The sequence below is a fragment of the Trichosurus vulpecula genome, chromosome 5 (assembly GCF_011100635.1).
Source record: "Trichosurus vulpecula isolate mTriVul1 chromosome 5, mTriVul1.pri, whole genome shotgun sequence".
In the NCBI taxonomy this organism is placed as follows: Eukaryota; Metazoa; Chordata; class Mammalia; order Diprotodontia; family Phalangeridae; genus Trichosurus; species Trichosurus vulpecula.
The window spans coordinates 13,489,651-13,561,739 of NC_050577.1; positions in this window are offsets into that span (position 1 = coordinate 13,489,651).

The window sequence follows — 72,089 nt, forward strand, 5'->3', positions numbered from 1 at the left end:
AGCAGATAGACTCAGAGAGTAAAATAAGGAAACATTTTGAATAGATGATGGAAATTCATATTCACTAATGATGTGGAGACTTTGTAAAAGTTAGTACTCTGGATCGCTGCATTTGGGAGCAGATCAAATGAATGTGAGCCTCCATTAGACCTTACTCTCCTCTTCATACTCTAAAACCCCACACGACACAACCCAGCCAAGCAGCCAGATCGAATGCCATGGAAAGACAATGCAGGTAATAATAATTTTAGGGAAGAACAGTTGTCAGTATTTTGCCCCAGTTATACGGTTAATTGCAATTGTGTAGACTCAGACCATGAATATTTCCCAATCTCTACAACTAATAGGTATTTTTTTTAAAGACAGCTGGCTTTTTTGGTGTGAAAATTTAAGAATAAATGAGGCTCTGTGACTGGTCCCATTCTTTCTTTGTCAGAGAGGAGCCCCTGCCTACTTTGAAAGATTGTCTCTGCATCTGTCATCCCATTCACAAGGGTGGCCCCAGCCAGGACACTACAGCTGTCGGGTTCTTTTCAGTTCCTTCTGGGATGGAGAGGTGGGAGGATTGAGGAGTTGGTCACTGAGAAAGTCCCAGACCCAGCCAGGCTGCCCCCACCCTTTGTGTGTGTGTGATTAGATTGTTTCCTCTGCTGTTTGTATTGAAGAAGGTTTCAGATTAAAAGGTCATTAGAATGTTTGTTTGACTAGGGGGTCCCTATCTCATCATTTGGGTCTGAATTGCATTTGTTGCTAAAACAATGGTATGAAATTGTCGGCCTCCATTTGTGTTTAGGCACGCACGTGGCTGCATTTGCATAGATAGATGTGGTTGGAGTTTGAGAGACTTCAAAAGGAGAATTCCTGTCCCAAAGTCCAGTTTCAATCTCCTTCTGATTAACTGTAATCTGTTGACATCCCAAATAAGGCATGTGGACCTAAGTGAAAGGTCAATTGTGTTAGGAGCAACAAGTTCTGCTATGTAGGTAGGAATGTCTTGGTGTGCTGGTGATGCCTGGGATTTTTCAGAGTTAACTTGTTCAATTTGAGCCAGGATTGATCTAATCTAAAGGTCCCCTGGACTGGCTTTCCTCTTGACTGCCTTCCCAGGGGATTTAAGCCAGGCAGTCTACATCTTAAAGACCCTCTTGAGAAACCTTTGTGCCCTGCTCATTCATGTTCAAGAATTTCCCTTGTTCTGGAAGGCTCATGGGCTCATGAGATTAGACAGTCAGAGCTCCAAGGGACCTGAGAGGTCATCTACTCCAAGCCCCTCATTTTACAGATGAGAGAACCAGGCCCCGGGGAAACTTGCCCAAGCTCGAATAGTGAATGAAAGTGGCATGATTTGAATCCAGGCCTCTGACTCCATAGCCATTGGACATTTCCACTAGCCATGGCAGCTCTTCAAGATCAAGACAAGAGAGGAAATGGAAGGTTGAGTGTTTGTATCTCTCACAGGTTCATGTGCAAAGGGAAGCCCCTGAAAAGCAAACTTCTGAACCCAGGGAGGTGAAAGAGTTGTGGCTTATGGCTGGATGGCTATCACTGACCAGCAGGAATAAGTGAGGTTCTTTCCCCTACCCTCCACACACACACACACACACACACACACACACACACACACACACACCCTTTAGCCGTGGTTTCTTTGGGGATACGACAGGCTGCTGAACACAGCAAAGGAGAGAGACAGAGGGAGGGAGGGAAGGAGACAGAGACACACAGAGACAGAGATAGAGAGAGACAGAGTCAGAGAGATACACAGAGTCAGAGACACAGAGAGACAGAGACAAGAGAGACACACATACACAAAGAAAGAGACAGAAATAGAGATACACAGAGACAGAGACAGACAGAGGGAGACACAGAGAAAGACAGAGACAGAGAAACGGAGGGAGGGATAGGGAGAGAGCTTTGTGGAGTGTGATTCCTGGAAGCAGAGCCAGCCATGGAACATGAGGGTCAGTCATGGCAATCAGGAGTCTAGCTATAGCTAGGAGCAGATCCAGACCACCAGAAGATACCAGAAGAAAAGGATGCTGGGACCTTGTAGGACTGAAGGCCTGAGCCACCTTGCTCATGGTTCCCCTGCCTGTGTTCTTCACTACCATTGTCCTCTAAGACTGTGCCCACCATTACTGGCGGGTGAATACATATGGGAGAGCACTCCATAGGAAACTATACAATAGAGTCTTGCAGCCTAAGGTACAATCCTCTCTGTTCTACTTTCTCTATACAAATGCTCATAGGGGAATTTATTAAGTTCAAAATTTTAAGACTAATTTAAAAATAAAAGAAAGTATGCACCAGCTTCATGGAACAATGCTTTGGAGGTATTGTCAGTGGGTAGAGTTCTGGACTCCAAGTCAGGAAGACCTGAGTTCAAATCAAGCCTCAGACACCTACTAGCTGACCCTGGGCTAGTCACTTCCCCTCTGTCTGCCCTCACTTTCTCCACTGCTCAATTGAAATAATAAGCATCTGCCTCCAGGGTTGTTGTGAGGATCAAATAAGATAATTATTTGTAAAGCACTGAGCACAGAGTCTGGTACATGTATATAAATGCTAGCTATTACCACTGTTTTTACTTGGTCATCTGAGACAAAAGCTTTTGCTTTGGACTAAGTGTGCCTATTCTCTGATTATTAAAGGTCAGTTCACTGATGAGGAGAATGGTTTTGAGCTATATATAGTTTTAAGGTCCCCAACCTACATAGTTCTTTTGGTGGGTGACCCTCCTTTGGACCTGCCCTGCAAGAGCCAATGGATATGTGCGAGTTGGAGCAGCTCCTGGGAGGCTGGTCCACTTGAAGCAGGAGAGCTGGGGTGGGTGGGGGGAGGTCACGAGGCACCATATGCACTTTGTCCTTGGTTTGGGGGCTGAGGCAAACAAGGCAAGAAAAAGGAGAAAAGTTCCCTAAATGACCTCATCCCCTTCCTGTCCTGTGAGTTTTTGACCTAAAGGCTCCCCTAACAGATGGAACCTGGGTGGAAGTCAGGGTGGTTGTCAGAAGATGGACAGGATGCAGAAGAAAAGTCAGTAAGATCATGTTTAACATAGAATATGAATAGGCCACAGAAATACGAGGGAACTTTGTCACTACAAGGAAGACATATATCGTTGCCACCAGGGTTTTAAGATAGTGGCTATATTTGGTTTGGTTTGGTTTGGTTTGGTTTTTATCCCTGGTGTCCAACATAGAATTACCTAGGATTATAGGTTCAGACACGAAATCAACCCTAGCCATCTATAGTCCAGAGGTGTCTACACGTGGCCCACCTGCCACATGTGACTTGCAAAACTCCCCAGTGCCACCTGAACCAGATTAAAATGTAATTGGGAAATACTTAACAAACTAAATTAAAATATGATAAAGTATAGGTAATATTACAGTTTAAATGTAATATAAATTTAGTAAGACAGCTAGGTGGCTCAATGAATAGAACACTGGGCCTTGGAGTCAGGAAGATCTGACTTCAAATCTGACCTCAGACACTTACTAGCTGTGTGGTCCTACACAAGTCATTTAATATCTACTTGCCTTAATCCACTGGGGGAAAAATGGCAAGCCACCCAGTATCTTTGCCAAGAAAACTCAATGGACAGTATTGGTGTGCTATGGTTCATGGGGGTCACAAAACTTGGAAATGACTGAACAGCAGCAGCAGCAACAACCACAACCATTTAAAAGCTCTATTAATATGCTGCGTACAGGGAGCCTTATGGACAATCTAGTGACCCCTCTTTTTACTTTAATTGGACACCATTGATCTAGTTCAACTCCCTTATCTTACAAAAGGGGAAACTAAGGCCTGAAGAGAATAAAAGTTTTGCCTGAGGCTGGTCTTGGAAGTCGGCTCTTCTGACTCCAAATTAATCACTCTTTTCACCATATTAGGAGCTGTCTAATGGAATTGACTTGAATGACATGGTAGGAGGTAGCAAAGGCACTGGGCTGGAAGTCAATGGACCTGAGGTTGAATCCCCACCCTACTGGTCAACCTTAGGCAAGTCTCTTCATTTTCCTGGCTTCAGTTTCCTTATTGATGAGATAGGGATAGAACTACAGGACCTCTAAGGTCTCTTCCAACCCTGACTCTGTGGTCCAGAGTTATTAGCTACATCACACGGCATGGTGGGGGTGGGAAGCTAAGACACAAGATCTAGGCTTTCTGGGACCTTAAAGCCTTTGGTGCTCAGATGCTCCAGGATAATGACAACACAACTAGGGTGGAGATCAGCAGGAAGATGCCACTGTGGGTGGTCAGAAACAAGATGCCAAACTCCAAAGAAGGTCATGGATTTCAGTAACTTAATATAAGAGGTAAGTCTGGCTTTGCAGACACATCTCAGAAAACCCCTGAAAGAGAGTAAATAACATCCCCCAACTTGGCATAGCTGGAAGGGAAAATGGACACAAGATACCATTTGAATGAGGGACAGGAAGAACACACTCATCACCTGATTGACCGGACAGCAAGATTACAGTGATTAGGCTCAACATTGTAATTAATTTCTCTGATTAAAGGACAAGAATTATTAGGTAAAGGGGCCTTAGCTGCTTGGGTGCTGAGAAATCTCCAAAGGAAGAGAGACAGAAAGAGAGAGAGAGAGAGAGAGAGAGAGAGAGAGAGAGAGAGAGAGAGAGAGAGAGAGAGAGAGAGAATCACAGATTAGAGCTGAAAGTGACCTCTACTCTAACCTCATGTTACAGATGAGGTAACTGAGGCCCAGATAGTTTAAGTAACTGGGCTAAGGTCACCCAAGTAGTAAGTGGTAAAGCTGGGGTTTAATCCTATGTACTCTGGCTCCAAATCCGTTATGTTTTCCACCTCACCATGCTTTCCTTGATGGGCTCTGCTGCAGAGGAAAGGGCTGGATTTGAATTCAGAACATTGGAATCCCGGCTCAACCACCTACTACCTGCGTGACCTTGAGCAATTCACTTTCTTTCCTCTGGGCCTCAGTTACCCCTTCTGTACCATGAGGAAGCCAGTAGCATCTAAGGTCCTATCTCACTCTAATCTATGACCTTAGGAATTCTTTCAGATGTCCTTGAATGTAAGAAATCACCATTGGTAATACAATATAGCCTCTTTTGTGTCTACACTGGGTTTATCCGTTGCTCTTGGGAGGAAGATTTACATTTTTATAAGAGAAAAATAGACTGATGGACAGATAATAATGACCTATTTTTTTTTCCAACTTCAAAGTCAGGATGTGACCCAAAACATGGAGGACAATCATTGTTAAAGTAACAGCAAGCAAGGTTGTCACATGGTCCTGTATCACGAGAAACTTTGGCCTGGACCTTTAAGAGATTAGAATCCTAACCAAATACTGATAATGAGTCATGTGGCCAGTGATTGGGCGGTAGCTGAACTACTTTTGGCAACGGAATAGAGTGGAAGTGTGGCACCATAACCAGTGACAAATAGGAAGAACGCCAAGATCCCTCAATGGATCAGTGAACACGCATTAAGCCCCAACTATGCGCCAGGTACTGTGCTAAACATGAATGGCAGAGGCTTTCAGAAAGTCATATTGAGTAAGGAGAGAAGAAGTAAAATTAACCCTAACCCCAACCTGATCGATTAGTGAAGCAATACACACTGACTCAGGACTCAGGAAAACTTGGCTTCAAATTCGACCTCTGACATCACCTCCCTCTGCAACCCTGGTCACTTGACCTGTCTGTGCCTCAGTGTCCTCATCTGTAAAAGCAGCAGGTTACACTGGATTACTTCTGAGTTTCCTTCTAGCTCTAGACCTGTGATTCAGTGACCAAGCATTAGACACCTGATAAGTATGCCAGACACTGGCGACGATAAGGCAAAACAGTCCCTGCTCTCAAGTAGTTTCTATTTTAGTGGCCCAAGCTAGAGACCCAATAATAATGTATGGTTGTCCCTGCTCTTGTCATTGTTTAAGAGTTTGGGGTTCCATTTGCTTTGTTTGTGGAGCAGCTCTGAACCACAACTGGAGCTTGGAAGTCAAATCTGCCAACAGTGTGTATTTAGTGAAGTCAGGTATGAGCTCATGGCTTAGGAGAACACTGAAGCCACAGCTCTGAGTGCTCTGGGCTTCCTACCTCCCCACATCAAGGAAGAACAGGTTGTAATTAGGTGCTTGTGGATCATCAAAGAAGGAAGGTTGCATCTGCTCATTTCCCTCCCACCTGGCAGCTTGGCCAATCATCTGAGTGGTAATTGCCGGCCTAACTTTCTAGGAAACAGACTGATCTAAGCGACCACTGAGAGCTATTGCTTTCTACTTCAAGCATAGCATAGAAAGCTTCTAATGGTTATCTCTAGTCTCATCAACATGGACAAATAAATCCATTAGGTGCCATTATCATGCTATGCGATACACCTAATTTCTTAATAACCGCCTTAATTATATACTAAGCAAGACAAGGTAAATACCTTTCTGTTGGTTTGGGAAAGCGCTAATATCGTTGCTCTAGGTGACTCTAGAGCAGCTCTCATCTGTCAGATCCAAATGGCCTCACCAACATTGTGCTTGCTGTTTTGTTGAATCCATTGTTTCCGACTCTTTGTGACCCCATTTGTGATTGTCTTGGCAAAGATTCTGGAGTGATTTACCACTTGCTTCTCCAGCTCATTTTACAGATGAACTGTGGCAAAGAGAGTTAAGTGATTTGCCCAGGGTCACAAAGCTAGTAAGTGTCTGGGGCTGGATTTGAACTCATGAGAATGAGTCCTTCCGACTTCAGGCTAGGCACTCTATCCGCTGTTCCACCCTGCACAAAAATAAATAAACAAGTAAATAAAAGCAAACCGTTATCCCCATTTTGCAGTTGAGAAAAACCAAGAACTGAAGGAGTCACAAAATTTGTTCCTGGTTGCACAGGTGTGGTTCAAATAAAGACCATCTTGCCTAGAGGAAAGAGTACAGGATTTAGGGTCAGGAGAAATCTGGGGCTGAAATTCACCTCTAGTGATTCTTAGCTGTATGGCCATAGGCAAGTCACATAACCTCTCTAAGCCTGACTTTGTTCCTCTGTTAAATGGGGATAATACTTGTATCTACCTTGTAGGATTTTTATGTGATAAAAATGAACGAATGAATGAAATGGCACCAACACCAATTCAGCTCAAGTTCATACATTCTTTTCTAGTTATATGTGTCTCAAATAATGTCTTTAAACTTTTTGCGCATCATAGCTGTGGATATGAAACTGTCAGTCAATCAACATGCATTTATTAGGTGCCTACCATATGCCAAGACTTGCTGTGGGTGCTGAAGACACACAGATGAAAATTAAAAAGTCCCTGCCATCAGGGAGCTCACATTTAGCTTTACAGAGAACTTTCTTCAGCGCTTTTTTTGTACCGTGTGTCTCTCCCTTGTTCTTCAGGTCACCTACAAGTTTAATGTGTCTGAGGTCATGGTATATGAAGGTTTGCAGCTATGTTGCCAATATTAATGTGGGGGAACTCCCAGTGTGAGAGCCCTTTCACCAGTTTAGATGATAATCTATCTATGGTTTAATAAGTATTAGGGAGTTGTCTGAGGAGTCTCAAGATGAAATGACTCATCTGAGGTCATGCAGCTAGTAAATGTCTGAAATGGGAAATGTACTAATGTCTTCTTGACTGCAAGTGTAGAACCCTATCCACTCTGAAGTGGTAGTCTGCCTCCATCACATAACATCATAAAGAAAATATTGGTATGGAAAAGATGGCTTTTTGTGACAGCTGGTACCTTAGAATCATTGGAAGAATGGCATCATTTCCCATACATAAGCTATCTGGCTCTCTTCCTCTCCATCAAACATAGGTCCAACTCATCATCCACATCGATGCCTGATCAGGATCCATGTATTATTGACTAATCCAGGGTAGAAGTTCCAAAGTTAAGTGAGTTATCTTTTCCAGGAACTAGGGGTATATTCTTCTGGAGAGCTGGTCTGGAGGATGCTGTTCCAGGTGAGAATCTGAAGGCAAGATGGCAAGATTGCCAGGGTAGATGGATGATTGGATAGGATGGAGAACATGGTCTGTTCTGGAGTTGGTTAGATAATGTAAGGGCATGGGCACCTAAGTGGTCCAGGGGATAGAGCACAAGGCCTGGGGTCAGGAAGACTTGAGTTCAAATGTGGCCTCTGATTTACTATCTGTGTGACCCTGGGCAAGTCACAATGGGGGCGGGGGTTGGGAGGGAGGAAGAGAGAGAATTTGGAACTCAAAAGTTTATAAAATAAATAGAAAAAAAACATGTTTACATGTAACTGGGGAAAAATAAAATGTTAAATACATTAACAAAAAGAATCATTATAGAGTATGTCTGTAACTATCAAGAACCATGGTTTGTTTACGGAAAGGCTAGAAGGACATCGAATATATTGTAGCTTGTTATGTGTGTCTATAAACAGAATTCTCCCTCCTTTTTTGTTGGACTTCTATTTCTTTCTTTGTTCATTTTTAAACCAAAATGTATCATGGCAGAGTGGATAAAATGTTGGATTTGGAATCTAGGAATAAGGGTTTGTTTGAACCCCACCTCTGACATTTGTGAGCTTTGCACCAATGGACAAAGCACCAAACCTGTATGAACTTCAATCATGGAGGCAAAGTAGAGCAGTAGGAAGGCCACTTAGTTTATACTTAGAAGAACTGGAATCTCAGGTTTGCCACCTACTACCCATGTGCCACTGGATGAGTTGCTTAGGCACAATAAGTGAAGCTGTTGGGCTATATGATTCTAAGTTCTCCAAAGCTATGATCATTAGTCTTTTGTGAAATCCTAGGTAAAGATATGCCAACATGACAGAAAAAAGCACTTAATGCAGAGTTAGGAGAGACTTGAATTGGAATCTTACCTATGATGCTTACAGATTGTATGGCAATGGAAAATCACTGGAGCTCCCCAATTTTCAGTTTGTTAGGAAAATGGGGTGCGGATGGGGGGATTTAATAATTCTTATGATACCTACTGCACAAGGGTTTTGTGAATAATGTACTTTCTAAACCTTAAAGAATTACAGACTTTACAGAGTGGATAACCTTATCAGTGGGTATTATAGGAAGGTGTAGATGTGGTTGAGATAGGTAACATGCTACTGTGTCATGGGATAAGGTCAAAACAGTCAGCTGATGTCTCACTGAATTTTTTTTCTCTTTGACACATAAATTTTTAGGGTTCAATTATTTAGTCCCTAATTTCTTTTTGCTCCTCCATTCAAAGTCTCTTGGCTGAATATAATTTCTATTGTCAAATTCAATAAAGGATGAATTTAATATTTCTATTTTTCTATGTTGTTTTAAATTAGATTTTTTTTTTATTTTTAGTTTACAACACTTAGTTCTACACGTTCTTGAGTTTCAAATTTTCTTCCCTTCCCTCCCCTCCCCCTCCCCCCAAGATGACATGCAGTCCCATATAGATTCTACATAAACCTTCGCATTAAACACAATAGTCAAGTTGCAAAGAAAAATTATGACCAATGGAATGAATCATGTGAGGAGAAACAAAACTGAAAAAGAAGAGAAAAAGAGAGAGCAAAAAGTTTGCCTCAATCTGCATTCAGACTCCACAGTTCTTTCTCTGGATGTAGCTAGCTTTCTCCATCATGAGTCCTTTGGAGCTGTCTTTGAGCCTTGTATTGATGAGAAGAGCCAAGTCCACCAAAGTTAGTCATCACAGAATCAATATATCTGTGGTTGTGTACAATGTTCTCCTGGTTCTGCTCCTCTCACTCAGCATCATATCATGTAGGTCTTTCCAGGTTATTATGAAGTCGGTATGTTCCCCATTTGTTATAGCAGAATGGTATTCCATTACAATCATATACCACAACTTGTTCAGCCATTCCCCAGTTGATGGGTATCCCCTTGATTTCCAATTCTTTGCCACTACAAAAAGAGCTGCTAGAAATATTTTTTGTACATACAAGTCCCTTTCCCACTTGTGTGCTCTCTTTAGGATATAGCCCTAGGAGTGGTATTGCCGGGTCAAAGGGTATGCATATTTTTTAGCCCTTTGGGCACAGTTCCAAATTGCTCTCCAAAATGGCTAGATCTGTTCACAACTCCACCAACAATGTATTAATGTTCCAATTTTCCCACGTCCTCTCCAGCATTCATCATTTTCCTGTTTTCTCATGTTAGCTAATCTGACAGGAGAGATGTGGTACCTAAAAGTTGCTTTGATCTGCATTTCTCTAATCAATAGTGATTTAGAGCATTTTTTCATATGCCAACAGATATCTTTAATTTCTTCCTCTGAAAACTGCCTGTTCATATCCTTTGACCATTTCTCAATTGGGGAATGGCTTTTATTCCTATAAATTTGGCTCAGTTCCCTGTATACTTTAGATGTGAGGCCTTTATCAGAGTCATTGGTTGTAAAGATTTTCTCCCAATTTTCTGCTTCCCTCCTAATCTTTGTTGCATTAGCTTTGTTTATACAAAACCTTTTCAGTTTAACATAATCAAAATTATCCATTTTATATTTTGTAATGCTCTCTATCTCTTGTTAGGTCATGAATTCTTCCCTTTCCCATAGATCTGACAGGTAAACTATTCGCTGCTCTCCCAAATTGCTTATGGTATCAGCCTTTATTTCTAAATCATAAACCCATTTTGACTCTATTTTGGTATACAGTGTAAGATATTGGTCTATGTCCAGTTTCTGCCCTACTATTTTCCAATTTTTCCAACAGTTTTTGTGGAATAGTGAATTCTTAGCCCAGAAGATGGATTCTTTGGGTTTACCAAAGAGTAGATTGTTATAGTTGTTGACTTCTGCGTCTTGTGTACATAACCTATTCCACTGATCTACCGCTCTGTTTCTTAGCCAGTACCAGGTAGTTTTGATGACTGCTGCCTTATACAGCTTGATATCTGATATGGCTAGGCCACCTTTCCTAGCATTTCTTTTCATTAAGTTCCTTGATATTCTGGACTTTTTGTTCTTCCAGATGAATTTTGTTATTATTTTATCCAGCTCTGTAAAATAAATTTTTGGTAGTTCAATTAGTATGGCACTGAATAAGTAAATTAATTTAAGTAAAATTGTCATTTTTATTATATTAGCTTGGCCTTACCAGGAGCAACTGATGTTATTCCATTTATTTAGATCTGACTTTATTTGTGTGAGAAGTGTTTCATAATTGTGTTCATATAGGCCCTGGGTTTGTCTAGGCAGATAGACTCCCAAATATTTTGTAGTGTCTACAGTAACTTCAAATGGAATTTCTCTTTCTATCTCTTGCTGTTGGGCTTTGTTAGTAATATATAGGAATGCTGAGAATTTATGTGGGTTTATTTTATATCCTGCAACTTTGCTAAAGTTGTTTATTATCTTGTGTAGTTTTTTTTACTTGAATCTCTAGGATTCTCTAAGCAAATCATATCATCTGCAAAAACTGATAATTTAGTTTCTTCTTTGCCTATTATAATTCCTTTAATTTCTTTTTCTTCTTTTAATGCTAAAGCTAACATTTCTAGTACCAAATTGAATAATAGGAGTGATAATGGACATCCTTGTTTCACTCCAGGTCTTATTGGGAATACATCTAGCTTATACCCATCACATATAATGCTTGCTGATGGTTTTAGGTAAATACTAATTATAATTTTAAGGAAGACTCCATTTATTCCTATGCTTTCTAGTGTTTTTAATAGGAATGGGTGTTGTGTTTTGTCAAAAGCTTTTTCTGCATCTATTGAGATGATCATATGGTTTCTGCTAGTTTTGTTATTGATATGATCAATTATGCTGATAGTTTACCTAATATTGAACCAGTCTTGCATTCCTGGAATAAATCCTACCTGGTTATAGTGTATTATTCTCCTGATAAGTTGCTGCAATCTTTTTGCTAATATTTCATTTAAAATTTTTGCATCAATATTCATTAGGGAAATTGGTCTATAATTTTCTTTCTCTGTTTTGACTCTTCCTGGTTTAGGTATTAGTACCATATTTGTGTCATAAAAAGAATTTGGTAGGACTCCTTCTTCACCTATTTTCCCAAATAGTCTATAAAGTATGGGAATTAATTGTTCTTTAAATGTTTGATAGAATTCACATGTAAAATCATCTGGCCCCAGAGATTTTTTCCTAGAGATTTCATTGATGGCTTGCTCAATTTCTTTTTCTGAGATGGGGTTATTTAGGTATTTTATTTCCTCTTCTGTTAACCTGGGCAATTTATGTTTTTGTAGCTATTCATCCATATCTCTAAGGTTGTCAAATTTATGGGCATACAATTGGGCAAAATAATTCCTAATTATTGTTTCAATTTCCTCTTCATTGGAAGTGAATTCACCCTTTTCATTTTTGATACTGGTAATCTGGTTTTCTTCTTTCTTTTTTTTAAATCAAATTGACCAAGAGTTTATCAATTTTATTGTTTTTTTTCATAAAACCAGCTCTTAGTTTTATTTATCAGTTCAATATCTTTCTTGATTTCAATTTTATTAATCCCTCCTTTGATTTTCAGTATTTTTAATTTTGTATCTATTTGGAGATTTTCTTTTTTTTCTTTTTCTAGCTTTTTCAGTTGCATGCCCATTTCATTGATCTCCTTTTTATCCATTTTATTCATGTAAGCATTTAGAGATATAAAACTTCCCCTAAGAACTGTTTTTGCTGCATCCCCATAAGTTTTGATATGTTGTCTCATTATTGTCTTTCTTTTGAATGAAGTTTTTAATTGTTTCTATGATTCATTCTTTGGCCCACTCATTCTTTAGAATTAGATTATTTAGTTTCCAACTAATTTTTAGTTTATCTTTCCATGGTCCTTTATTACAAATAATTTTTATTGTGTCATGATCTGAGAAGGATGCATTGACTATTTCTGCCTTTCTGCACTGGATTGTGAGGGTTTTATGCCCTAGTACATGGCCAATTTTTGAGTATGTGCCAGCTACCACTGAGAAGAAAGTATATTCCTTTTTATCTCCATTCATTTTTCTTGAGAGTTCTGTTGTATCTGCCCTTTCTAAAATTCTGTTCACCTCCTTAACTTCTTTCTTGTTTATTTTGAGGTTAGAGTTATCAAGTTCAGAGAGGGGGAGATTGAGGTTCCCCACTAGTATTGTTTTGCTGTCTATTTCTTCCTGTAACTCCCTTAACTTCTCCTCTAAGAATTTGCATGCTATACCACTTGGTGCATATATGTTAAATAATGATATTGCTTCATTGTCTATGGTGCATTTTAGCAGGATATAGTGTCCTTCCTTATCTCTTTCAATTACATTTATCTTTGCTTTTGCTTTGAGATTAGGATTGCTATTCTCGCTTTTATTCACTTTAGCTGAAGCACAGTGTATTCTACTCCATCCTTTTACTTTTACCCCATGCGTATCCCCCTGTTTCAAATGTGTTTCTTGTAAACAACATATTGTATGGTTTTTAATTCATTCTGATATCCACCTCTGTTTTATGGGAGAGTTCATCCCATTCACATTCACAGTTATGATTACAAGCTGTGTCTTTTTCTCCATCCTGTTTCCCCCCTCTGTTTATGCTTTTATTTTTCCCTCCTCCCTTCCTTTCCTCAAAAGAGTTTTGCTTTTGACCACTGCCTTCCTCAATTTGCCATCCCTCTTGATTTTCCTCCCTTATCTTACCCTTTTCCCCTTGCTACTTTTTCCCTCCTTTCTGACTATGCTTCCCCTTTTTCCCCCTTCCCCCTCCTACTGCCTGTAGGACAAGTTTGATTTCTATACTTATCAGAGCATGTTATTCTCTTCTTGAACCAAATCCGATGAGAGTTAAGCTCATATACTACTCTTTAGCTTCCAGGGAGGTAAGTCAGAGAAAGATAGAGCTTGCAGCTCTGTTCCCTAGCATCATGAAGATCAGAGTGAGGACCAATGGCATGCTAGAGACACCTGGAAGTGATTTCTTTCTGATGCTGGAAAAGAGCAGAACAAGGGCCTCACAAAGCTTAAACCAAGAGGGCAGCCATAAACCATGTCCTAGGACTTCTGAAAACTTTCAGCTTACTGTTAAAGGTTGCCCCAGAGGGCCTTGAAAAATACATCACTTATCACTCAGATAATAGAGATCAGGACAATATACAACAATTCAAGTCCTTCCAATGGTACTGAATCACTGTATAAAATGAGATAATACTTATAAAATGTACATTTTACACAGTGCCTTTCAGTGAAATATAGAACCTAGCCTAGAAACTAAGTCCCAATTCAGGAAATAATGTTGGAAATATGAGTAAACAGAGAAAATACCGATAATAAAGAAATGTGATCAATCCACGGACAGCTATGACATAAACTCAGAAAAATAGAGTAGAAAATAGTTTTAGAACCTCTGTTGGTTTTTTGGGGGGAGGGGATATGTTGACAGAAGGACTACAAGAATTCCAAGAAGTGAAGCAAGATACGTTTTAAAAGGTTATTTTAGAGTAGTATATAATATTATACCTTGTATAATATTATATATAACATATAGTATTATATTATAATAATATAACTAATATAGAATAAAGAATAGGTAGGAGATTAGGAGAGGAAGTACTAAACCTTACTTAAGTAAGAGAATACCTAAAAATTAGAATGGACCAAAGAGAAAACAATGGTTCCATGAGATGACAAGAAATAGTAGAACAAATTCAAGAGGGATTTAAGAGGCAGAGTGGCTTCAGGGAGGGATTTGTCGTAAATAAAACAAACTTTATCATTGAGACGAAATGAAAGCAATAAAGGGTAAGAGTCTGTGATTGAGATTTGGAAGGATGGAAAAGAAGAGGAACAATTGAGTAGAAACAGATAGCTTCAATTATAGTTCACTAGTATTGAGCACCCTTCTCTCTCCTATCCCCTTCTTTGTAAAGAGAAGGGCAGCAATCAAAAGAAAAGGGAAAAGTATAAAAAGATAAGTTAGACAGAAACACACAACTAAAATTCATTCCCATGAATATGAATGGGATGAATTCACTCAGAAAATGGAAGAGGATAGCAGAATGAATTAGAAAGCAGAATACAACATTATGTTGCTTACAAGAAACACATCCAAAGTATTTCTACTGCTGCCTTTTCTGAGATCTTGGTTAATAGCCTGATTTTTTTTGAGATTGCCTGAACAGATTCTGCTCTAGCTCTTTATAATAACTCTGTGTATCCTTATATTTCAAGTGTGTTTTTATTTAAAAAAAAAACAAAACATGTCATTAGATTCTACTTTATAATCCATTTGCTATCATCTTCTAGTTTATGGGTGAGTTCATCTCATTCATGTTCGTGGCTTTAATTCCATTCTACTATCTTATATGCCCTCTTCTCTTTGCTCTCTTTCCCTATTTAAACAACAACTACAACAACAACAACAACAATGAAACAGTCATGAAAGATGAATATGCTTAACATTAGTGACCTATAATTTAAATTATCTGTGTCTGCTTCTCTGTCCGTCTTCTCTTCCCCTCACTCATACCATGACCATAGATTTTCTTACTTCCTGTACCCTCTGGATTTGTCTATGGCATGCCCGGAGTTTTTGTTTTGGGGTCTCTTTCAGAAGGTTACTGGTTTGCCTTTTCTATTTCTACTTTGCCCTCCAGTTCTAATAGATTCGGGTAGTTTCCATTTATGGTTTCTTGAACTATGACATCTAGGCATGATTTTTTGTTTGTTTCTTTGTTTTAATCATGGTCTTCAGGCATTCAGTTGATTTTTATATTGTCTTCACTTGTTTTCTGAGTTCATTGTTTGTTTTTAATAAGACCTTACATTTCCTTCTGTTTTTTTTTTAATTTGTTCAATTATGTCCCTTAAAATTTCTTGTCATCTCATGGAATAAGATTTTTGTTTTCTCCATTATAATTTTTAGGGAATCTGTTCCTTGGGTAAAGTTTAGTACCTCTTGTCCTAAGCTGCTTCTTCTGCTTGCCAATGTTTTCTTCAGTATTCTTATTTCATCTACAGTATTTTCCAATCACTTGTTTACTTTGTTCTGGGAACTCTTATAGACCTTCTGGTCAAATTTTTTTACTCATTCTAAAAAAACCCTGATTGTAGGTATTGTGGAAATATTCTCTTGTTCTGGATTTGAGTCTTGCATATCCCTGGATCTATAATATTTCTTTATCATTGGCATCTTTTCTACTTACCCATACTTCTAGCCTTTCTTTCTCAACTGGGACTTTGTACCAGGACCAGACTTTTGTTGATCCTTACACCCTTGGATAGAATTATGGGATCCTGTTTGACCTGTATTATTTGAGATACTATTGCAGGCTTTTACTTCCACTGATGTCTGTGCTCACTGCTAGTTGGTTTCAGGCCTTCCTATGTCCCCTTCATATAGAGACCCAAATTCTTCAAGGCCCTCGGGACAGCTTAGGTCGGCATGCTACACCTTTTCAGAATCCACGGGATATTATGGATTGAGTAAAATCTCCTTTTATGGATCTGTTTCAACAATCCAGCTAAAGGCTTCTGTGGGGGTGTAAGATCCACCAACAACCAGCACCCAGAAAGCTGCCAACACAGGTCCTTTTGATCTGCTTTACTTAAGGAAAGCAACGTTAAGGGGTTAACAATCTTACTTTAATCCAGCATACAAATATCATTTGCTTAGTTCAGGGGAAAAAACTAACACCCTGAATTACAGACCAAATACAATTCAACATCTGGGTATACAGCCGGGGAGCTCATTATAATGGCTGGCCCAGAGTCATGTACCACTCCTGCTGTGGCTCAGAGTTCAGAGCCAGAACACTAACCTTTGGGCTTATATATCTTGTTCTGGGCCGGAGGGCCCTGACCTCACCCAGGCTGGGTGTGGAGAAGTTCCCCACCCCCAATATCCCATGAGATACAAATCAATGGCTCCCAATTGTCTCAGTGCTGAAAAATACAAAAACATCCCACTTTATCTGCCCCATTCAAACAAAGGCCAGAATCATTAAAGGTCAACGGCAAAAAGTCCCACCTTAATTACTATTCCGGGATCCTGTTCTCACATCTAGAGTCAGATTTCTGTGAATATCAGATTAACCTTGGCTTCTTCCTTGGAGCACTCCTGTCTTCTTGCTCTGCAGTACTCCTATTGTCCTTGGGCCATTTCTGGTCCATCTGCGAAGATTTGTAAGTGTAGCAAACCCCAACTTTTCTGGCTGGACTTTCCCTTGGTACCTAGAGGCACTGACTATCTCCTTATGAAGACTTATCCTTGATGAAGGACGCGGTTTCTCTTTGGTTTTCTTGATCATTACTAATTTGTTGTCCTTTTTTGATTTCTGCTGGAGTACTTATGTGAGAGCTGAGCTGTCCTGCTCCAAAGACTCTCTGCCTCATCTCAATTGTGTGTTGAATGCTTTTTCTTCTTCCTGACTCCTCATACTTGAACCTGCAGTCTTAGAGCTGCTGTGGCCAAGGGGGCAAGGAAGAATGGATTGCCATATTGATTTTACTAAGGGTAGATAATGTATTGAGGCCACTTAGAGCAGAGGATCTTCATCTGATCTCTCATTCTTGCCAACCCCCACCATTGGCATTTCACATGTCCCTCTAATGTTAACCTTCCATGTATTCTGTGTACATCTTATACTAGACCTGTTTATGTACATATTGTCTTTCTCATTACAATAAAAGTTCCCCGAAGGTAGGGAATGTTTCATTCTTGCTTTTGCATCCCTAGCACTTAGCCCAGTTCTGGGCACAGAGAGGGTAATTAATGAATGTGTATTGATTGATTCAATCAGGATTTATTTAGTTCCTTCCATGTGCCAGGCACTAGGGATTCAAAATCAAAAATGAGGCAATCCCTGCCCTCAGGAAGTTCATATTCTTCTTGTACTCACTGAGGTCACATAGAACGAGTATTCCATACAGACAGCCCTTCAAGTCCTTGAAGATAGTTATCATGAGCTTGTAAGTCTTCTCTTCCCCAGATGCCCACCCCATTGCCCTCAATAGATATTCTAAGGCATGGCAAATCCTGGGGAGAGAATAGGTGGATAATGTCAAGCAGTCTGAATCAGGGTTTAATATGTAAGAATTTCCTCAGGGGCTCCAGGCTTTCTTGGGTTGATTTTGCTCCCATTAGTGCCTACCAATATAAAGTAGCTCAGACAGGAAATTTACATATGACTTGAAATATTATGAATAGGTTAGGAAGAGAGTTTTCAAAAGTTTTCATTTAAAATACTATTTTTACACCATACAGAACACCTAATAATTAAAAGGGTACAGTAAATATAGTATTTTGCTCATTATACCAATATAGTAATAGATTGTTGTGACTTTGAAAGTGCAAAATAATTTATTAACAAGTAAGAAGGAAGCATGTGACTGGTATTCATTGAATCAGATCATGCAGCTTTATTATAAATGATAGGGACATCACTCAGATTTTCGTTCTAAAGTTCGGATTAAAATCAAAGGATAATGTTTTTAGCTGGTTTATATTTTTTTGATCAAACGTATTTTAATTTGCCACATGGGGTTGTTCTGTTTTTTTCTCTGTAACAAAAAGTTTAAAATAACTTCAGTCTTGGGGTAGCTAGGTGGTGCACTGAGTCAGGAGTCAGGAGGACCTGAGTTCAAATCCGGCCTCAGACACTTGACACACTTACTAGCTGTGTGATCTTGGGCAAGTCACTTAACCCAAATTGCCCTGCCTTCCCCCCTCCAAAAAATAAAATAAAATAAAATAACTTCAGTCCAGAAAAGGGTATTTAATGAAAAGGGGAATCTGCTCAATGAGCTTCATAATTGTAATCGGGAGCTTTCAATGCTTCCAAGTTTACAAAGCACTTTACACATGTTATCTCATTGGATTCACAGCCTTGTTGTGAGGGAACTGCCAATAAGAGGGGTTAGGTGAGTTCTCTAGAATGACAGAGTATCTGAGTCAGAATTTGAATTCAGGACTTCTTACTCTGTGTCCAGTGGTCTCTGCCCTCTGCCACAAACCTGGCTCAATGTCTTGTGAAAGTGATTTTTTTTTGAGACTGATTGTATCTTCCCATGGAGGGTGTATCTGTTGGCATCTTGTTGAGAGGACTAAGGCCATCACCTAGATCAGTGGCAGAGAACCCGTGGCCTCAAGGCCACATGTAACCTTCTAGGTCCTTGAGTGTAATCTTTTGACTTAGTTCAAGTTTTATGGAACAAATCCTTTTATTAAGGGGATTTGTTTTGTGAAATTTGGATTCAGTCAAAGGCCACACTTGAGGACCTAGAGGCCCACATGTGGCCTTGAGGCTGCAGGTTACCCACTCCTTTTAGCCTCCTCTAAAAGACTGGGGGCTCAGAAATGCTCCCACTCAACTAAATGGTTTCCCTCTCTATGGCTGCCATTTTGGGGTCAAGTTGTTACACCACTTTCCACAGCTGAATGAATAGATGAAAAAAGCATTTATTGATTCATGTAAGTGCTTACTATGTGCTAAATATTCATGCTACAAATACAAAAATGAGACAATTCCTAACCTCAAGGAGTTTACTACCTTATGCATGTTGTATCCATCTTACATAATGTAGCAACAATGTTGCTAGCCCTGCCGTGGCTATGTAAGACCAACAACAAGAGCACATAGGAGGGCTGCTAGCACAAATTCTTTGATCTGCTTTTCTAAGGAAAGCAACTTTAAGGGTTAACAATCTTACTTTAATTAAACATACATATATCATCCACTTAGTTTAGGGGAAAAAGTCAGCACTCTGAACCGCAGAGTAAATACAAACAGAAATTATACATATGAAATTATATAAGTAGAAATTATATAAACAGAGTAAAGTAACACAAATCAGCAGACAGGCTTCTAGCTATCTGTCCAAGCAATACGTAAACAGTTACCACAGGCAGAAGCACCAACATTTGGGTTTTCAAAGTGGGGCAGTGGTGCAGGGATGGCTCTTGACGGCTTCTCAGAGTCAAATCACCAACACTCTTCCAATGAGTGAAACCCTCAAAAGCAAAAAAAAAAAAAAACAAAACAAAACCGCCAACCTCAGAGCTCATATACCCAGTTCAGGGTCCTGAGGTCTCATCCCCTATTTACCAAAAAGGGGTGTGAGAAAGATCTTTAATCACTAGTACTACATCATATACGTTGTTTCCAATCAATAACTCTTGATCCAAACAAAGACTCAAAGACACCTCAGTGCTGAGAAGCACTCCAAAACAAAAGACCCCACTTTGCTTGCCATTATACTTGAAAGGTAAGACTCATCAAAAGTACTTCATTATCTCAGCATTCCAAAAGAGAAAACAGTAAAAAAAAGTCTCACCCTGATTACCATTACACATACACATAGGAGAGTAGTGTCCAGCAAGGAACCCATCACTTCGGGAGTCCCAAGGATGGTGAGTAGAGCCATAGGAGAGTCAAATAATATGCCCTTTCCAGAGATTGGCAGCTTTAATTTGATTATAGTAGTCAGAGCAAGAGGTAAAAAATGGGATGAGATCTGTACAGTTTCAGGGCAGAAAACGACCAGGGTAAAAAGGGCTCTTTCAATGGAGATTGGAATTGAGCCGCTTAGCTCTTCCTAGGCAGAGTCTCCAGGCTGTCCCTGGAGATGGACCCAAGTGTAGATGACAGAACAGTACAAGCAGGGTGAAAAATGGGTGGAGCTAAGACCAGGAACTTGGGATCTAGGAACTCAAGTTCCAGACACTCCTCCCTTCTTTAGAGGGCTAGATGGTCACACACTCCAGAAATTCTTGAACTCCTCCAGAAAGCTAAGACTTAGGAACTCTCCCCAGCCCAGCCACTGGCCACAGTTGCCCTCAACACAGCATCCATATCTTAGTATAAGTCACATCTCTCCCTCTCTAAGGCTGAGAACAGGAACTTGGACTTCAAGAACCCTTGTTTGGGCCTTATATACAAGTGCCTTGGGCCTTTGCCCCACAGCAGCCAGTAGCAGGTTATAGAAGGGGTGGGGATGGATTGGAATGGTTAGGGGTAGGATAGTGTGTGTAGGTTCTCTCTTAGCTCTAGCTTGCTCCCCCACCACCATCAAAAAAAAAGTAAGGGAAAAGAGAAACCTGCACCAGGCAACCAATCAGTCTGACAGCCCCTTTTTATAGCTCCTACACAGAAGGGTTGCTCTTATCCATCAGACCAAGCCAACCAACTCACCCCTAATCAATTTATGATGGGCCAAACCAATAACCATTTCATCTTGAATCAATGAAACTCGGCCTCTCAAGGTAAATATAAATATTATACTGATTTCCAAAAAAAAAATTAAAAAAAAAGATGGAACAAAACAGTCTTCGAACTATAGGCCAGTGAACTTGACTTTAACTCTAGAATGAAACATTCGAGAGATAGTTGGTGAATATCTCAAAAAGGAAGCCATGATTATATAGAAGCCCATAGTTTGAACAATAGCAAATCATTCCAGATGCATGTTGTTCCTTTCTTTTGACAGAATTCCTACATTCATAGGTGAGGGGAGTACCACGGATATAACATACCTACATTTTAACAACACATTTGATGACATATCTTGTATTTTTTGTGGAAATAATGGAGAAATAAGAGACTAGACAACAACACAATTTGCTGGATTTGGAAAAGGATGAGTAGTCAGATGTAAATACTGGTCCTTTGTGGGTTTATGGGAAATGGAGACATAGAGTAGTTTCTGTGAAAAGGATCTTAGCTCTGGAGATGGAAGAAACTTCAGAGTCCATCTCATTCAACCCTCTGATTTTACAGAGAAAGAAACTGAGGCCCACAGGAAGCTAGGTGACTTTCCACGGTCACACATGTGTTAAGAGTCATGGGCAAGATTGAACCATGGTCCTCTGACTCTGGAGCTGCCATTCTTTTGACTGTATCATAGAGGTGAAGGTACTATGGGGGGGAAGGGTAGGGGGTAAGCATTTATATAGTACCTACTATGTGCCAGGTACTGTGGAGAGTGCTTTTGTAAGCATCATCTCATTTGATCCTCACATCAACCTTGAGAGACAGGTGCAGGTGCTATTATTATCATCCCCATTTTATGGTTGAGGAAACTGAGGAAAACAGAAATTAAGTGACTTGTGCAAGATAATACAGCTAGTAAGTGTCTCAGGCTGAAGTTGAACTCAGGTCTACTTGACTCTAGGCCATTGTGCCACCAGCTGCCTTTCAGGGTTCTACATTGAATATGAGTCAGTATTGCGTTAGAGCTACTAGAAAAGCTTATGTGACTTCTGGCTAAACTGAAGTCTATCAAAAAGTATAACATGTGTGTATATGCACACATGTATGTATAGGCATACATATATACGTATGCACAATAGACAACATGCATATGTATACACAATAAATATCACAATAATACACATATAACACATGAATGATATAATATACACACACATATAAATACATATATACATGTGTTATAGTGCTATTATCTTTAAATGTTTACATATGGAGGAGCATAAAAATATAGTAGAAAAGAAAGAAAAGCATCTTTTTTAAAACGCAGAAGAGAGCAAAAAGAAGTTCAGAAGGAAACATAGACAAGGAAAATGGCCTGAAAAGAATGTGTTGAGATTATTACATGCAATCAATGCATTGTTGGTAGAGCTGTGAACTGATCCACCCATTCAGGAGAACAATTTGGAACTATGCCCAAAAAGCTATAAAACTCTGCATACCCTTTGATTCAGCAATACCACTTCTAGGTCTGTAGCCTAAAGAGATCAAAGGAAAAGATCTATATGTAAAAAATATTTATAGCAGCCTTTTTTGCAGTGGCAAAGAATTGGAAATTGAATGGATGTTATAACACATGGTGAGCAGAATGTTTGTAGGAAAACCCGGGAAGACACATGAATTCATGCAAAATGAGGCAAGCAGAACCAGAACAGTATACACAGTAACAGCAATATTGTAACAATGACCCACTGTGAATGACTCATCTATTCTGAGCAATACAATGATCCAAGACAACTCTGAAGGACTTATGATGAAAAATGCTATCTACCACCAGAGAAAGAGCTGATGGGGTCTGAATGTAAAAAGAGCATAGTTTTTTTTAGCTTTCTTTTTTGTTGGTTTTTTTCTGCAACATGACTAATTTGGAAATATGTTTTGCATGACCACACATGTATAACCTACGTCAAATTGCTTGCATCCTCAAGGGGGGGAGGGAGAAGGAGAGAATTTGGAACTCAACTTTTAAAAAAAATGTTAAAATTATTTTTACACTAAATTGGAAAATACAAAAAATTTCATAAAAAGAAATTGTTATATACATTTTAAAAAGCAGGTGACATGAAACAATTTCATGATTTCACATAAAATCCTCTTTTCCCTTCTATTTTATACATGAAAAGATTATTTTTTTCAGTGTTAATTATATTCAGACTAAAAAACAAAATAGAAAAGGTGTAGCAAACCAAAGCAGAGCACAGCTGTATGGTACTTACCCAGACTGTATCTGGCATATATAGTTCAATTCCAACACTACATTTAAAAAGAGACATTGATAAACTTAATGATGTCCATGGGAGTCTGACCTAGAACCCCTTTTATATGAGGACAGGCTTTAGGAAATGGAGAAAGTTAGCTTTGAGGAATGCGCAGTAGCCATCCTCAGATATTTAAAGGGTTTTCATATGGGAAAGACAGTTAATTATTCTGTAGAGTTCCATAGGGCATAACTAGCTCAGGGGGGTCTAAGTTAAAGAGAGGTAGGTTGTGGCTTAGTGTAAAGCACTAAATCAGAGTGCAGCCCTTTGACCGTCAAAGTCACTAGTTTACTACATACAATCACGCCTACATTCAGCCTACAAAATAAAAGACTTTAATCTGCAAAAAAGAAAAAGACAGTCAAAAGGCCACACTTGAGGACCTGGAGAGGGGCACATGAGGCCTTGAGGCTGCAGGTTCCCCACCCCTGTAACCTAAAGCATAATAGGCTTTCTCCTGGGGGTAACTGAGCACCCAGGCTGTCACAGTGTTCTAGAAGAGGCTCGTTGAGAACACTAGCAATTTTTGCTTCCAGTAAAGGTTGAACCTGATGACTTCTGAAGTTCCTTCCAAATCTATGATCCTCTGAAAAACTCACTTTGTATTATGGGCATTCAGAATGTTTTGTGCCAGTGGACAGTCTTCTTATTACTCTTTTGTCCCCATCCTCTCTTCTTCCTCCTTCCCCATCTCTGGTAAACCTTTGGGTGAGATCACAGGACAAAGCAAATGCTTTCAGTACCCAGTGGGTTCTAGTTTTCTTTAAGCCTCGATGGGTTTTGGTGGTTCCTGCAGCCTTTGGAGTATCACATGCCCTCCGATCCCAGGAATAAAGGTATTGCCAAAGAAAAATGTCTTCCATTTACATATAAATATCCTCATTCAGCATGACTGAGGACTTTTCTCATTTACAATGGAACGGTAACAACCACAATAATCAAGTTCCAAGACAGCCACACTCCATTAAACTGACAGAGCATGCCTCAGGATCAAAAAACAATCTTTCATAAATTCCACCTGGTCCAAATGGATAATCTCTGCTAAACCAACTACGAATTGCTGCCACATCCTTCTCTCTGATTTGGCAATCCCACACAAATAATTCATGATGCCCTCCAAAAGAGAAGAGACAGGGTTGTCCCTTGCCCCCAGTCAGCTACGGAACGTGGGGTTTATTTTTAGTACCCCATCCAGCTTTGGAATTGTGGCCAATAGTTTGAATTCATACTCTTCCCCTAAGTCCAATGGACACCGGCTTTTCCTTAACTCCAAACATCGTCATGTCCAGTAGGACATTGTCTTGTTCATTGGGAGGTACAAATCGATGGCTCTCTGCTTTAACCCTTGCATGTTCTCAAGAAGACAGGCAGGAAGACATGAGATCATCTTTGCTCTCCTGCCCTTTCCTCTTACTGAGACTATTCTGTCATTTTGGGACATGGAAGAATTTTTTTTTAAATGTTTAGGGAAATTATCATCATGCCAATAATCTTATTAAGCATTTAATTTTGCTGTTTCGATACTTGTTTCATTCCATTTCCAAGGCATACCTAGCATGGTTAGTAAGTTGTTTACCTCCTAATTTACCATGCTCCTGAGAGACCATTGGATCATATTGTCTCCTGGAGCAAAGCGTAGAGTTCCGTGAGGGCAGGGGGATGTTTTACATTTTTTCTTTGTATTCCCAGCAATCATTATGCAGCCTGGTATGTTGTAGGTGATTAATGTGTTTGTTGGTTGATTGATTAGAGCTCAAAGAAACTTTTGCTGTTATTTGGTGCAACTGCCTTATTTTATGAACAGAAAACTCTTGCCCAAGGAAGTATAAGACTTGCACAAGTCACATAGGTAGTAAATGGCCAAGTTAAAAATTGAACCCACATGACGTGACTTCAAATCCTACTGGTCTTATACTCATGATCCATTGTCCCTTCTGTTTAGGGCTTTCTTGTCTTCTAAAGCCTCCATTTGTTCATTACCTTTCCCTCCCCCTACCCTTAGGAGAAATATAACGTACTCTCCAATTCTGCAGTATCAAAGGCATCCAAAGCAAGAGGAAATAGCTATCCTGTTGATTTTCCCAAAGTTTATAATACTCTAAATAATGCACTCCGTGAATGATTTATTTTTAAAAGAGATACCATAAATCTTTGCTGCTAAGATGATTTTCATAATAGGAATATTAAGCAACATGATTTGAATGTGATTGGAAGAGGGTTTATTCTGAATTCTTTGATCAAATTCATTTTATCAGAGAAAGGATAAATAAATAACAAATTGCATCTGCATGCTTATCTGTGGTTATTCTTTTGTTGCCTTAATTATTATTCCTATACTCACAAGTGCTCACATGGAAGTCTGAAGAAGTGATACAAATACACTCTCAAGGTCTCTCTGAAGAATTTTAGGATTGATTGTGAGACACAGGAGACACAGCCAAAGGACTAACCAGCATCATGTTCCCAAATCACAGAAGATGCTATGCTCTATGAGTGAAGCAAAATTGCAGTAGTTCAAAAGAAATATGAGATGTGCAAATTTAGAGCCATCTCCACTCCAGATGTTCATATGGACTATCTGTGCCTGAGCTGTGGTAGAGCCTTCTGAGCTCACATTGGTCTGATCGGCCACAGTTGGACACACTGTACTTTGGCTCCAACATAGTGATGTCATTTTGGTCCTCTTTGAGAACAAAGGACAACAGCCAAATCATATGCAGCTGTTAACATCTTATTTTTTTTAGCCTAATGTGTGGTTTCATCATTGATGGGAGGCTTTCCTCATGAAAGATCCCTTTCCTCCCCAACAAAGATCAGCAGCTAGTCTTAGAGCGTTGATTGGGCACATTGAGAGGTTAAATGATACGTCAGTCTTTCTATAATATTCACGTATGATATAGAAGTCAGAACTTAAATCCCAGTCTTACTGATTCCAAATTTGATCTCCTATCCCGGTCTCCATTATACCATACCACCATTGTTTTATGTCCTGTAAGTACACTGGGCAGATTGTCCATGGAGGATCTATGGGAGAACATTGACCAGAACTGCCTGGAACCCTGAGAGGTGAAATCACTTTCTCAGTATGTGTCAGGGGTGACATTTGAACATGGCTGGCCGTGGCAGTCCGCTACTCAAGACGTATTAATGGCTTCATTTTAGCTCTAGAATAAATGTTAATAGTGGATATTTATATAATAGTGCTTTAAGATTTGCAAAATGCTTTACAACTATTACCTCATTTTATTCTCACTGAGAGGTAGGTGCTGTTATTATCCCCATTTTACACTTGAGGAAACTGAGGGAGGCAGAGAGTAAGTGACTTGGCCAGGATCACTCATCCAGTAAGTGTATGAGGTGGGCTTTCTAGATCTAAGATCCTTGCATCTCTTGGGCAAGTCAGGAATCAGTCCAAATCAGAATTTAGACTCAGATCTTCTTGACTCCTGCTCTAGTGCTCTAGACACTGAACCACCCAGAAGCCTCAAGAAAATAAAACTCATCTGTTTGGCAATTAAGTCTCTTTGCAACTGGCTCCAGCCTATCTTTACAGAATGATTACCCATTATCCTCCACCCCACCCCCATGCCCCAGCCAAGCTAGATGACCCAACCTTCCTCCAGTGCAACATTCCCTGGATGATAAAATTTACAAAGGAGAAGAGGCAATCATTTAGATAAGGGGAGAACCAGGAAAGAGGAGGGTCATCAAAAGCCAGCGAGGAGAGAGAGTCCAGGAGGGGGTGGCTGACACTGTGAATGTACCAGAGACATCTAGAAGGATGGAGTTGGACAAAAGGACATTGGACTTAGTAAGAAACTTGTGGTGGCCTGGGAGAGGATACTTGTAGTTGAGTGCTGGAGAATGAAGTCAGATTACAAGGGTTGAGAAGTGAGTGGTTGGTAAGAAAGTGAAGATAAAGAATATACACTTTTTTTCTAGGAGTTTTGTTATCAGAGGGAGAAGAGATATAGGAAAGCAGTTTGCATCCCATCTCTGCCTCTTATTATCTTAAAGACCTTGGGCGAGTCACTCAATTCCATATGTGTGTATATATGCAGGCATGTAAGTCTGTAGGTAACTACATATGTGTATGCATGTGATATGCATATATAATGGAAGATAAGAAGGTTGTCTATATGCTCATGAAGGTCCCTCTGCCTCTAGAAACTCCTTGGAGCATACATCTAGATCTGAAAAGGACTTTAGAAGTGACCTAACCCAAAATTGTTAGTTTAGACATAAACAAACTGAAGCCAACACAGGCTAAGTGACTGGCCCAAGAGATGAAAGGAACTTAGATCTAGAGATTCCCTCTACCAAGACAACATGGCACATTCTCTGCACTTCAAAGCCTTAGAAAGCACTGAGAAGTTTATGACTTGCCTAGGGTCACACAGTCTGCGTGAAATAGAAGTGAGACTTGAATCTAGGTCTTCCTGGCTTGGAGGTCTGCTTTGTACCTACTACACCATATGGCCACTGCCTTATAATTAAGATAGTACTAGCTGGCATTTTTCTAATGTTTAAAGATTTGCAAAGCACTTTGTAAACATCCATGCATTGTAAGTTAATAGTTTCTGTGTTTTGTAGACACATTTGTGCATCTTAAATTAATAGTTTGAGGCAGCGGGGTGGTGCAGTGGGTAGAGCACAGGACTCAGGAAGACCAGAGACATTAGCTGTGTCACTTAACCACTCTGGGCCTCAGTTTCCTCATCTGTAAAATGAGGATGATAATAGCACCTAGCTCTGAGACTTGTAAGGATAAAATGAAATAATCTCGATTAAAGTGCTTGGAAAACCCTTCAGAGCTACCTCAGTGCTGCTATTAGATAGCAAAGATTTGGGAATCTTAGAATAATTGTTATCAACGTCATGTGTCACATATATGTGTGTGCAATAAAAATCTACACACTATGCTATACACACATATGTATGTGCACATGTATGTATATGTGTGTGCAAATATGTATACATATGTGTGTTTGTGTGTGTCCATATACACGTGGTTTTGGGGTTTGGAAAGCAGCTTCTGTATTTCGGAATTCTTCTGAGGTCTCCCAGGGAGGGAGCACCTCGGTGCCGCGTTCTCTGCAACAGAGGGAGACGCTTGGCCTGGGACAGCTCCCTGCCGACCTCAGGTCATTTCCCAGGGCAGCGCTGGGGCCTCTAAAGGGTTAATTGGCCCCACTGGGCTGACCTTTTTATTCTCAGGGCTCCTGCCCGGGCCGAGCCAGACCGGCTCCCCCAGCTTCAGGCCCAGGCCTCTCTCGGGTTAATTTTACACTCCACTCCCATTGTCTTAACAACGTCTGCCCTGGACAAACGGCTCTTCTTTCCCCAGTAAGCCCATTTGGGGATTATGGTAATCTTCGCTCCTGATTAAAATTGCTCCGTCCTGTAGCTTTGCGTCCCACCTTTCAGAGCAGCTGAATCGCAGTCCCAGGGTTTTGTTGCTAGCCCTGGGCTGGGCCGGGCTGGGTGCGGGGCTTCCAGGGGGCCCCGGATGGCAGGGCGGTCCCTTTGTTGCACTGGAGACTTCCTGGAGAAGAGGGCAGCATCCCTGCCCTTGCTTCCTTCTCCTCTCACCCACAGCTGGTTTGCTCCCGGGCGGGGGCTTTGTAAACAGTTGGCCTTCGGCCAGCTGATGGCCGCGGAGCCTTCAGAAGTGTCTCTGGGCTTCCTAGGGAGCGGGGACTGTCTTTGCCCTTTCTTTGCATCTCTAGAGCTGAACATAGTGGCTGGCGCAGTGCTGGTGCTTAATAAATGCTCATTGACTGACTGGGCTCTTTGGCCCGACAAACTGATTGCTTAGAAGGGGGAAGGCCTCCAAAAGCCGAGCCTCTGGACTTCTTTCAGTTTGAGCATCCTCAGTATCCTCCGCGGCAGCAGCCTCGGGCTACAGGCCGGGCCCCAAGGTCCGGCCTATTTAGATAAGTGATTAGTTCCGCCCTCCTGCCGAACACCTCGCTGCATTCACCTATAATGAGCTCTAAACGTGAGAGCCGGGGATGCCTTTTTCCTGTCCCGGAGAGAATCGGGCAGTGTGGAGGAGGGGCCCGGAGGCCAAAAGAGAATTAGGCCAACAGCCCTGCGGAATCACTAGGGGAGAAGAGAAAAGAACTTAAGAGGATTATAACAAGAAAGGAAGCATTTGGAGTCCTGGGAGGTGATGCCACTCAGCACCTCCGAATTGCTAAGAAAAGGGGATTCCCCCTCCCCCATCCCCTGGCGCATTGTCCCCTGCTGGAGTGGGGGTGGGGGGGACACTTGAGCCTGTCTCTTTTGGTCTGAGTTCTCTTCCTTCCCCAGAGCTGAAGGTCTTCTTCAGCCACAAGCCAAGGGGGCAAGGCTCTCCAGAGAATAACCTGACACTTAAGGAGGCTGGGGGACTAACTTTTCACTTGGATTTGTGCTTGGGAGTGCCAGGAATAGGGAGGGGGTTTTGAAAAGCTGATGGCATGGGACAAAAAGGAGAGGACTGTATGACCGAGCCAGGGAGGGGAATGAGGATGTGTAAGCAGCGTTCAGAGGGCCTGAAGCTATTCAGGCCCAGCTGTTCTCAAAAGGGCCCTTCCACAAAGGAAGCCCCTCTCTCTGGACCAGTACTCAGGCAAGAGGCACCTGGTAAGTATAAAGCACCATGTCCATCCAAGGCTGTTTGCCTCACTTTCAGATGGACTGGTCACTTTTTAAAGGCACATTTTTAGAAGTACAAGATGGGACGATACTGTCACAGCTGCCCTGCCACCATATAGTGTTGGACATAAAGCTCATGGTGGGGCCAAATCTTGACTATACCACTCCTTACCTGTAAGACCTTGAACAAAACATCTCTATTTATAAGGCCCTGGCTGGATTTGAAATCAGAAAGAGCTGGGTTCAAATTCTGCCTAAGATACTTAGTAGCTTCCTTGGTTCTGCCTACTTCACTACATTAGTTTCTGTAAGCCTTCCCAAGCTCGTGGGACTTCTTCATATTCATTGGTTGTTTTTATGGCATAGTAATATTTCGTTACAGTCAGGTACCATGGGTTTAACCTTTCCTGCAATCAATGGGCATCTAATTTGTTTCCAGTTCAAAGAGAGAGAGGTATTAAAAGGTGAGGAGGGGAAAGCCTTCACATGGAAAATAGACATGCCAACCCTAGAAAGGGTGGGAGGTTTAAATATCTTGGTTGTATATAAAGAGGCCAACCAGATGTAATATCAATTAAGTTGGGACTTTTTTTTACTGTTTTAGAATGATAAATTAAGTGTCTTTGATTGAGCCTTACTAGATGTAAAGCCCCAGGCCCAAACCCCTATCTACTAGGTGCTAAGCCTATGTGGGCATGAAGCCCTCAGGGTCCTAAGGGGAGTTGCTAAGACCAGAGCCAATAGTGGGAGCCTGAGTTCTGGTCACTCAGATGATGTTTGATGATGGCTAAAGACTGTATAAAAAGAGAGAACACAGCTGTTTGCTGGGTCTCTGAGCCACGGGAAGAATGGTGCATGACTCTGGGCCAGCCGTTGTTATGAGCTGCTCAGCTCATTAACTCAGATGTTGATGGTTCCTTGGTAACTGAATTGTATTTGGTCTGTTTATAATGTATATTTGGAATTTGTTTGTGTTTACTCTGAAGTTCAGGGTGCTAGCTTTTTCCCCTGAACTAAGTGAATGATATTTGTATGTTGGATCGAAATAAGCTTGTCAACCCCTTAACATTGCTTTCCTTAGTAAAGCAGATCAAAAGAAGCTGTGCTGGCAGCATTCTTGTTGTTGGGTTTGTGTTGGTCTTTCACCCCCACAGCAGCTGCTAGCCGGATTGCTGCAACGCCAGACTGTGGCGTTCAGATATTTATTCTTAGCTACTCATCTACACAAGTTTCTAAAAGATGTATGAGACAGGACATCTAATCATCCTAAGGCTACATGGTATAACTTATGAAGGGAAAGGACTTTTGGGTGAGGAAAAATTGTTGAAAAGATCTGGGTCATTGCCGTAGGTGAGGAAAGAAGTCTTTCCATCCCTACCCCACCCCTAAGACCTCCCCCTGGTGGCTGAGGGTGGAAGAAGGCTGGCTATTAAGGAGCATACTCAGGAGACTAGCAAATTAATCTGTCTAGCTGAGATGCCACACCCTGAGAATGGTTATTTCCTGGTCCAGGCAACCACATCAGAGCACAGCAACCAAGAATCCTGCTGACCCAGTCCAGCAGCAATTTGGCTCTTCCAATCAAAGCACTGCAGTCTGGTAGAGGCAAGCTCAACTGAGCTGTCAATCCCACAGAGATACTCTGCACTGCAAAGAGCCATGCTTTGGAAGAGCCAGTCCCTCTAACCAGCACTTCGACCTTGGGGAGAACCCTTTAGGAAAAATAAAAACATTGAGGCTTTGTAGATTTGTGTGTCCCCCACAAATTTCCTCACTGCCATTTGACTTGGGTCTGTTATTGAAGGGAAGCACACCCATGGGGGCTTTTGCAGTAGCATTTAGGAGTATAGTCACCTACATACACCTAGAACGCCACAAGCAATAACAGTGACCCTTTTGGGGACCTAAGCCATTAATGGGTTGGGCATGTGAGCCCTGAGGGGGAGATGTTACAAGCCAGCAATTCACTCAAGCCCCAAGATTATTTTATGAGGAACTACTATGTAGGTATACCTCCCCCATCTTGTACTTGTGACAGTTATTTGGACCTAAGCTTCAGACTTTATCCCCGTTAAATTTCACCTTATTATATTTGGCATTTAGAGTTCTAATTTATTCAGTACTAGGTATGAACAATAAAATACAATTTGACTCAAAGCTATTCCTGCTACCTAGCATTTGGCCCAGAAAAGTTCATCCACCAAATGAAGAGAAGATCTTGGTTTAATTTATTCAGAAAAAACCTTTGTCTCTAGGTTGTAAGCAGTACTCTTAACTGATGGAAAGACTTAGCACAGATTCCTGCCATTGGGAGCAAGTGGCCTTGGGCTGGAGAGCCTCTGTGATTCAGCCCATCTTCTGAAAATGTTACTCTAAGCAAATGTTTATCACCTTTGCCGTCTTCTCTCTGGCAAGGACCAGCAGCAATAAGTATAAAGTTTACCACACTCAACCATCTCTTCATTTTATATTAGATAGAGAGGTCTTCAAGATATTTCAAGGGAGGAATGAAAATTTATGGAGATCAGTGTAAAATCCTATATTTCTGTTCATAAAACCAACTCCTGAAGTAAGGAATGGGGGAAGATGGCTTGTCCATTCTAGTGAAAAGGTTCTTGAGGTTGAAGTAGACACCAAGGTTAATATTAGTCAACATTATCATTGCAAGTGCTAGCCAAAAAGGTAATATGAGTTAAGACTTCATCATGGGATACATAATGCATTATTTGTGTGGGGTGGGAGTGCAGGGGAAGGGTGATCATCCCCTATGTCGCCCCAGGCAGACCACATCTGTAGCATGTGGACTGGGTTCTGTGCAGCACATTTTAGGAAGAGCATTGACAAGCTGGAACTGTGGGGAGGTAAAATAGTCTAGTGAAGGGCCTTGAGATCTTGCTATATGAGGATCAATTGAAGAAACTGGGGTTGGTTAGCCTAGAGAAGAGAAGCCTAGGAAGCATAAAAGCATCTTCAGGTGTTTGAAGGGCTGTCAGTTTAATAAAAGATTGTCTTTGCTCTGGGCAGCAAGGTGATAAAGTGGCTAGAATGCTGGGTCTTGAGTTGACTCATCTTCTTGAGTTCAAATCTGACTTCAGATACTTACTAGCCCTGTGACCCTGGGCAAGTCACTAAACCTTGATTGCCTCAGTTCATCTGTGAAGTGGGCTGGAGAAGGAAATGGCAAACCATTCCAATATCTTTGCTAAGAAACCCCCAAAATGAGGTCACAAAGAGTCAGAAATGACTGAACAGCAACAAACCTTGCTGTGCTTGGTCTCAGAGGACAGAGCTAGAAGCAATGAGTGGGAATTGCAGGGACAGATATGGGCTGTATGTAAGGTAAAAAACTTCCCAAGAATTGCAACTATCTGGAAGTCTAAAGGGCTGCCTCCGGAGGTGGTCAGTTCCCTTCACTAGAGGTCTTCAAGTGAAGGATAGAAGGACAGACAGACAGACAAACAGACAGATAGATAGAGATGATACATAAAAAATAATAGAGAATTAGATGGGTGATAAATATAAAATGATAGAGATCATTAGATGAAAGATGAGAGAAAGAGAAATAGCTAGACAGACAAATAGACAGACAAATAATTATTTGTTGAGAATTGGTGGAGAGGGGCTGTTGGACAGGAGATTCTTCAGAAAAGGTTAGACTAGATGGCTACTGAGGTCTGAGATCCTGGGAGCATCTCTAGAGATCTGTTCTGTATTTAGTAGCCAGAGTAGAGAAAGGACAATGCTCTCTTCTAAACTTAGGCAGCTAGATGGTTCAGTGGAGAGAGTCAGGAAGTGGAATCAGGTCAGGAAGATCTGAGTTCAAATCCTATGTCAGATACTAGCTGTTTCACTTAATTATTCTATGCCTCAATTTACTTATCTGTAAAAATGAGAATGGTAATAGCAGACATGCACACAGCCCAGCCCCCTACCTTAGGGTTGTTGTGAGCATAAACTATTTGCATAGCACCTTTCAAACAGTAAATGCTATGATGAGGGTGAGGATGATAGTAGTGGTGGTGGTGATGATGATGATGATGGTGGTGGTGGTAGTGGTGGTGATGATGATGGTGGTGGTGGTGATGATGATGATGGTGGTGGTGGTGGTGATGATGATGGTGGTGGTGATGGTGGTGATGATGATGGTGGTGGTGGTGGTGATGATGATGATGGTGGTGGTAGTGGTGGTGATGATGATGATGATGGTGGTGGTGGTGGTGATGATGATGATGGTGGTGGTGGTGGTGGTGATGATGGTGGTGGTAGTGGTGGAGATGATTATGATGGTGGTGGTGGTGGTGGTGATGATGATGATGGTGGTGGTAGTGGTGATGATGATGGTGGTGGTGGTGGTGGTGGTGATGATGATGATGATGGTGGTGGTGGTGATGGTGGTGGAGGAAGGTTGATCATTTGCTACTTTGGAGGTCAGTCCTTGTATGTACTTGAGAGGATCACTAATTATTCTAGAAGGATCCTCACCCTTGGTCAAGGCTAAAGAGAAAATTAAAGTCCTAATGTTCTTAGAATCCTAGGTCAAGAGTTGGATGGGAACACAAAGGGCACTAAATCCAACTGACCCCCTCTTTTGACACATGAGGAAACTGAGGCCCAGGGAAACTAAGTGACTTCTTTAAGGTGACAAAGGTAATAAGCATCAGGGTTAGGGTTTGAATCCAGTGCTTCTGAGTCAGGGATAGCAAACATCTTATGAACTAAAGGAGTTCTTAACCTGGAGCCTGTGTATTTGCTCCATCCTTCTTTAAAATAGTTTGCCAACACTATTTAAATATATTTGGTTTCCTTTGTAATCCTGTGTATTTTATTTTATGCATTTTAAAACATGATTCCAAGGTAATCATTGGTTTCCCTGGTCCACCAAAGAGAAAGCTGCAGCTGTGGAAGTCCTGGAGAGATTCTTCCCTTCCCCCAAGCCTGCAGAGCCATTTGGCCTTTTAGCCGTTGGACAGGGAGTCTATTTCCATTTCTTGTTTTTGTTTTTTTCTCTCTCTTTCTAAGCAAAAATTGAGAGTGAGGTGCTTGCTCTACAGTGGAAAACATTTTAGCCTGGCACTTATCCCTGAGGTGGTGTCTGCTAAGTGTCCCATTTATGGGGGCCCTCTTGGAAGAGACAAGAACACTCTACTCTAAGTAGTGCTCTCTTCCAGAGGGAGCAGGATGAAACCTTCAGAATTGCATTGAAGCAATTTCAACTTTTTATTTCAATTCCTGGCTGGAGAATCTGGCTCAGTCCAACTTTGTAAAGAGGGAGATTGTAGGAAGAAACATATGTTCTGGCTACACTATTGAGAATCAGGTGCTTAGATCCCTCATTTGAGGTCTTTTAATTTTTCTCAGGCTTTCCCTCTACTTGGCAAATATTGTCATAACTGAAAACTTGGGCAGGATGAATGAGGTAACTGTGAAGCACGTTTCAGCATCGTGGAAGGAGGGTGTGAAGTAAATGAAAACAAATTCCTCAGCCAAGTGGCTTTGGAATTGACACTCATGTTTTTGTTTAGGGGTAAAGGAGGACTATTTGATTCCACACACTATTATCACTTTATTATCTGTTCTTCTGGTGACTCGTCCTCCTCTTCATTTGTTTATGTGATCTTAGAAAACACTGTATTAAAATACAGAAACAGCTTTAATTAAGAATAAACAAAGACCTTCTGCATCTTGGAAGATTACAGACATTATGTGGTACATTCCATATGCTGGAAATGGATAGAGGGAGCTGTCCTTGAAGCCAAGAAGACCCAGGTTCAAATCCAGCCTCTGACACATCCTGGCTGTGTGAGAAATCAGTGGAGAAGATACTTAAACTCTCCCTGTTCTGGGTAACACTGTAAGACTAGGATGGAGAGAAGATGCCAATCTGTATTGGTAGAAGGTGTTCCTGGTGCTAATGAAATCACAGGACTAGTGCCTTTCCCTTGATAGTCATTATCTCATTTGATCTTCATAATAACCCTGTTCTCATCACCATCCTCAATTCCATTTTATGGGAAGTGGGGGGGGAAGCCTAGGGAAGTGAGGAGCCTTTGCAAGGGTTCCACAGCTGGTCAGTACCAGAGGGAAGATTCAAGCCCAGATTGTCCAACACTAAGCCCAGCATTCCTTCTATTACTCCCCATTGCTTCTCAATCTGAATCCCAGGACTTCAGAGTCATCAGGGACCTCAGAGGCCATCTAGTCTAACACCAACCCAAACAAAAATCCATCTACCACATTTCTAACAAGTGGTTATCTAGCCTTTGCTTGAAGACCTCTGTTGAGTAGGATCCCCCATCCACTGAGGAAACTCATTCCCCACCTGGGGAGCTCTAATTGTTTTTGCTAATGTCAAGCCTCTAGTTAAATTCATTCATTTGGAATGGACTAGAAAAGGCCTCAGGGCCAATCTTGTCCAGTCCTATCATGAGGAAACTGAAGCCAAGTCACCAGTGTGGCTTGTCCAAAGCCACACAGTAAGCAATGGAGTTCTCTGACTTCAAATCCTGGGCTTTCTCCACTGTACCCTTTCTCCCCTCCACCTTAAGTCCATTTGTAGCACATAGGTCAATCATAGTTGCCATTCTTTTGGTGATATCTTGTATGTTGAAAGAAAGACTAAGAAAAGGAAAAGAAAACCAGATTGAATGATGACTAAGCAAAGAGCCTACACTGGAAATACTGACAGCCAGACCATAAAAGTAGGGTTAGTCATTTGTCTCCAATTAGCTCTTTCCTTCTTTGCCTTGCCTAGACTTGAAGCATATCTGAAATGAGATTAGAAATCCTAGGCTTTTGTTTGTTCTGTTCTTCTCTTATATTTCCTCATGGAAAGAGATGAAGCAATAGAATGGTGAGAATGGTGAGATGGGCTCCAGGGCCCCTCTAGCAGCTGTATTGCAGAGGATGGGGGCAGGGCCGTTGTTAAGTCATGCAGGCTCCCGTGCCCAATGCATGTGTGTCCTTGTGTGGCCCAGTCACACCTCTCTCCTTGGTCTCAGTTATGGATGGCCCTCCATTCCTGGGGATTCACCAAAGGCCCATATTTTTTCTCTAGTTGCTGACTGCTTCTTATAAGGTAGCAAGAGCTTTGCATTGAAAGCCTTCACAGGAGTGTGTAAGATGGCCTAAAGCCTTGCACTCAGCTGCCAAGGGAAAGGACAGGATCTATCCATTTTATCTACTTATGGGCAATACTGGCAACCTTAGTCCAAGGATGATTGCATTACCCAAAACGGTGAGCAGAATGTTTGATATTTCAGCAATATCAGTACATAACAATACTTAATTGTGAGCAAATAGAACATGGCACATTTTTGGGTTCTGGGTTCAAATGAGTAACCACCTGAAAAGTACTTCGCAAACCTTAAAGCCCATATAAATGCTAGCTATTATTCAGAGTCCTGTGAATGAGTTCTATCTCATGCTTTGAATGTGTGAATTTAAGAATGGAAAAAGAAAACACACAAGAAAGAGGAGACCTGAAAGGGTCAGGGAGAGGCAGCATCACATTTTATAGGATCCTTGATTTCCAGCTGGAAAATAATTTGAAGACCATATAGCCTCTCATTTTACAAAGAAGGAATCTAAGGCTAGAGAAGTTCAGTATATTGCTAATGGTCACAAAAGTAGAAATACAAGAAAGCGAATTTAGACCCAGGTCCTGCAAACTGCAGAGCCAAGGATTAGAAAGATCTGGATCAGAGCTGGATGTTAAGATCACTTTGTCAAACCTTCTCATTTTACAGATGAGGAAATCAGTCCTTGGAAAAGGAAAGAGAGTTTCCATGGTCATAGAAGTTAGTAAGTATCTGAGGGTTTGAACCCAGAGCCCCAACTCCAAACCAAGAATTCTTTCCACTGCACCAGGCAGGTTGCTCTGGAAAACCTGTTTTTGATGGAGACAAGATGGCAGAGTAAAGGCAATGACTCTCCTGAGCTTTCCTCCGAACCCCTTTAAAGAATGACTTAAAACAAATTCTAGAGTGGCAGAACCCACAAAAGATGGAGGAAGACAAATTTCAAGACCAAGACAACTTAGAAGATCATCAGGAAAGGTCTGTTGCACCAGGATGAGCGAGGAGCACAGTCCACACACTAGACCTCAGCAAACCAGGAGCAGACCTCAGGGAGCTGAATCAGTGGCAGCACTGGTGGCTTCCAAACCTCTCAGCCCACAGACACCAAAGACAACTTAGAAGGTAAGCAGGAAGGGACTGTTGCACCTGAGTGAGAGTGAAGCATAGTCCAGCTCAGGCTGTGCCAACACAGACCTAGCCCCAGCAAACCAGGAGCTGGCCTTGGGGGCCACTGTATTATCATCAGCAGCAGCTGCTTCTAAAGCTCTCAGTCCCCAGATGGTATGGGGGTCAAACAACTGGTTAGAAGGAAATTACAGGGGTCTCCTTGCTAGTGCTAAGAGAAGACTTTATTGCTTTGCCTATATGTGAATCTGGGTCCCAGGTATGAGTGGTACTACCAGGGTGAGGAGGAGCACTAACATACCAAAGCTTGTGGCCACAGTGGAGTGGAGACCCTCCTCACAGTTCCAGGACAGAAAAGAGTGCTTGTGGTCACTCATAGACTAGAACACAGGTCAGGAGAGTAGTAAACACCTCTCCTTAGATTGTACCCCCTTGGAAGAACTGAAAACTTATAGGTTCCCAGATGTATTTCTGCAAACAGCTGCACAAATCCCTCAAACTTGGAACAGTGTTCCTTCCACTCTGGAAGCAGAGCCCTATTTTAAAATGGTTAAAAGTCAAGTAATAGGCTGGGAAAATGAGCAAACAATGGGAAAAAATATCAGACTACAAAGTTACAAGAAAGATCACATACTCAGAAGAAGATGACAAAGTCAAAGCTCCTACATCCAAAGCCTCCAAGAAAAATATGAATTGATCTCAAGCCATAGAAGAACTCAGAAAGGATTTTGAAAATCAAGTAAAAGTGGTGGAGGAAAAACTGGGAAGCAAAATGAGAGTGATGCAACAAAATCATGAAAAATGAGTCAAAAGCTTGGCAAATGGAACACAAAAAATACTGAAGAAAATAACACCTTAAAAACAGACTAGGCCAAATGGTAAAAGAGGTACAAAGAGCCAAAGAGGAGAAGAATGCCGTAAAAAGCAGAGTTGGCCAAATGGAAAAAGAGGCACACAAATTCACTGAAGAAAAAAAGCTATTTAAAAGGTAGAACTGGCCAAATGCAAAAGGAGGTACAAAAGCTCACTGAAGAAAATAGTTCTTTGAAAATTGGAATTGAGCAAATCAAAGCTAATGACTTTATGAGAAATCGAGAAACATCAACACAAAACCAAAAGAATGAAAAAATAGAAGACAATGTGAAATATCTCATTGGAAAAACAACTGACCTGGAAAGACTTGGAAAGACCAGAAAAGATAATTTTAAAATTATTGGACTACCTGAAAGCCATAATCAAAAAAAAAAAAAGAACCTAGACATCATCTTTCAAGAAATTATCAAGGAAAGCTATCCTGATATGCTAGAACCAGAGGGTAAAATAGAAATTTTAAGAATCTACCAATCACTTCCTGAAAGAGATCCCAAAATGAAAACTCCTAGGAATATTCTAGCCAAATTCCAGAGCTCCCAGGTCAAGGAGAAAATATTGTAAGCAGTCAGAAAGAAACAATTCAATTATCATGGAGCTACAGTCAGGATAACACAAGATTTAGCAGCTTCTATATTAAAATATCAGAGGGGCTAGAATATGATATTCCAAAGAGCAAAGAAGCCAGGATTACAACCAAGAATAGCTTACTCAGCAAAACTGAGTGTAATCCTTCAGGGGGAAAAATGGATATTCAATGAAATAGAGGATTTTCAAGCACTCTTGATGAGAAAACCAGGGCTGAATAGAAAAATTGACTTGCAAATATAAGACTCAAGAGAAGCAAGAAAAGATAAGCAGGAAAGGGAAATCATAAGGGACTTAAGAAGATTAAGCTAATTATATTTCTACGTGGGAAGATGATACTTGTAACTCATGAGAACTTTCTCATTATTAGGGCAGTTAGAAGGAGTGTATATAGACAGAGGGCACAGGTGTGATTTGAATATGAAGGGATAGTATCTAAAACACTAAAATTGAGGGTGAGAGAGGAATGTACTGGGAGAAAGGGAAAGGGAGAGGTAGAATGGGGTAAATTATCTCCCATAAAAGAAGCAAGAAAAAAACTTTTACAGTGGAGGGAAAGAGGGAGAAGAAGAGTGGGAATGAGGGAACTTTACCCTCATTAGAACTGGCTCAAAGAGGGAATAACTTATACACTCAACTAGAAATAGAAATCTGTCTTACCCTACAGGAAAGTAGGAGGATGGGGGATAAGAGAAAGGGGGGGCAGTGATAGAAGGGAGGATAGATTGGGGGACAGAATAGTCAGAAGTAAAATACTTTTGAGGATGGAGAGGATGAAAGGAGAGAGAGAATAGAATAAACTGGGTGGGGTGAGTGTGATGGAGGGCAATACAGTTAGTAATAGTAACTGAAAAAAAATTAAAGCAAGTTTTTCTTATAAAGGCCTCATTTCTCAAACATATGGAGAACTGAGTCAAATTTATGAAAATAAGAGCCATTTCCCAATTGATGAACGATAAAAGATATGAACAGTTTTCAGATGAAATAATCAAAACTATCTATAGCCATATGAAAAGAATGCTCTAAATCACTAGTGATTGGAGAAATGCAAATTAAAACAATTCTGAATTACTACCCAATACCTACTAGATTGGCTAACAGGACAGAAAAGGAAAATGACAAATATTGGTGGAGATGTAGGAAAAATGAGACATTAATGCATTGTTGATGGTGTTGTTAACTGATTCAACCATTTTGTAAAGCAATTTAAACTATGTCCAAAGGGCTATAAATCTATGCACACCCTTTGACCTAGCAATACCACTACTAGTTCTGTATCCCAAAAGGGACAAAAACCAAAAGGAACAATGATCTATATGAACTATATAATAATGTATTTATTTATTTATCTATCTATTTATTTATTTACTTGTTTATTCATTCATTCATTTACTTATTTATCTATCTATTCATCTTTCATTTATTTATTTATTTATTCGCTTGTTTGTTCATTCATCCATTTCTTTATTTCTTTATTTGCTTATTCATTCATTCATTCATTCACTTATTTATTCATTCATTCATTTATTTATTTATTCATTCATTCATTTATTTATTTATTTACTTACTTACTTATTTATTTATAGCAGCTCTTTTCTGATGGCAAAGAAATGAACATTGAAGGGAAGCCCAGCATTTGGGAAATGGCTGAACAAATTGTTGTATGTGATTATGATGGAATACTATTGTGCTATTAGAAATGATGAATAAGACACTCAGAAAAACCTGGAAAGACTTACATGAGCTGATGCAAAGTGAAATGTACTGTGTACAAAGGAACAGCAATATTGTAAGATGATCAGCTGTGGATGACTTAGCTATTCTTAGCAATGCAATGATCCAAGACAACTCTGAAGGACTGAAGATGAAAAAAAATGCTATCTATCCCCAGATAAAGAACTTATGGTGTCTAAATACAGATTGAAGAGTACTTTTTAAATTTTTCTTGAGTTTTATTTTTTGGTCTATGTTTTCTTTCACAACATAACTACTATGGAAATGTTTTGCATGACTACACATGTGTAACCTTGTAATGTAATGGTAATTGGAGGGTATGGGGAGGGAGGAAGGGAGAGAATTTGGAACTCAAAGTTTTAAAACAGAATGTTAAAAAATGTTTTTACATGTAACTGGAGGAAAATAAAATACTAAATCAAAAACCTGTTCTTCCCATAAAAAGCTGAAGAAAGTTTTAGTGAGAAGGCATGGATGGGGCTGAGGGCTGGCTCTACCACTTAGCTGTGTGGTCTAAGGCAAGCCCCGTAGCTTCTCAGTCCCTTAGCTTTGTCATCTATAAAATGGGACTAAGTAGCCCACAGGTAGGGCCACCATGAGGATCAAATGAGATAATAGAAAGGCAAGTGTTTTCTAACTGGAAAATACAATATCAGCATGATTACCCAGGAGTGAATGCCTTTGAATTTGGTGCATATTCCCCTAATGGCCTTGAATTCACTCTAAGATGGTTAAAAACATAGGAAGTAAGAAAGGGAGTAGAGAGGGAGAGAGGGAGACAGTCAGGGTTGAACAGTGAGAGTCTCCTTCATACAGAATCACTCGACCTGGTTTGGAAGAGACCTCAGAGGCAGAGCTATAACTAGGCAGCTGAGAATGGGATTTTTTCCCAGACACTGAAATTCTGAGGGGACTTCGAGGGTACTTCAGCAGCATTGAAACAACTGAGCTGAGCATCTGGGGAGCAATAATAAGGATAGGAATTTAAACTCTGATTTCATGGTTATGGGGAATTGCTTGATGAGCAAACTCCCTCTCCCAATGCAGACCAACATCTTCTGTGCAATTTAAAACCTTAGAAAGCTGCAAAGGATACTGAAAAGCCACATGACTTATCCAGGGCCACATAGCCAGTACGTGCTGGAACCCAGGTCATCCTCACTCTGAGTGCCCTCTATCACTGCACTACACTGCCTCTCTAGTGACGATACTCAGTTCAGATAGAAAACTATGTGGCCCAGTGGATAGAGTGTCTGGCCAGGAGTCAGGAAGACTCATCTTTGTGAGTTTAAATTGGGCCTCAGACACATACTAGCTTTGTGACCCTGGGCATCACTTAACCCTGTTTACCTCAGTTTTCTCATCTGTAAAAGGAGCTGGAGAAAGAAATGGCAAACCACTTCAGTATCTTGGCCAGGAAAACCCCAAATGGGGTCATGAAGTTAGGCACAACTGAAAAATGACTGGACAACAACATGAGAGGCTAGGTCTCTCTCTCTTTTCCCACCCACCTGCAGTAGCAATTCAGATTTGAAGATCTTTCCCACCCATTAATAGGCCATGTGACCTGCTTACATCACAGGAAGTCTAAGTCACGTGTGGTAGAAGGGGCTTCCTGACAGGAAAAGGAAGTTATATCACAGGAAATGCAGAGAGAGAGAGAGAGAGAAGGGGGGGGGGGGGGAGAGAGAGAGAGAGAGAGAGAGAGAGAGAGAGAGAGCAGTTGTGGCTGCTAATGGCCACTCTTGTGATTGTTAGAACTGAACAGGCTGATTTAGCTGTACTGTGAATTTGTTTGGGAAAGACCCCAGCAGGGGGTCAGAGAGGTTTTGGGATGGTGAGGCTCCAGGTTGTTATATTGTATATTGAATGTTTTGGGTTCCTTGCTGTTATGATGAAGTGGACTGACTGGCTTTGGGAGATGAACATTTGGTTGTGGGATATGGTTCTCTGGCGTCTGGATAAATGGTTTACTTCTTCTACCTTCTATATGGAGAGTCTCATATACTTTGCGATACAGAACTACATAGGCATTTTGATAATTGTCATCTACATTGTTATTATTGCCTTACTGTTACACCACCCCTCAACATTACTATATCCCAGGCTATGCTTCCACACTACCCTCCACCAACTTAATCTGTCATTAAAAAGTGGTTTTGAAAATGTCTTTTAATGTTCCTGCCCTGGCCCATTTTGTGAAACACGCCCTGGGGTACAGTTGATTTGAGTTTTAGCTCTCCTCAGAAGCCATTTAGGACAAACCATGTCTGAACAATCCTTTTTACAACTATGATGGGGGAAGGGGGAGGCCTGACCAATGAAGGCCCAGTCCTTAGAGCATATGGGGATTTGTCCTTCCTGGGGGTTTAATCAGAATATGTGCAATGATCCAACCTGTGGAGACTTGGTAAACTCACATCTACTCATATGGTAGTAAAGGGCCTTCTTACTGGTTTCAGAGGAGGAATTGAGGGCACACCAAACATCTGAGTTGATTATGCCTTGCTTTCTTCTTTGGTAGCTTTTGTGTGAGGATTCATAAGAAGCAGCAGACCCTATTTCCTACCTGGCTTCCATCTGCCTGTGAATGTATTGAACTCCTGATTCTTTTGTCTCTTTTGTTTTTATTCTTTAAAAATCCCAGGTCCAGGAATGCCTGGAGATGCAATTGACCATCACAAGTCACCTTCAGAATGCTGGCAGAGCCCTCAGAGGGCCCCCTTAGCAACCAAAGTTGGAGGCAGCAACCACTGCATCTGAGGGCAGCAGTAGTCAGAATGACCTCTTGTCCCAACCAGTGCTGGTTTGACATCATCAATGGAGATTACATCCTGCAAGAAACCAGCCAGCTGAGCAAGAGAGCAATGACTATTGTGATACCACATCCAGAAATGGGCTTGAATGGAGCTCTTCAAAGGGAGAAAAGGGCTCTCAGGGCCAGGAGACAGGAGGGACCCCTTAGCCCCGCAGGTTCTCTATATGTGAGCCTAAACATTTTTGTACTTCAAATTTGAGTCCATTTTCCTCAGGAAACTTAGGTATATACAGGACAGACAATCCACCTCTGGTCTGAGGGATATTTTTATAACTTCTGTCTTTCATATGAAATACCCCTTTTCAGAAGCTAAGTGATATCAATTGGTTGATTGATATTGAAGGAGCTGCATGGAGGGGTCAGGAGCAATGGTTTGAAAAGTCACAAGCCTTCAGGGTTATTCCAAGAACCGTGAAGGGGCACAGCTCACCAGCATGAGGGAGAGTTGAGAGAGTGAACCCAGAGGAATTGCTGCACAGCAAATATAAGTGGCCACCTAGCCCTAGTGTGAAGCCCTCCAGTGAGGTGGCTGGCAGTGAGGTGGACCCTCTACTTTGGGGTAACTCGACTTCTGCTAAGTTTTTATCGATCTCAAGCCTTCACTCATTCCTAGTTCTGCCTTCAGAGGGAGGCTAAGCAGAAGACACCCCCTTTCACATGAAAGTCGTTTAACTGCTTTAATCCAACAGCCGTTGAACATTTTTAAATACCTACCATGCCCAAGGTGTTTTGCTAGCTGCTGAGGATAGATAGAAATCAATGAAAGAGTCCTCTTTCTCAAGATCTTATGTTCTATCAAGGTGAAAAAGCTTACAGACATGAAAATACATGAAAAGAAATAAAGTATGCTTAATAAATCCTTGCTCATTTCCAGTCCAAATATGATCATTTCCATGGTGGGGGGGAAGAGCACTACCAGCTGAGGAAATCAGGAAAGGTTTTATGTAGTAGCTGACACTTGAGGTGACCTCTGAAGGAAGAGAGGAAATCTAAGAGGCAAAAGCAATAGGAGAGTGCATTATAGGCATGGAGGACACATAGCCTGTGCGAAGGCATAAACAGGAGATGGAACATCAGGTGGGAGGAACAGTAAGTAGGCTACTTGGGCTGGACCTTGGAAGTGGGAGGGGAGTTAAGTCTGGAATGATAGACTGGGGCTAGGTTGATATGGACTTAAAAGGACAAACACATGTTTGTATTTTATATTAGAGGCAATAGGGAGCTATTGAATATCCTTGATCAGGAAAGACAAACAGATGTGGACTTCAGTAATATCCATTTGGCAGCTGTCTGGAAAACGTGTAAGGTTGGGAAGAAATTAAATTTCTCAAGCAGCTCCACTTCTCTTAAAATAACGAAAGATACAACACCATGATATCTTTAATAGGTGGAAACACCTCTATTGAATCTACCTGTCAATAAACCAGTTGGTCAAAGCCATTGAACCCTTTAATCAGTTTGGAAGAGACAAAATGCTTCCAGCCATTATATGAAATCAAATAATTTTACACAGGAAAACATTAGGAACAGCTGAAGAATTGATCTCTCCCTTCGAGCTTTTTAGAAAACAACAAACTAGTTCAAGATTAGAAATACCAGGGGCAGATGAACCTAAAGAGAGCAGGTTCAGTTAAGTGAATTGTTTTGAGGAGGGAGGAGAGAACATCCATCTTTCCCTGAATTCCTTTGATAAGGGAATGACTTTGTGAACGTCAAAATGTTGGTTCAGTTTGGACTTCCCGTGGGCAGCAGGGTGCAGGCAGAAGTTTAATGACTCAAAATATATGCACATAACACACTTTTAAATTTAGTCAGCATTATTCACATTTTCTCCAGCACTTTTTTAGGCAGACAATAAACAAAACAATAAATCAGGCTCTGATTTGTAGCATTTGCTGAATTCCAAAGTGTAAATGCTCAAACTGAAAATTGAACAACTGACTCATGTGAGCAGTCTGAGCTGCCTCTAACCCACTCCTGCTTAGCAGTGTCCCTGGAACAGCAGTGGAGGTTGACAGTGTCTGTACTGGGAGTTGGAGACAAACTAGATACATTGAGTGACAGCAGCTTCAGGACTCCAAAAGGGGCCCCAGAAGAAAGCTACACCATACTTAAGGGGAATTTCAAGAAGTCTCCAAGAAAGCTCCATTAATCAGGAGCTGAGTTTATCATTTTCCTATATGAATTTTTAAAGCTGGAGTATATTTTCCCATAGACTCTGTATTGTGGGAGAGTGGGAGAGACTAAATATTCCTAATATATCACCTTAGTAAATACCCTCAACTAAAATCAATATTCTCTGGCTAATTGATACCGGGAGATAATCAATGCGGGGAGCACAGTAGTGGGGGCTCATGAATTGCAGTATTAGAAAAACTAACCCCACACTCTCTGCCCTGCCCCCAGGGTTACCTCTAGATTCCTGAGAGGAAAAGCAGTAGTCATGCTCTTGGGACTCAACATCCTCTGAGTTGTGATTAGAAGAGTGGACCCAGAGATTGCCCCACAAATGGGTTGGAGAAGAGAAAGACTATAGACAGGATGCTCATTCAGTAGTCCATGCTAAAGGCAATGAGGGTCTGAACTAAGGTGGCACGACAGAAGCAGAAGAAGGATATGTAAGAGATATGAAAGTAGAATTGGCAAGACCCAGCAATGAATTTATTGGGTATGGGAAGTAGGGAAGAGAAAAGAGTCAAGAAGGTCTAAGAGATTTGGAATCTTCATCAATTCCCCTCATTCTTACTATGTGACTAACCCATCTTCTACTACTACGTGACTAACCCATCTTCTTTGAGGATTATCTGTTTCCCTGTTGACATTATGTACTTGACTTCTCTTTCCTGATTCCTCATTTGCAACAGATCGCAGCTCACAATCACCAAGCACGGCTCCATTGCTCTTTGGGTGAGGTTCCATTTCAGTTCTTTGAAGACTGTAATGTTCCATACTGAAAGAACATTGGTATGAGAAAGATGAACCTTTGCTTCACAGAGAAGTATGGAATCATTTTAAAAAAAGAAACTGACAATATCTCAAAGACAAGCAAGTGTTCTCTTCTAGGCCCAAGTCTTTGTCTCTCTTCACCGCATATCTAAGATACACACATATAGTCATGCATGTACACACATGCATACAGACACCGAAGGGCAAGCTCTATACATTATCTATTCAAGGTATTATAGTAGTCTAGATTCTACTTCATCGACATGGTTTATTTTTTTCCCGTATGGAAATTTAGTGGAAGTATTCTACAAAGCACAGAAAATAGAAGAAAAATATTAATATTAAGAATTTATGAATAATGGCATTTAAATAAATAATGCTAAATTGTAAGAGAGGAAGGAAGAATGGAAAGCCTTCGTTAGCAAGGATGCATACATATATATATTTTTTAAAAGATTTTTTCAAAATGAAAACAAAATGTTTGAAAGGAAAGGTAGCACTACCTCAGACGGTTGTTGTGAGATAATTTTTTAAAGTGCTTTACACACTTTAAAGCCATATATAAAGACTAGCTATCCTTATAGTTCTTGTTATCATTCTTAGAGTTAGTGCTCTCTTCTAGCTTAAAGTGTTATGTATATGTGTGCATATACATCTGTCTGTCTCTCTGTCTCTGTCTCTCTGTCTCTGTCTCTCTCTCTTTCTTTGTCTTTAGACTATGAACTTAAACTTCCCCAACCTTCTCACAGACTAACAAATCAGGACCCCAGAGCAAGGATCCACTTTTTCCTCAGGGTTCTAGGGATACCCTGAGGCCGTGTCTTTCTATCACCATGAGCTCAAGTCCCAACTTTTGAGGTTTTTTAAAATATCAGTTGCTAGTTACAGATACACTCCATTCTCGTGAATAACAATTAGCTTTTACTGCAAAAATCTAGCAAAACAGAAGTGAAAACATTTCCTCCCCACATCTGGAGTCCCACTCTTCCTCTTTATACTACCTGGGTCCTTGGGAAGAATGAGCTTGACTTTAAAGTAATGATAATAATGGCTAATATTTACATGGCACTTCTTATGTACCAGGCACTATGCTAAGTGTTTAAAATGATTATCTCATTTGAACATCACAACCACCCTTTGAAGTATGTGCTATAATTACCCAAGGCTTACAGATAAAGAAACGGGTCAAGCGACTTGCCCAGGGGCATACAACTAGTAAGTGTGTGAGGCCAGATTTGAACTTAGGTCTTGATCTGACTCCAGGCCCAACACTCTATCCACTGTGCCGCCAAGCTACTTCAAAGTATTTACCCCACCAAGTTCACTTTCAAATGCGGTGTACCAAAAAGCCAATAGTGTTATTCCCTTGCTCACAGGATCTGGCATCTTGGCTGTGGGGTTAATCCACTGCTGAGCAGATAAGGACAATCCTGGAGAACTTGACTTGGCTGGCCTCACACCCTGGCATTTCCTACACCTCTGATGTTTCTCCCAACATCTTGAAGCTCATGAGATCTCAGCCTACTCCACTGCTTCTCAAGTGTTCCTTTGTCTAAGACAGGAAAAAATAGACACAACAGGGGAACAAACAATGGCAGGGTCATCCATTTGTGGGGCTTGGCCACTAACTCTAGCTCTCTCCCCACCCAGAGGCTTACAACAATGCTCACCCCATCATTTAAATGCAGCCAGGCAAGAAAATGAGGGGGGAGGTGGGGAGAGGAAGAGGGCTTGTGGAGAGGGAGAGGGAGAGGGAGAGGGAGAAGGAGAGGGAGAAACAGAGAGACAGAGAGACAGGCACAGAGAAAGAGAGACACAGAGACTCAGAGACAGAGAGACAGACACAGAAACAGAAAGACAGAAGACAGAGACAAAAAGACAGAGAGACTAATTTTGGCCAGTTAATGCCTTTCGAATGCACATATGATTCCATCTCAGCAGACAATCAAAAGTCCATTTCTTCACAATGCTAATGAGGCTGTTCTTGATTTTCTCTACCAAGGTATTAGAGCCTGTTGTAATAAATAATGTTGTGATTAAAGTGTTGAGTGTAAATAGAGATGGTCCATTTGTATCTCATAAAGTACATTGTATCCTGAGCTGGATTTTTGCATGCTCTGTTGTGCTTCTTCTACAGCTTTAGCAGTCCAATGTCACCTTTAATGAACTAAGGAAATGAAAACAAAAAAAGGAATCAATTGAAAGAATCATTAATGTGTACATGTGTGGCCTGAAGTGGAGCTCTAGGCCCCTCGTCATCAGGCGCTTCCAAAAGGAGGCTAACCAAAAGCACAAGCTCTCAGAACTGAGCCATCATTGGCCAGCCCCATTTTACATGCTTATCTATTTGTATGTTGTATCTCCCAACAAAATGTAAGCCCCTAGATGGCAAAGGCTGTAGTAGTGGTAGCGGTAGTGGCGGTAGTAGTAGTAGTAGTACTAGTAGTAGTACTAGTAGTAGTAGTAATATTTACACCCTTAGTGCCCAGCTCAGTGCCTTACCCAGAATAGGTTGGCTAGGACTGAAGTTGTTGGCTTTATATACATTGATTCTCCTAACTATATGAAATGATTAGTAGAAATTATTAGCAGGGATGGATTTTCTTTGCTTCTTTTCCCCCTGATAACTCAAAATGTGTTACCATGGGGATTTGATAACTATGTCGACAAATGAAGGTGCTAACTCCCAGGGCCCTGAACTGCAAAATGTTGTTAGAGATGATTCACAGGGAAAGAGGAAAGATTGCCCTAGGTAAGGAAAACAGAAATCTCAAGCTAAGAGCTCCCTGAATTTGCTTTCTTCCACCACAACTGAATTAAGTTAGAGTTCTAGGGAGCAGAGTGCTCCTCTCCGATCTCTACCCACTGTGTCGTCTTAAGCTGGCTTTCTATTCTTGGATGCTTAAGCAGAGTAATAGGTAGAGGATATTTTTGGAATGTGTGAAAGCAAAGATTAGGAATGAGCTTATTGGAAGTGTGAAGTGGGGGTCCATGGGTGTGGTGTATTGCCTCCTTCCCAGAATGTGCAGCAGATCCACATTCCTGTGGGTCATTTGATTTTGCTTTGCTGCTTTTCTTTGTTATAAGGGATGTTTCTTGGAAGCAGAGGGAGGATGAAGGCATATCTGGAAATGACTGTGCTGTACTAATTAAAGGTATCCACAAAACTTATTTTTAAAAAGGAAAATAAACAAATGACATAACTGTGAGGTAGGCATTGTCATCATCATTTCGCCAATAAAGAAATTGAGCCTCATGTGCCGAAGAAGGGTTTTGTCCTTGGCTTTGGCTCGTAAGTGTGGTAGCCAGGATTTGTACCCAGATCTCTGCAGTTGGCAGAGTCCACCATCCTTCTACTACACCCTTTCTAGTTTCCTTTACATGGTAATAATAGATTTAATGTTAAACACATTTTTTTTCACAAAATCTTTAAGACTTTGATAGGTTGAGCTAGGACTACGGGTGTGGTCTCACATTTTGAGAAAGCTGGAAATGGATTTAAGGGTATTTACTTTCTTCACTTCTAGCTAATGTTGATACATTTCTGGATATTCTTATTTGCAACTAATGAATTAAAAACAACAACACACCAACCAATGCCTTGCAAGGAAAATATTCATCACATCTGGATGAATACAATGTGTATTTTATGCTGTTTGAGTTGGAAGGCCTCTAAACTTAAAAGAATTCTAAGTCAGATAATAACCTGGGAGACTTAGTGGCCTGATAATCACTTCAGGCATTTGAGCTGATTTATCTCATGGAGCCAAGAGTGTATTAAAATCCTCAGTTAATAGTATAAAAGTTGGCATTCCCGGACTGGGTGTTGTTCACCCTCCAATGGATGACCACTCTCCATGTTCCCACTGGAAACATCAACATGTAAGAGAGACCAAGATTTGTTTCATAGAAGGATGATTTGAAAAGCCTGGGCATAGTGGACTCTATTCTTTTCTCTGAATAAGTAAGGGTGATATATATAAGGAGATAAAATATGGTTTTTATGATTTTGATAATGCTTCATCTGCTTTTAAGAGGACATAAAGTAACCAGTGAAATGATGGATTCAGGTATTGATCCTTTTGCTGATGGGGCTGAGACACCAGTGAATTAATTAGGGTCTTGGGCTACCCTCATTATTTCATCATCATGTGGGTTATTACTATTTTAAAAAAAAACTTTTTAAAAGGGACTCTTGGCAACAATATATAATGAACAATATGATTTGTCCATAGATTTAAAATACATTATTTTCTTTACTCTAATTTATTATTAAGCAGGTATGGCTAAATGTTTTCCTTCACTGATGAAATATCTCCTATTAATTTATGTTGTCAGTATATTTATAAATTTTGAGGTTTATTAGACAGTAATTAAAAATACCATAAATATGGATTTTTGCTGATCTTTAAAGCAGGAAACATTTCCGAATGGCCTATTTAAAACCAAGACCATTTAATGCACTGTGACTTTAATGTTACATCTTGTAATATTCTCACCTTACAATCGTACAATAATATCATCCATTCAAAGAAAAGAGAGCTCATGAGTGATCATTTTTCAGTTGGGGGAATGGAAGCAGAAATTTAATGACTCCGTCAAGGTTGCCTGATTAGAACGGATACCTGGTTTTTTAAATTCCATTTCATTTTGCCAGTATATAAAACACTTTCAGTGGAAGGAAAATGGAATCACAGAATGCTTTGGAGATCAGCGTTGATACAGATTACCAGCTTTGAAGTGAGAGGTCCCGGATTCTAATCTACACTCTGACATTAACTTCCCATGAAACCTCTCTGAGTCTCAATTTCTTCAAATGTAAAATGGGAGGACTGGGCTAGGTTGTCTCTGGGGCCCCTTTAGGTTATAAATCTGTAACACTATGATCCTAAAAATAGAAGAGACCTACAAGTTTACCAAGTTGAAATTTGCTGCCATTCGTATGAGGTTCAGGAGATACCTGGTGGTGGGGCCATGGCTTGCATTCAAGATGCCCCTTGTGCATTATCCAGCTAATTTGGGAGGGCTTTCCTTAGATCACACCACATTATATCAGTTAGTATCAGTTATTTGTGACCATCATTAGCCTTGTCTAGAACAGAAAGTGCATGTGATCAGGCCTCTCTAAATCTTTCTGTTTCCTTGAGTACCTAGAACAGTGCCTTGAAAATACAGTAGGCACTTAATATGTTTGTTCATATGGACCAGATTGTTGAATTCAGATGATCACATGTTCAGTGTGTTTTAATGAGGATTCTTTTTGTGTATGTTCTGAACTAGATAGCTGCTCAAGTTCCTCCCATTTAAAAAATGCTGCAAACTGATGACTATCCATCTTTGAAAACAGGCTAAATACCTAAGAAGTGCAAAAGAAAAAAGCTAAGGACCTGGAAAGAAAGAAGTCTAAAGGCTCTTTTAATTTTTCATTTCATCTAATCACAGTAAAAGGTTCAAAGAGAGAGAGTAATAAAATTAACAAAAACCTTCCATCTGTGAAACATCAGCAGTGAATGCACAAGAGACCAAACGAGATGGCAGATTCTGAGAGCTCTGAATACTATGACTATGAATATACCTAGGGAGCACCTTTTTCTCTTGATGCTGAAGAAGTCCAGCTCATGTGGCAGTTCTCAATGTCTGTTTTCCTGGCACATAATCAGTACTTAATAAATGCTTGGCCCCTTCCCTTTTCCCAGGGGCAGAATAGTGCAGGGAAGTTCAGGTGAAAAGCAAAAGCCCATGCAGAGATAACTTTAACAAAATGTATTATTACTCATGAGATATTACTTATAACTACTAGTAGGCATAGCCTCAGTGTTCAGCTTCCATGACCATGGTGGGCAGCACACAGCGGGGCAGGAGCAGTAGCCACATTACAACCAAAGTCCCAGAGACCCTCAAGGCTCAAACATGCATGATTGGAGATAAAGAGCCAATATACCAGTGGGAGATTGTCTTGTTATCCATAGGACCAGTAAAATGAAGGCATTTTCTAAAACATCTTGTAGAGTGAGGAATGAGGCAAGGACATAGGGAGCTTAACCCTCATGGTACCATCCCAGCAAGAATCTAAAAAGAATGGTAGGGGCTGGGACCATACCAGTCAAAGCAGACTTCACCAGCTTATACCCAGGTAGAGTATATCTCCTCTCATGGATTCAAGGTATCCTGAAGCAGTCATGGATGTTGTTTCTATACTGCAATCTTCTCAAGCCCCCACTAGGTGTGTCCTCTCATTAGTTTGGGGCCCCATGACTACAACCCATTTGTGTTTAAGCACTGAGGATTATGCAACTTTTTCAAAGGATTGTTAACTTCACAGATGTAGTAAGAACAAACACACATTTTCCTCAATTCCCCTGAATCTTATTCTTCCCTATGCCATGGCCACCTTAGCATCTGGACAAGTAGACTCCAAACTTAGCTCACTTCTTCCATAGCATGGAGGAGTTCTCATTTCTACTTTGACTGTAAGGTCAATCTAAAAGATCACGAAAGCTCCTCGGGACATTGGTTCTGAGCTGGTCATGATACTTAGTCTGAATTGGGATTCCTGCATTCCTGTACCTCACTCACCAATGGCCACAGATCCTACTCTTTGCATCTAGAACTGAACAGATATATAATGGTGTTCTGGTATAATAATAGAATAAAATATAATAAAAATTAAAATATATTAAAAACAAAAGTAGTAAAACATTACCTTAAAAAAACCTCACGAAAAGAAATACTTCTTAAAGATAGGTTATTAAGATGTAGACTGTCCACCGAGCAATTTCACAGCATCATGGGACCTTAGCATGGAAGGGACCTCACGGAAGGGACTTCTAATCTAACCCATAGCTGAAAGAGTTCCATCTATATTGTACCAGATGAGTTACCCTCTGGCCTTTGCTTGGAGACCTCCAGAGGAGGAGCCACTATATCCCAAGGCAACCTCTTCCATTTGGAGATAGCCCTAATGATTAAGACCTTTTCCTATCATCACCCTAAATATGGCTCTTCCCACTACCTCCTTTTGTCCCTAAGTCCTGCCCTCTAGGGCCAATCAAAACAAAGCCAGTCCTCCTTCCACTTGAGGACTATTTCACTGCTTAAAGACTGTTATCATTACTCCATGCACCAACTATTTTCTTTTCCAGGCTAAACATCCCTACTACCTTTAGGTAAGCCTTGGATAGGAGCCTTCTTCTGGATGTTCTCCATCTTACCAAGCCCTTCCTGAAATTCGGTGCCTGAAACTTAACAGGGCACTCCAGAAGAGCTTGAGTTCCAGCATATGACAGTAGGCTAACTCCTCCCTAGACTTGTGCACTGTGCAGTCTCAGATTTCATTTGCTTCCCCTCCCCGCCCCCATTCTCTTAGTACATGGTGGATATTTCACATCTTTAAACCTGGTACCAAGCAAGCTCTTACTGTTGAGATAGAACTTTAATCCCTTAATTACAATTCTTAATATAGCATCCTCTAAAACAGTGAATTTTAATCCTCTGAAATAAGCTCTTAGGTCAGGTTAATAATTACAGCATTTTTCTTAAAGCCCTTTATAACATCTTTTAGTGTCACATAATTCCCTCAGAACAGAATATAAACATTTTCCCCATTTCATGAATGTGAAAACTAAGGCTTATAGGCATGAAGCAATCTTTCTGCTCCTGCACCTCTGATTCTCCTATACCCTAATTCTTCCCTAATCTGCCTTTGGATCTCTCTTGACCTTAGTCCCCTAAATCCTTCCTATTGTACTGATCTATCCTTCTAAGGTTTGATCTACTTCCTTAACCAGTCTTGGTTAGCCATTCCAATGATCTATCTACCCCTAACCCTGAATGCCTCACTTCTAAATGATGTGTTTTTCCACAATGTTAGGTCCCAACTCTGGATGGCCTACCATACCTTCTATCTCCTGGAGTTCCGACTTCTAAAATTGAAAAGGACTCAGCCAGTGATTGGGTGTATGGGGTAAAGAAAAAGGAAGAGTCAAAGATGCCTCTAAGACCTGGGTGTCTCAGAGGATAGTAGTACAAACAACAGAGAGAGGCACATTAGGAGGAGGTGTGGTTTGTAGATGCCCAGTTCTAGGTGCCAGTGGCAAAATAAGGTGGAGCTGTCCAGCAGACAGAACTATACATAACAATATTCTCACCTATGCAGAGTAATAAGGAAGGCTTGCCAGGGATGTGGCCTGTAGGAAGAGGAAACAAAACCTAAGCAGGGATTAAAGATGTGGATTTCAGGAAGAGGAAGCATATGCTGAGATCCCAAGACTTTTACAATACTGAAATTGTGGCTTCTGAGAGAAGGAAACATGCCATTGCTGCTGGGCAGAGCTGGGCAAAGGAGAAAAAGCACTAGTGAACAAAACTGGCATCAAGGTCAGAAGTGGGGGAGGAAGGGGAGGAAGCACCTCTAGGAAGGTGCTGTTAGTGCCCTTTCAATTTTCCATCTTGGGCCAAAGCCCCAGATGCCCCCATGCTACTTACAGTTCTGCCATGAGGCATTTGGATCCATGGGTCTTCAGATCAGGAAAGGGGTGCAAAGTGGAAGTGCACATTGGGAATCATCTCCATGGAGGGTATTAATGAGCAAAGAAGCAGATGAGCTCACCAAGTGTAAGGCAAGAGTTCTTTACCTTTGCTGTGTCGTAGAACACTTAATATTTTTAAATTAATTACTTAGGATTACAAAGGAAGCCCAGTATATTGAAATAGACATTAAAATATTAAGAAAAAAAGGTTCACAGAACCTGGGTCAAAAACCACTGGTACAAAGAAGACAATAAGCAGGTCAAAGACCAGACTTTACAAGATGCTCACCTTTAAGAGGATGATGAACCAGGAAATAATACAAAAATGCTGTGGCATGGAGTGTGACCAAAGCCAAGGAGGAGACATTGTCAAGCAGCAGTGGACTGTCCACAGTGTCAAAGGTCACAAAGTCAAAGATGACAAGGGAATAAAAAGCCAGTGGGTTTAGCAATGAAATTGTTAGTGGCTTTAAAGAGAATTGTTCTGGTGAAGAGATGGTGATATAAGTCAGATTGTAAGAGACTGAATAATAAATGAGTGGAGGGGAAATGGAAGCAGATTAGCAATGAAGGGCAAGAATAGATAGCACAATAGTTGGAGGGGCTGAGCAGACAAGAAAAGAGTTTTGTTTATTAGATTGTGTATTTGTGTGTGTGTGTGTGCGTGTGTGTGTGTGTGTGTGTGTGTGTGTGAGACAGACAGAGAAACAGAGATAGAGAAAGACAGAGAGACAGAGACAGAGAAACAGAGAGACAGAAAGACAGAAAGACAGAGAAAGACATGTGGAGAGAGAAATCTGACTCCATTTGTACACTGAGGGTAAGAAGCCAGCAGAGAAAGAACAATTGAAAAGGCCTGAGGTGGGATGATTGATGAAGTTAGGTCACGAATGAGCGTATGAAATCAAGGCTTTTATTTCATTGTAAGGTTTACAAAGTACTTCGCCCATAATAACCTTGTAAGGTGGATAGTGAAATATTAATAGGCTCATTTTATTGGTGATGAAACCGAAGCACAGAGCAGTTAAGTGGTTTGCCTGGGATCACACAGCTAAGTATCAGAAGCGAGAATAAAAGCAGATCTCCCAAGTTTAGTGCAGAACACTCTCTTTATCACAACACTGTTCTCTAGGTGAGTACAGGGAGAGGAAATAGTTTTGGCAAGAATGATGGTCACTTCTTCCTGTGGGGTGACACAGGACGCACTTGGGACCCCAGAGGAAGGGAATTGAGAGACTCCTCATCAAAAGGCCTACATTTTCTCTGTAAAGCAGCTCTTTTCTTTGAGAAGAAAGTTAAGAGGTAAATTGAATAGATGAATCAAAGAAAAAAGAATTTCTTAAGAACTTATTACATGACAATTCTGAGTACTTTGTACAAATACTAAAGCAAAAACCATCCCTGCTTTCAAAAAGCTTAGATTCTAATAGGGAGAAATTATAGACGTAAGGAATCCTGGCCAATGAAGGTGACTTTGAGTTCTGAAGATTACAGAGATAGTGAGCAGGGCTTTAATGGAGTAGAAAGAAATACTCAACGAAGAATAAGGGCAGAGCTGATTTGATTGTGGTTCTAGAATGTGTATGGTGAGTGGCAAGTCAGAAGAGATGACTAGAGAGGGTGAAGCAAAGTTAAGCATGTCAGGAGACAGTTACTAAGTGGAACAGTGAGATCCCCGGGCAGTTCTGGAGATAAAAGGGAACTAGACAAGGGAAGGAACAAATGACATGAGAAAATGAAGTCAATTCACTTTGAAAGACAGAAAATCACTGGGTACCTGTGTGGGAGTCATTTCCAAATCAGTTGTCTTTGTACAGTCAGACCACTGAATTAGGGGAGCAGAGATCAAAATAAATGACAAACTAGAATAAAAGTGAGATGAAGATATAATGTGCATTTATTTGAGGGCACTTCTTTAAACAGGCTGTGGACACCCCAAAGTGGGAAATGCATAAAAGGACAGACATTGACCCAAATTATTACCATTTCCTAAGGAAATTTAACATCAATCACCACAACAAAGAGACCCACACAACCGAGAAAACACTTCACTTAGAAAATACTTTGATCTTGCCAAGCAGAAAGATTTGTTACAATATGTATAGCAGCAACAGATAACACAGGTTTGGAGCACAAACTAGTTGGTAAGATTTTGTTGAGGAAGGCAGAGTGGAATTATGATTAGTATTACCTCAGGAAACTGTCAGAAGCAGTGGAGTGGAAATTTTTTCAAGAAAACTTGGCAAAAGAATCTTCTAAGGAAAGTCATCCTGGGAATATTTAAGGATAAAGTTTGAAGGAAAAGAAGTCATAGAAAATGGAAAAGATACATAAAACATTTTTATAACTTTCCATCAATTGCTAAAGCAACCATATTTGGACTCCAACACCACAGTCCCTCATTTACTCTATGAGGAAGTTGAAATGGTATTGACGGGGAGAAAAGTTCCAAAGAGCAGTTGTGCTTGACCAAGAATGCCTGGAAAAAATCAGTGCTGGATTATAAACAACTTTGAAGGCTTTAAGGCATTGACCCTCAAGGTATCTGCAAGAAGAAAGCATGCCAAGAACTTGGGGGAAAAATATGGACCTTGGTATCAGAAAGAGTGATATCAGAGTATGTCAATCGTTCTTGACCCTTTTGTTTACTTTCTCAACTCTAGAAAATTTTTATGAGACTTATATCACATATACATTGAGGGCATTCTTTGTTTGAGAAAGGAACAGAAGAAGTTTTTAAACTACGTTCTGTAGCAGACCACAGTTTTACACTCACACAATTGACTGAAAGTATCAGTGGATGTAAGTTCTCATTGTGCTATTTTTTTAACCATAAAAAGTATTAGATTTGATAGGGCAAAATGTCATCTTAATTAAGGTCAGTCCTCTTACAAGCTATCTTCCATATAGGTGTCAAAATTTTCCAAGCTTTCTTGAAGGGTCCAACAGGGACAATTTTTTTTTTGATGATCCATTGATTATGAATAACAAGCCTGAAACAAGGCAATGTATGCTCATCAGGAGTGTGTGATCCTGGTCAGGTCCTATAGGTGCTCCAGTATGTCAGTGACAGTATACTGATGGCATTCGGCACTGTAATATTGCAAAGCCTACTAACTGAAATCTATGATGGCACCAAAGAGTTTAGCCTAGCCAGCCACACAGAAAAAACAAAAGAGATTGAGGAGGACCTATGGTCGGGACTATGAGGTGCCATCTCTCAAATTCTAATCTTCACTCCCCCTCCCAAATCCATTTTACACCCAAATGACAGAGTAATCCTCATAATGCATACATCCAATCATGACATTCTTCTGCTCAAATATCATCAATGGCTCCCCACTGGGTCCTAATAAAGTCCAATTTCTGGTATTCGAGACTCTTCATCACTTGGCTCCAACCTACCTTTCCTTCCTCATCTTTATAGGCTCAGGACAGGGAAGGAGCTATACCCTGATTCAGACCCATCTCATCTTCCTTCCAATGTATTCATGAATTTCTTCTGACTCAATGTCTAGCCACAGGGTTTTCTGTGTGTCTTCAAAAAGTGGAGTCTTCCCTAGGGTCACAAGGCTTTGTTTTTCCCTCTATCTCCAATGTACATTCAATGATATCAACAAATATTTATTAAACACCTTCTCCATATAGTTCACTGTGCTTGGTTTTAGGTATAGAAAGAAAAAAAAGAAAATAATCCTTGCTCTTAAGAAGCTTATATCTTATTAGGGCATTACAACATATATACAGATTGGGGAAGTACACAGATACACAAAGTGGTACAAAGGAATTTTCAGACTTAGAAAGGGAGACTGGGGAGATCAGAAAACATATCATGGAGAAAATGGCATCTGAGACAAGTTTGGGGGGCAACAAGAAAATTGTAATACCCAAGGAAGGAGTACATTCCAGACATGGGGAACAATCTGAGCAAGGAGTGAGGTGGGAAATGGAAGGCTGGGATGCTAATAGAAAACAGCTAGCATGTCCATTTTCCTGGAACAGAGGACATATTAAGGAGAGTAATATGACATATGAAATATGACTGGGAAGGTAGATAGGAGCTAGATTGCATAAGCCTTTAAATGTTAGACTGAGGACTCAGTATTTAACCTAGAAGTGATTGTGAGTCACTGAAGCTTTCTTAGTCCAGGAAGGATGTGGTCAGATGCATGTTTTGAGACTCTAATGGGGAGAGGGTGTTCTATTTGCACCTATTTATTGCATGTTATTCCCCCCACCCCCATTAAACTGCAAACTCCCTGAAGACAGGAACTATTTTTGCCTTTCTTTGTATTTCCAGAGATTAGCACAATGACTGGCACCAGGCAAGTGCTTAATCAATGCTTGCTGCTTGATAGATTGGTTTGGACAGCAGCTGGACATGACTGCTCTCCACTTTCCAGTTTTAAATCTGCGATGTGCCCATTGAAATCTGTTTGGTGCCCATGGTTAGGACTGATACAAGCAGAACTGTTATAACATTTGTTTCAGAATCGGTTTTCCCTGTTCTTCTTCCTCCTTCTGGTTTCTACCACCACCAAGGACTGTTTTAAAAACCAGCAAACAAAGAAACAAGAAACCCACACCAGTGACCAAGTTCACTGATAGATCGTTAATATTCTATAATATGGCTGGGCGAATTTCTACCCCGCTCAATGCAAATCTTTACCTAGCTCAGTGTTTCCAGCATATTTTATGCAAATAGTGGTTAAGAATAAAAATTCTAATTTCAAATGAAGAAAATTCATAGCCTGCTTCCCGGCTGCAGTTTAATCACTGGGATGCTGGGCAGGTATTGACAGTTGTCCCGAGTGCCGCTCCGCTATTACTGTTCCTGTCCAAGGTTAAATGAAATTGCAGTTTATCAGACCAGCATTGAGAAAATAAGGGAATCTGTTCATGGCTTTTGATTAATGCCAAGAGTGATCAACACAAGGGGGTTCATTAAGCTATACATCATGTGGGTGATTTAACATGTCACTGGGCCTGCTGTCGGCCTGAACTCTGCACACAGCGCCTCGCGTCAAACTTCTATCAGCTCTGCAGGATGAGAAGTTCGACATAGAGAGTTTATCTTACTTGGGTTGGCATATATTTATTTTTATTTCTACATTTGCTCATTTTTCAGGTCCATCGTTGGACAACATAAAATCAGCCGTATCATGAATCTGGATTTTGAGAAAGTCTCTCTGAAGTCATTTCTGTAGGTTATTCCCCACAGTACCTACAGGAGCAAAGAGATTAGAAAACAATCCCCCTTCTGAGATTTCTTTTCTTCACAGAAATAAACACCATTTTTAAAACATGGCAGGGTATGGAAAGAACTTCATTGGAGTTGAAGTTAACCCAATCCGTGACACATTTTTTACTTGTGTTATTCTATTATTTGGTTGTTGTCCTATCTGCCCATTAATTTATGTGAAGTGGATTGAATGTGACTTCTATACCAGGAGTGTGTGAGTGTGTGCAGAGAAGGTCTCCTCTCTCTCTCTCTCTCTCTCTCTCTCTCCCCCTCCCTCCCTCCCTCTCTCTCTGTTTTTCTCCCCCCACCCCCCACCTCACTTCTGCAGTATTAAATTTCAAGTTGATCTTACTGGGGCAAACATCAGCTTGAAGTTTGGGACTGACCTCTAGAGAGTTGTATATTTAATTTAATGACCCCTGTGGGCAGAGTGATGAGCTGGGTCCAAATTGAACAGCATATGAAAGCAGACTGGATTGCCTTTGGGAAACTGAAGATTTTTTTTAAGACTCCAGGGTTTCCCATGAAACAAAGAACATATTTTCAATATTAATACTCATTTTGGAATATTGTATGGTTGTGAGTCACAGAATACTGGTTTCTTAAGAAGTCAAGTTGAGGAATGAATAAATATAAGAAAAAAGAATTTATTAATTTTTTTTATTGCTTGGTTTTTGCTAATCACTAGAGAAAAAAAGACAAGAAACAAGATAGTCCCTGCCCTCAAGAAGCTTATATTCTAAAGGGAGAAGATAGCATGTGGAATGCTTTCATGTGTAATAGAATAATTTAGAAATGACCAAGAAGTAATGTGGAGGCATGGTTATGGACAAAGTAAAAGAAAAGAATCTTACTTCCAAGAGTCTAGAATGTTCTCAGGGTCAAAGACCTTTATTCCTCTGGAGAAGGTCAGCTGTTAAATATTCAGTGTGAGGATTTACACCTCAGAAATTGACATATGATATAAATCAGGGCTTGACTTATTGTTATGTTAAGTGTTTAGAGTTAAGAAAGTGATGAAGAAAATGTTAATGATGTAAATTAAACTTGTGTGTCTTGTGTTTTTGGAGATCCAGTTGTTAAACATTTAGGATGGTGTCAAGAGTGCAGGTGGCATGGTTTGGAAAAGGCTAGGAAGAATACCCAAAAGGCAGTGAGAAGGTACACAGTGGTCATGTGTTAGTTACCACACATTATAAACACAGAATTCTGAAGGAGATGCAGAGTAAAGGATGTCATCAAAGAAATGTACGATTGAAAAAAAAGATGGGCTGTTCCCATAGTGAGAGGAATTAATAGGCTGAGGACTGATAACATACTCCATTGGGAACATGATATCCAAAAACATAAGAAAGACCCTCATTATACTGGGTGGACCCCTTGGGATGTCTGAGAATCTCACAGGATGGGCAGGGATTAGTGGGTTCCAATCTACTTCACTGGAGAGAGCTCCCACAGCAATGAGATCCCCAATCCACTAGAGTGAAATATTGGAGGTATAGGATACAGTAACTGAGGCAAAGTGGGTGTCAGGCAACTCCACACAACAGACATAGAATTACAAAAGAAAAATATTGTAGACAATGTCGTCATCCAAAAAATCAAAAGAACGTGGATTGGTCATGTTGCTATACTGATGGACAACTGATAGACTGATAGGGAATTTCTAAAATGGTCAGATCAAAGATTAATGGAAGCATTGCAATGCTTGAATGTGCAGGGCACTGTATCTGGCACAAGGAAGATAGAGACAAAAAATGAGAGAGGCAACTTTGGGGTGAGTGCCCATTTCTGTCTATATACAATGGGGATGACTGGCCAATGAGAGCCCAGTCCCTAGAGCATGCTCAGATTTGCCTTTGTAGCGGCTTATGCAAAGCATGTACAGATATTCCCTGCCTGGTTCCAATCCAAAATGTGGAGACTTGGTGTATGTACTTCTGGTCATGAATGACTGAAAGGCTGGGACTATGTAGTGACACAGAGTCTTTTTTCTGGCTGAGGGGCAATGGCTCCTGAGTTATTGAGCTGAAACTGAATGGGCATACACTTTGGCTACATTTTTTTCTTATTTTCTCTCCTGGCTTCATGTGAGGCAGAACCACTGTGAGCTACTGGGTGGGAAGAAAGGCCAAGCAACCAGCTTGATCTGTCACCATGTTGCTATGTGTCTGTAAACACATTTTGCCATTGTTTCTTTTGTTTCTATTCTTCCCTGATCTCAGGCAATTTTTTTGGGGGGAGGAATATCCAGGTGAATGGGAGACTCATCAGAGCCATTAGAATTAGTGTTCATTACAACTATAATTAGAGATTCTTTCCCCCCAGAAAACCATTATCAATAGTTGACACTGTGAAAGTGGTAGTGTCTGATGTCAGAGGAATTTCCTAAAGACAGAGATGGAAAGACCCTAAGGTTGGCAAAATTCTGGGAGCCTGATCCCTTGTAACAGAGGGAAATTCTAGCTAATGTCTGTAGGAAAGCAAACATCCTCAGAGACAAGCAGAAAGGTAGACCTAAGGGGAACATCATAAGAAAGGGAACCTCCATGAAAAGAGAACAGGACTTCCTGGGCCAGGAGTCACAAGGTACCAATGGACCCCAAGTGTTTTCTACACAGGTCCCTCACTAACATCATAATTTAAGTTTAAGTCCCCTTTTCTTCTGGGTCTTGCATGTGCGGAGGTAGATTGCAGTGTAGGGGGTGCTTTTTCTAACTCTAGTTCTTGTTATACCTTTTTAGTAAATCCTTTTAAAATGCTAATAGACTTTCGGTGGCTGATTAATAATGGGAACATACAAGATGGGGACCCAGGAATGATAATATTACAAATTCTAGTCCTACAGGTTTATCCCTGGAGCGTTGAATGGGTAGAGTACTTATTGCCTTCTGGGGACCCAGTCATCCAGTCAGAGTGAAAGTTTGAGAAGTAGACCTGGAAGAAATGCTGAAACTATTTCTTTGGTATTGATGGTCATATTTGGTTGTAGACTGGGATTGGATTTCATCAGACAAGTGCTAGAATGAGACATCATGCTTCATGGTTTTGCTGAGTAACAGCTTCTTTAAGCTGGTCTCCTTCTAAGAGAAAGTACAATTAGTGTAATTAGTCCTTGGATCTTGCCCACTACATCTAAGCCAACTCTAGCCATATTTCACTTTATACCTCACCATTCTCTTGCCAGTCACCCTCTGCCCCATCTCTTCCAGTACTGGCACCATAATCACATCGATAGTCTCATTGCTACTGGGAAAGGTGTGCCAATCCATCCCCACTATGATTCCAGTTACCATCCCTGTGTTAGGTGAGGGCTGATCAATGAGTACACAGTCCTTGAGCATGTTCAGATTTCCCTTTCCTGGGGGAAAGGGTCATACAGGGCATTCACAACATTCCCTGACTGATGTCATTCCAATATTTGAACATTTTTGAACCAGTTTCCAACATGATGATGATTCAAAGTTACTACTATGTGATAATTAAAGTCTTCTTTTTGGTGAAGGAGCCAGGAGGACTGATGGATGACTCGGTAGAGCATGAGCTGGGACTGAATTGCATATTCAGATGGTGTCTCATACTCTTCTTGCCTGGGTGACCTTTGGGTGAAGAGGACTGCTGTGAACCTCCGGGGAGAGAGAAAGGAGGAGGAAGAACCAGCAGCTGCTTTATCTCCGTACCTGCCTGGCAAATGTCCGGGAAAGTGAGGTGTCTCTGTTTCTCTGTTTCTTTTGTGTTTATTCTTGCCAATCTTAGGTATTTAGGGGAGTATCTTGAATACAAAATTGACCTGGGGGTAGCTAAATCCTGAGTAGCCTGCAGAGCAGCTGAGTGTTCTGCTCCAATCAGCACAGAAGGAGATTGATCCATCAACCAACCCAGCCCATCCTGGAAGGAACTGGCCCAGCTGAGCAAGGGAGAATTTTGTCCTGATGTGAACTCCTCAAAGAGAGGAAAGAATTCTCGTTGGCCTGATGCATGCTCTACACATGTGCCTTGCTCCTTTTGTGCTTTGCTAGCTTTCACTTGGACCCAGAACCATGAAGTTACAGAGTTGAGAGTGAAACTCACGGTTTGGGGGACTGCTTTGAACTACTGCTCTTGCATCTCCTTTTCTAAAAGCGAGTATATGCCAACTGGTCGATTAACATTGAGGGGAACACACGGAATGGGGGCTCATGAGCAACAATTATTAAAACCTCCAAACCATCCGGCTAGTACACATTGGGGTTGTGAGATTAAGCCCTGAGGGGGTAACTTTACAAACCAACACACACACACATCCCCCCCCACCTCCTTATATGTGTCATCTCCTCCTATTAGAATGTAAGTTTCTAGAGGGGACCCCATCTTCATTTGTATTCCCAGTGCTTAGCACAGTACATAGTACATAGTAAGTGCTTAATTTTTTTCACTCCCTTCCCTACTCATTTATTCATCGACACTCATTTTATTTCATCATTCATTCATTCATTGACACTCTGCTCAGTTTGTAAAACTAACTTTGCTAATTTTGTGCAGGCTGAAAAAAATCCTCACAAATCCTTATGTAAAGAAATCACAACAGCCCTCCATCCAAGATAGAGTAGGATCTCTAGGGTTCTAGGAAGATGTAGCTACATATTTCATCTCTATTTAACCTGGGGAATTCAATGTAATCATGTTTATCACTTTCACTTAAAATTAGGATATTCCAGCAACCAACGATTTATGCTTTGTAATAAACTAGAGGCCAAGCTCTTAGTCATAAAGTCAGGGGGGAGATATACAGGAGATACATACACAGAGAAATATGGCTGAATTTAATGCTCTGTTAGTATTGAAATTGGTCATGTTATGGAGTCACAAAGTTCACTGTTCTCCTTCCCAAGGCATCTTATAAGAGTCTAGGTAAACAGACACCATTTGAAAATTTCTTGGCATTTGCAGAGTGGGCTTCCCTTTATAGTAGCCAGGACTGAGAATTAGTTGAGATATTGAGAGATCAGTGATGAATGGCTTACTACATGGGCCACCTTTTTTGGATTTAGGCTGTTTGTTTAAAAAGGGTCACTCAATAACACTGTCCTGATTTCTGAGTGGATAGAGCATGGCACCAAGCAAACCCTGGCAGAGGAAAAAGGAGGCGCAAAGAGAAGTGGCATAATCAACTCTACTGTGTAAAAGCTATGGCTTCTATGGGGGTCATTACGGCTTTTTGCCTTTGTTGTTTCTAGTATTAGAGGGGTCTGCTACTGGAGGCACTGAGAAGATGTGCCAGGATTTTCAGAGCACACCTGTATGATGTAAGTGCTATTTTAATTTCAATTAAGTGCTCCTTTTGTGGCTTGTGGATTCACATATACATTCTTGAAGTGAACTGTTTGATTATTTTAATTTGGGGTTTGAAACTACATTTTAACTTGGTGTAGGACCAAATGAGAATGGCACCCAGTAAAAGCAAACATTGTCACAAGTCACAAAAGTGAGTTGTTTCATTTGCTGGTGGGGACTGATCTGGAGAGGGGAGATGAGGAGGAGGAATAAAAGCTTTTAATCAAATGGCTTTTACCTCCAACCAGCATCCCCCAATTTGAACCAGGTGATGGCTTCCTTCTGACGGCCAACACCAAGGTCATCCTTAGGTTCCCAGTCCCGGCATTAAATGCTTAAAAAAAACCTCACAGCATTGTTGCCTACTGCCCTTAATTACCAAGTGTTTATTTACAAGACAATTATTAATTATACCTCTGGGAAGCCCCAAGAGTCAACCATGAATCAAAGGTGGCTTGATAAGAAGCATGAAAGTCTCCCATAATTAAGCAAGGCACTGGAGACCAATTGTTTATGGAATGGTTTTGCCTGGGCTAATTGACACTAATTGTTTAATCTGATTTCCTTCTTCCTTAGCTCTTCTTCTATAGATTTCAATGACTGCCACCAACCAAAGAGAAGATAGAAGGGGGCTAGCACTCTCCTAGTTCTGGATAGATTTCCTTAGGATTTTCAGGAAAGGGGCAGAGTAAGAGTGGAGGGCATGATTAACTTAAAAGCAAGAGAAGTTGTGGGGGCATAAATTCCTCTTCTGACACTCTGTCAGTTGTGTGACCATGGGCAAATTACCTCATATCTCTATGTCTCAATTTACATAGCCATAAGATGGGGATAACCATGGAGTACATCTACTTCACAGGGTTGTATAAGGCTCAAGTAAGAACATGTCTGCAAAGTACTTTATAACTTCAAAAAACTATAAAATGTCAAGTACTTGTAGCCTTAGCTATCTGTCCATCTCTCAATGAATGGATTCAACACATGGACAATGAGCTAGCTGGAGATGGGAGCTTGTTGGATTACCTGTAGGTTAAGTTCTTTGAATGACCTCAAGTTTCTCCCTTAAACAAAATCCCCTTCCCCACTCCCCCTTTTTTATTTTAAGTTTCCCTTTTCATTATCATTGTAATGGAGGACAGGCCAATGGAGGTCCCTCCTCAGACTTTATGCGGTGTGTTTGTGTCTGATGCCATCCCATGAGGGAGAAGGGAGGACTTGGTAAGCCTGCCTCTGGAAATGTGTGAGAATGCATGATGGACATGCCCTGCATCCTATTCAGAGCCTGCACAAGTTGGTCAGTCATTTTTTCAGTTGTGTGCGACTCTGTGACCCCATTTGGGTTTTCTTGGCAAAGATACTGGAGTGGTTTGCCTTTTCTTTCTGTATGAGCCGGTATTCTTGGACTACTTCCTGTTCCCTTTCTGTGTCAGAGAAAAACCTCCAGAACTGGGTGTAGAAACAAAGGAGAATAAGCAAATAAGCATTTAGTAAGGACCTACTATGTGCCAGGCACTGAGCTTTACAAATATTATCTCATTTGATCAGATGTCACAGATGTACCAACTGGCACTCTCACCCTAAAGGTGAATAGGGTGAGGAGAGGATATCAGCCTCCAGAGAGGGAAAGCGGCCTTGGGCCCAGCTCTCTCTACATGGACTGTTTCTTTGCTTCTGTGTTTGCTCATTCTAGCTCTTAGGTGAATGATTACTGTGACAGGCTCCAGTCTTGTGAACTTCAAAAAGTCTGGAAGAGTCTCCACTGGTCCAGAGGCAAAGAACTTATTGTTGTTGTTGAGTCATCTCCAGCTCTTCAAATGACCCCATTTGTTTGTTTTTTGGCAAAGATACTGGAGTGGTTTGTCATTTCCTTTTCCAGATGAGGAAACTGAGGCAAGTAGAATTAAATGACTTGCCCAGCTAGTCATAGCTAGTCATAGCTAGCTTACATAGCTAGTAAGTGTCTGAGGCCAGATTCAAACTCAAGAAGATGAGTCTTTCTGACTCCAGGCCAGACACTATCCGCTACACCTCCTAACTGTTCAAGCATTTATTAAACATCTACTATGTTTCAGGCATTGTACCAGGTACCAAGAATACAAAGGTAAAAATAAAACGGTCCTCACCCTTAAGGGGCTTATAGGCTACTGATGGTGCTGGTGTTGTTTGGCCAACAGTCATGGAATACCACTGTTTTTGCACAGCTGAAATTCAGGCTTACTAGATGGGTGATGGAGAGGGGCGTGGTGGGTAGGAGCAGGCTACAACTCATCGTATAGGAGGATGGCCAGAAACAATATTGTCCAAAAACTCTAAGATCTTGAAAGACTGATTGATCCCATAGTGGGAACAAAAGATAGCTGACGAACAGGATCCATTTGTTACGAGCCAAGATAATGCAAACAAGCTACCTGCGAGTGAGGCCACCTCCCAGCAGTCAATGTACGAGGCCAGATGGAGCAAGCCCATGGAATGGATCAGCAAACACCAAGGGGGCACAATCTCCAGTTTTGCTGGGAGTAGCCACAGAAGGAGATTTCAGATCCACTGGAGTATAATGATTCTCTGTGGAAACTGTTGTCACTTCCTGCACTGTAAGAGGTCGGGCTCCTTAAAAGTCACCTTCTATCATTTCCTAATTGGCCTCAGTGTGTTATGTAAACAAGCTCTGGGGAAAATGAACAGATGATCAAAGGTAAAAGGCATTTGAAAGTCAATATGAAAAAATATGTAAATTCAGATGAATTATACTGAGTTGTTATCCTTGGGTTGGATTCTCATGGAAAACTCCAGCATCTCTTCAAATGTAGCCCTGCAGGGCGCTCTATTTGTTTTAAATCGTTAAGTAGTTATATTTTTCACTCAGTCTCATTCCAATTTCAGGAGAAAGAAAAGATATTTTGCATTGGTTCATGGCTGTCATTCTATTTTTGCTGCATGAGCTAAAGTATAGGATGTAGGGTAGCCAGGGATAAAAAAAGAATGCCCGCTGTATGTTGGTAGAGGTGTACAGGGACATACCAGGATGGGTTTCCATATGGTAATGAAAGGCCACAACAACAACACAGAGGGTCTTGGTGGAGAGAGTGTCCTTATAATTAGGAAGACCTGGGTTCAGATCCCAACTATGACTTCCCCCCACTTCAGAGGGAATGGAACAGAAGGAAAAGAGCGGACTGGGCTGCTTTGCCCTTTGGGAAACTGGGCAATGCTTGTAATGACTCAGATCTTTTCCCTGAAACAAAGACCCATCTTTTAACATCAGTATTCTTCTGGTGACCCTATCTAGCTTCAAGTGCTAAAATTCCATTCTCTTCGATTGAAAAGTGTCGTTATTCAGAGGATACAACATTCAGTTTATAGTGGGTGTGAAGAGACTGGGATCCATTACCAATGGAGGAAAGTGAATTTGCATTAGTTTATTAATTAATTCATCAGGCATTTATAGAGTGCCCACCATGTGCCAGGGATTATGCACAATGCTGGGAATGGACTTTGTACTCCAACACCTTACATTCTATTGGGAGAAAATGTGTATGCCAACAATATATACGCTATTACCACCAACACAGCCACCTTTCTTCATCCCCAATTCCCCACAATTGTCTCTAAACACTATTCCTTCAAAAGAACTTCTCCAGGGCACCAACAATAGTGTTATCTCCTTGAATCTACCTGTTTCAGAAAACCCACAGGACCAGGCTCCCAACACTTCCTGGTGCCTACAAAGGTCCTTCACAAAGCCTTCTCCACAAAGAACAGAAAACCAGGAAGATATGAAATTAAACTTCTGTTGTATACACAGATTTTTAAAGTGTGTATTGTATTTAACAAACTAGTAACAACACTTGCCTGTGTCAACTTTGGAATTTCCTTCTGGAGTCTTCTGGGTTTTTAAAAAGGTTTCATGGTGCAGCTGCGTGGCACAGCTGCTAGACTTGACCTTGGAAAGCCTGAGTTCCAATCCATCCTCAGGCATGTACCTGCTGTGTGACCCTGGGTAAGTCACTTAACGTCTCACTCTGTCTCAGTTTTCTTCATTCGGCAGATACTAATAGCTCCTACCTCCCAGGATTAGTAGGGGGATCCAATGAGGTAGATATGTAAAGAATTCCACAAACCTTCAAGTCATACATGAATACTCCTGTTGTTAATGTTATTAACTTCCTCATCCCTTTTCTTACACCATGATCACTCCACACCCACTCCCCCACACCCCAATAAAAGCTTCACTTAAAAAAAGTCAAACCAAATCAGTTCCCACATTGGCCCTGTCTGATCACTCAGGCCTCGTTGTGCACCCTGAGTCTGTCCATCACCTGCTTGTCAAGACGTGGGAAGCTAGGCTTCTCATCAGCCTTCTGAGGCTCCCACTGGCCATTGCGCTGCTCCCGGTTCTTAAGTCTTTCAAAGTTGTTTTCCTTTATGTTATTGTAGCCCTTCCATACGTTGTTCTCCTTATTCTGATCTCTCCACTTCACTTCAGTCCATAGAAGTCTGCCCAGGTATTGTGATAGCAACTCCATATATGGTGTAACACAGCACTCAAAGCCTGAGGGCCCAAGATAAACAATACATTTCATTTAAAAAAAAACAACCCTGCGTTGATAGAGCCTCAGGTAAAAGCAGTTCCCAAGGATGTTAAAAGCAGTCCAGGAAAGTAAAAGCTAGTAAAAGCCCTTGGCAAGGAAATTGAAAGCTGTGTTCAAGGAGGCTCCCTGGGGTCTGAGGGCTGAAGTCCTAAAAATCCCTTTTATCTTGCTCAAAGCGCTCAGCTGGTCCCAGATCAATCTGCCTGGGGAAAAGTTAACTCAAACTGCCCCAGGTCTACACCAGACCTTCTTTGTTCACAACCGTCCAGGCTGGTGTTGTGGGGACATCCTGGGCTGACACCCACCTCTAAAATTTCATCAGCATTCCATCGCATTTGCCCTTTCTTATGATGTAGTAATATTGCATTCCTATCCCATAATTAGTTTAGCCACTTCCCATTGGAGCGGGACCCAGTGTGTCTACAATTCTTTAATACAACAAAATGTGCACTTCGAAGTTGTGTACCTATGAACTCTTTCTCTTACCTCTTTGGGAAGTATATGTCTGGTAATAATATTGTGGAGTCAAGGGAATGTACAATCTAGTGACTTTTTAAGTATTTATTATGTTCCAGATATTGTGCAAAGCGCTAAGTATAAGGAAGGCAGTGACTACTTGTAAGAAGCTTCCAACTGAAGGAGGGAAACACAGAAAGAGGAGCCAGAGAGAAAGGTTGGTATTTCATGGCAGCATGATTCAGAAATTGTTGGGAGATGATGTGGAGGCCTGGTTCCAGGCAAGGGAAGGTTCATCTATAGGAGTCCTAGAGTCCTGGGGGTGGGGAAAATGAAGAATCTTCTGGGAGGGGGATAAAGGGGATGGGGAGGATGGCTGGAAGGTGGGGGGTATGGCTTGCCAAAGTCTAGGAAAGGGGATAACATTATGTGCTGGTTCCTACAGAGTGAAGTCTCATTTTCAGTGCTTCGATGGGGACAATGTGTCACTGCCACAGAAAATGTGGCAAAGAGCCTAACGTGCTCAGGCTTAAATTTCTTCCCAGGGCCCAGTTTGGACTATGAAGCCAATATCAACTTTCTTCTTGCCTGCCCCTTTCTGAACAACAACACTGTGTCTCTAGTTTTTCTCCTTTCTCTATCACCTTCATGACCAGGTTCGAGTCACCTCTGATCCTTAATTTCCACATTTGTAAAGTGGTGACAATGTTAACTATAGAACCTACTATACTGGATTT